Below are 60948 nucleotides of genomic sequence, written 5' to 3' on the forward strand. Positions count from 1 at the left end.
TGACCCTAGCCCCTCCTCCTTCCTTTTTTTCTGCAAATGGCCACTTGTGTAACATAGGTGTTGCACATTTAAGTGCTGAGTATGAAAGGACGAGGGCACATTTTTTTATTTATATATATATAAAAATAAATAAAAGTATTGCAACAAGGCCTAGAACACAACTATGCTTACCTTCCCCTCATAGCCAACAGCAAATGAGGTGCATTATGGTCCAGTGAACCTCAGTTAGTGTGTTCAAGGCTGAAAGGCTTTGAAAAGACCTCCCATCAGCCCACATTTTGGTAGATAACTTTTCAATTGGAAGGCATTCAACACCACTAGTCTCTCTTACCAGCACCAACCATTCAAATTTGGTTGACGCTGGTTCCATCAGCTCATATCAGCACACTTAGAGTGGGCAGCTTATAAAATTCAGTCTAAGGGCTCACCAAATAATTCTCAAAAGGACAAAACTCCAGTGTGACAAATACTGACAGGCACGTATTGCGCTTGATTACACCTGTATAACAATAACAAAGAAAAACAGCAATTAGCGTTTAACACCACATCCACGCAATGGCAACACTTTCGTAATGATATTCTTAAATAATGAATCTCATCCTCTAGATGTATATATTTTCCACAAAAGACTACACTTTTTTAAAAGCCACAGCATGACATTTGAGTTTTACATTACCTTCACATTACCAAGTCATCTTACCCAAGTAAAGTGCATGTGAACACTTTGATTGGGTTACTGACAGTCAGATTATCTGCAGTTATCAGCTTAACAGCTTGTAAAACCCACTAAAGGCCTAAAATCAGGTCGTTTTGGCAGCTTAGTTTCTATATAGGGACTGTTTAAAGTTAGTATAGAATGGCACGTTTTGAAAGCGTGTTTACATAGTGCAAGATTTTATTAAAAACGTTTTCCTGCTCTTTGAGAAAGCTGGATCTAAAAAGAAATTAAGTTTTGAAACGTGTAATCAAACTAGCACTGAATTACAGAAGGCAAAAACCCCCACCAACTTCATTCATATGAGCTTTATTGTAGGAAATGTAATTATGTAATCTTTCGTTGAACCTCCAGACCATTGCAACTCCAAGGGTGTGGAGCAGATGAGGAATCCCTCTTGCTTTTGATGGATCACTGGTAGGCCTCCACACCAAAGACTCTGAACAACCTCTAGCGGCTTGGGAGGTTACCCATCCTTGAAAGCAAACGTGCAAGTTAGAGCTCCAAGATCACAGGACATTAAAGTTATTCCTGCAAAATTTAAATGAAATAAAACAGAACAAACCTTGCTAAATCCATCAGCTGTGCGCCACTGCTTAATCCTTGATGGTAAGCGGCCCAAGCACAACAGACTGAGCTACAGCTGGAGGTTATTAAGGTGTTAGTGTCCAGTGGTTTCACAGAATGGACAGCACAGTTACACTTAAATACCAACCTCTTCTGGTTCTCCTTCTATTCCTTGCTCGGCAAACTGTATCACAGCAAGCACAGATGGCACTCTCCGAAGGATTGTCAAGGAGCTCCCATCTACAGAGAGGTAATCAGATCTGTTGCAATCCATTGCCATTTTAAGTTGACAGTTTGATAAATAAGTAGCCTCAAGCCATTTTGTAAACAAATAACTTGCCTTTCGTTCTGTTTATCATACTGACAAGCTTTTCTGCCACTGTCCATGTCTTTGGGGTCCCAAGCCACAAGTTTACAGTGAATGTAGACCTAGGAGACAGACTTTAGCTTCAGTTTTTTAGCTGATAACCAATAAATATTGATATCAATATTTGATACTAATTACTTTAATGTTGGAGTATCAAAAATTCATCATTCAATACCAAAATTCAGTACACAAGAAAGTCAGTCTTATCAGCTTCAGTTGAAATGTGAATAACCAGAACACTCAAGTTTTCCCTACTTACCACAAATGTAGTCAATCAGCAAAGAAGTTCAGCTACAAGGCTAACATTGTTAACACTAAATGTCAAGTCAACCAAATATTTCCTGTAAATACATCAACAAAATCCAGCTCTTCATCAAGGCCATACAGACTTGTCCACATGATTTAGGACACAATGACTTGTTAACTATTAAGATAAAACCACGTTCAGTGAAACTGTAGCTGAACACTTGAAACAGACCACTTCAGACAAGGTCTTTCCATCAAATTAATTTAAATTAAAATAAGTTTTGGGGATGTACTTACAGAAAATAGTGAGACATTTGACTGCCTCACAGCTTCAACGCTGAACTAAAGAAGCAACATTTGCAGACCAAACACCTCAGCTGAATGACTTATTCTAGGTTAACTGGAAAGGTGACTCAACCCATTCCTTTAGCACAAGCGCTCCTTGATTCATCTGGAATCTGTTAGTACATTCACGCAGTTCCTAAAATTCAATTACTGGTTTAAGTAACCTCACCCAGTATTGTTTTTACTTATTTATTAATTTCCTTCTTTTCATAAATAGGTGACATAAGAACATTGTCAGAAGCCATACAGCCCACAGAATACAATGCAAGGTTTGCCCACCTGCCAGGATCCTCAATAATATAGAAATAAACAAGAATTAAACTGATTATTTTGGTTGATATTAATGACCTTGAAGCACCCCTCTATGTTAATTCCCAAGGTTGAGTAGTGGTATACATTAACCATTTCTTGACAGTTTTAAAATAAGGTGAGGTTTTGTTTCTGAAGTGTATGAAATGGAATGTTTTCCCCAACTGTTGAGTTGTTTGAGTGATTGTCTTCATGCTGGCTGCTAGAAGCACCTGCAGCAAATATCCATCCTCTCCAACCAGACCATCTGGTATGTTCCCCTAGTGTAACATCTTATCCAAGTGTTAAATATTGTTAGTGAAATCCAACCCAGTAATTTTCAATGTTGATAATGCCCCAAAAGATGCAAGTCTGCCCCACATCAGTGGAACCACAGTATCTCCAAGGCTGTGGTATAACAAGCGGCATCAATTTAACTATTGGTGTAATAAAACTAATTAGGTTTTTCAAGCAAAATTCACTCCACATTCTTGTGGTTGTAGTTTGTGTTGTCCAAACACTCACTCCCTCCCTCCCAGCCCAGCCCCCCACCCCCCAATAACCAGTTTTCAAATGCATACTTACCTCCTCACTAAAAGAAAACTTGAAAGCTCGAAGATAGAGTCTGATTTCAGACGGACTTCGTCTGGGTAAGAATCTTGAATTAGCCTTCTTGCTGTCCACCAGACATCTAAGAACAAGACATTGCATCAGTCTTGATGAACGCTTCGAATAAGTGGTTCAAGCAGCCACGACAAGCACATACCCCTTGTTCGCAATTATAGAGTAAACATCACTGTCTTGTGATAGATCTGGTGAAGCAGAAGCTACACATTCTTCCAGCAGCAGAACCAGCGGCTGATGAGCCTGCTGTTCAACGACAGCTGCAATCGGTATCAGAGAGCCCAAGAAGAAAGTCGTTGATGTGGCCACATCACTGAAGTCATCTGCAATGCGATTGAAAATTATACCATCACATATACAGTTAAACATAGAAGGTGAAATACTGAATCTAAATACTAAATCTGAACACTCAAAGAATTGCACAAAACAATTCGCACTTCTGGAAAAATGGGCGAGTATTGTACTGTGCCTCACCCAACACATCAATACTGGACCTAAAATCAATAATGAACTTGAAAGGGTACCATTCTCAAGAGGACATTCCAGGCAAAGTAAGGCACATTATCACTATCTGCCTGTTGGCATCCTCCAGTGGTGCTGCAGTTGTCTCCATAGTGAGATTTAACAGATTAGACTGGGAAAGCCCACTTTTGATGATGCATCTTGAAGTAATGTTCTTAATTATTGCATCAAAGAATGGGTTACTCAAATGACAAGAAATTACTTGTCAGTTGGGTAGGACAAGCTAAAAGCTAAATTCAGCAAGGTCCCAGACAGCACAAAGGCCGCTGTTGGCCCACCAAAGCTGGCAGCCCACTGGCTTTTTTTGCTCCGTGTTTTCCAGGCAGCCCATTGATGGTCAAGCAGAGTATTAGACAAAGTTCCACTTTTAATTGCTCATTTTTTTTGTCAAAATGTACATATTTTTATTTTTGTTCTTTGAAAATTAAGTTTAGTAAATAAACAGCGATATCAAAGCTAGTTATACAGCTGTAACCAATGCAGCAGCGTCAGCAACATCTGACAAAGTTTTATATTAGGCCTAGTCATTCATTTCTCAGTAGTCTGACTTGTTTTAGCTTATTTTCCAAAATAAAAGATTGTGCATTTAAAACCCATTTGGGGAGTTCAAAAACTAGATCTTGTAAGCAGGCCAGTTATATGGGTGGTCCAAGGGTGGACCAGCAGTAGCAAAGTCAGAGGGTGCCAGTCTTATCAAGCCAGTGAACGGACATCTGTTGTGGCTGACTACAGTTACCGTACCTCACTTTGGCTTCTTTTCTGACTGAAGGAGTAAGAAAACTTGCCCATTTCATCCAGTTTGTGCTAAATAGAGAAAGAATCTGTTTTCTTTACAATTTTGTTACAATAATGCTGGCTTGGTTGTGTTTATAGGCCTATAGCTGAGAGGCTAGGCTAGCAGTTAAGACCTCACAGGGCATGTTTTCAAGTTATGTTTGCTAGATACTGTAGTTAGAACACTGATGAAAGTAAAACCACAAAATTGTGAATAATGCTGAGCTACAGAATATTACAAACTCTAGGCAAAAATTCCCCTTTCAACTTCAAGCTGCAGTGCTACCGTTCATAAAACTCATATGGAAGACCAGGTCTCCCCGTCCATTAGCATGGAAGGTCACTGGATCATACATAGGTGGATTCCACTCTGCAGGCCTGAAACAGAAAAGGCCACACAACTGTTATTCATTGGCCTACAAACCAAAATCAGTCAAAGGGGAATTCCACCATTTTAAATTTGTTTGTCCTTGAGATGTAAACGGTCATTCAGAGCAGTTTGGTGTGAAGTTCATTGTAGAGAATCTCAGAGTGAGAATCAGGGGTCACGATGTCAACAGAAATACAGCTTTTATTTACTATCCAAAACACCCAGTGAACCTGTGTGTGTTCCTGGAGTTTTTATATGGAATGCTGATGGTAGAATAACCATAAACCAAAAATTAGTTTTCTTTGGCAACTATTTTGCCTTACAACACCCTGCATGTATCCCTCCACCATGATCAGATAAATACATTAAGCCAAAACTATCATAAAACAAGGCCAGACTTCATTAACCATTCCAGGGTTAATGCCTCTGAAAGCTCCCTCACAAAAAGTTTAATAACTTCTTGCGAGGGAGCCTTCGGTGGCATTAAAATCCGAAGATGTCTGGTTCCCATCACCACCACTGAACAACTTCACCTCAACCATTTCATGATGATTTTTTAAAAAAAAAATGGGTGGAGTTGTCCTTTAGGCATTGACTATCATATGTACTGAAGCAGATTTAACTGAATTCAAATGCTCAGTATACCATACAGTACCTTTCATAAGCACAGACAATAGGGCAGGAGAAGTCTGAAGGGCTTTGGGAGGAAGCTTCTGATGACAGTTCATTTTCAAACACAACCTCATTCTCGGTCACCTTCAACACAGAACAAGCTTAAGTCTCAACACAGCCAGTAATACGTCAGTGTCTCTGTGAGGGGTTCAGCCATCACAAGTGTGCATTGCTATGAATCCCACCAGTCTCCTGAAACTGCAGTCATCAAACCTCGCATGAAACACAGCCTCTGCACCCCCGGGCCTAAGAGACACACTGGACGGAGGACAGTCACCCAGGCGGAGAAGCCAGGGGTCAGTCAGGGATTGCGGTTCACTCCACCGTACCGACACAGAGCTTTTGCCACAATCCACAGAGACCTCTGGAGAAAGAGACCCACATTCAGTATAAATACATGATTAGAGACAAAACCATAAGACAAAGTACCACCACAGTTACCTCCTCGCACCCAAAACAAAGCAAACGAACTGAACACCATCAAACTTCCCAGACATAAAGCCATCCTTGCGGTGTGCAGAGCTGAACTCTGAGTGGGAATTTAAGCTCTCTTTAAAGCCTCAGCTTGCTAAACGACTGACAGCTGGAAGAGACCTAATTGATGTAATAAGGCAAAATCAGTCAGATCGCCCCCTGCTGTTTGTGGGTTAACATGACCTCAAGGTGATGAACGCAGGAGAATTACAACTCTGCAATGTTTTCCGGTTTCTCAAACGCTAGAGGGCGCTCCCGAGTCCAAAATGAATGCGTTGATATGGAGCATTTGAGCAAAATCATAGTTTATAAATGCTTAAACATTTTTAATGTAAAAGAATACAATCATTACCTGTAAACTGAAAAACGTAACACATTTTAACACTGCAGTTATATTTTAAAGAGCTTTTAAACTCGAGTTATAAGAGTTTAAAACGGCGCCTCATGTATGTCCATGACGTCAGTGAGCGAGAACAGCCAATGAGCTGCTCCGCTCGCCAATCAATCATCACGCTCCAGCAGTAAAGCCCGCCTCCTGCTGGCCAAAACCCGTTTGCTGTAGAAAAAGGGAAACATACAGGTAAAATTTCTTTGTTTTTTTTTAGTGAAATACATCCGTCTGCTTTCTAAAATTAAAGAAACGTTCTGGGCGAGTGATTAGGGACTATTTTAACTGTTCGTTTTTAGCCGTTGAGCGCCATTCACTCCCCTTCATTGAGGACTCACTCGCGGGCGCCCTCTACTGTTCAGCAGTCTTGTTTTTGGTATAAGGGGGGGAATAGGAGGTGGCCGAGCTCCTCTTAAACCGGCTCTGATTGGGCGTTCGTAGTGAAGCCGGTTTATGAGGAGCCTGGCCTCTTCCTGGCTCCCCCGCTGTCTCATAACCGCCAGAGGGCGCCCGCGAGCGAGTCCTCAATGAATGGGGGCGAATGCAGCTAAACGGCTAAAAACAAAAAGTTTAAATAGTTTCGAATCTCTCGCCCGGAACTTTCCTTTGATTATGAAAAGTAGAAGGATGTATTTCACTAAAAAGCAAGGAAAACTTACCTGTATGTTTTCTTTTTTTCTAGAACAAACGAGTTTTAGGCAGCGGGACGCTAGCATTACTGCTACTGAGTGCTGATTGGTTGGCGAGCGGAGCAGCTCATTGGCTGTTCACACTCACTGACGTCCATGAACGCGGTTTTAAACTCCTTTAACTCGAGTTTGAAAGCTCTTAAAAATATAACAGTGGCGTTAAAATGTTTTATGCGGTTCTGTATGGAGGACCAGATTTTCCAAAATTAAAAATAAAGAAAATTAAAAATAAACGACTTAGTAAATTAATATATGAAGTAGAATTGCAAAGAATAATGATGATAAATCTAAAAATAAATATACATAATTATTATTGTTTTACAGTATATTAATAAATAAAATCTCATATAAATTATTGTCTGCATTTATTTATGTCTATTTAGTAATTTCCCCTTCTCACTAATTTTTGTATTTATTGTTTGTTATTTATGTTTCTTTATTAATATTTTTTCTGTTTTTCTATTAATTTATTTCCATTGCTGTTAATTTATCTATTTATTTATTTATTTCTCTATTTATTTATTTCTGTATTTCCTTGCCCTCATGCCAATAAAGGGGCAGTCAGTCAATGATGTCGCAGCCTCTTAATATTCCTATTGGTTGATCGATATCAGACTCTATAGATCGGTTGTGCGCGTCTTGCTCTCTCAGCGGTTCCTAAAGACAAGACAGTACAGTAGTGGCTGCTTACAGACAGCAGACAGTCAGAGATCTGAGAGTCTCGGCTGATCTGGCTGAAAATGCAGGTCCGGATTATTGACTCTTCCGTTGGAGGCTGTGGGGACAGTTTGGTCCATTTAGCTGATCTGCTGATACAGAGGTCGACCAGTAGTGTTCAGAACTGTGGAGGAGGTGGTTCATCGTCTTTTCCTGCAAAATTCAGATCAAACGCAGACATTTGGACGCCCGTCTCACACACTGCCTGTGGAAGACATCGAGAGTTATTCATCGGCAGGTTTGTCTGTTCGTGGCATTGCAGCTCTTTATGGAGTGAAAGAACAGTTTAATCAGCTCTTCTCCTTCTGGTCTTGATTGCTGAGCCTGAACGTGAAAAACACGCCCCCTCATTATCCTATGAACGAAGAAATACAGAAATAAATAAATGAATTAATGAAAAAAGAAATAAATTAATACATGAATCAATGAATCAAGCGAACAACTGTTAAAAATATAGATAAGGAAAAAATATATAAAATGGCATAAATAAAACAAAACAAATAATACAGAAATAAATAAATACATTGAGAAATATATAACTGCAGAAAAAGGAAATGTGTGTAATTACAATCACAATAAGCAATATATACTTTTAGGTTTTTTTTACTTATTAATTAATTTATTGAGCCATTTTTTTTATTTAATTTTTTTTTTTCAATTTGGCAAATCTGGTCCTCCATAGTTCTGTGTTCAGGATATAAATGCATTCCTTTACATTAAAAATGTTTAAGCATTTATGAACTATGATTTTGCTCAAATGCTCCATCTTAACCCATTGATTTCGGACTCACTCGGGAGCGCCCTCTAGTGTTTGAGAAACCTGGAAGACAGTAAAGAGTAATGATTACAGAGAACTTGTAGAAAGGAGAATTAGCACTTTGTAATGTCTTACTTTGTACAATTGTGCGCTTTGGGGAGGAACCTTATCTGTTCCAGCATGACTGAGCCCCAGTGCATAAAGCAAGGTCCATAAAGGCCTGGCTGGGTGAGTTTGGTGTGGAAGAACCTGACTGGCCCTCACAGAGCCCTGACCTCAACCCCATCAAACACCTTTGGGATGAACCAGAACAGAGATTGTGAGCTAGGCCCTCTCGTCCAACATCAATGTCTACCCTCACAAATGCTCTTCTGGATGAATGGACAAAAATTCCCACAGGCACTCTCCAAAATCTTCTAGAAAGCTTCCCAGAAGAGTGGAAACAGAAAATGGTGGAATGGTTAATATGTATTTTTTTGTAGGAAGGGGCTCAACTCTACAGGGTATGAGCTGCAGATCAGACAAAATCAAGCAACGTAGATAGGAAAGGAGGTTTAATTCGGACAGTCATTCTGAGAGATATAGCAGACTGGTAAAATCTTGTTGCTTATCCTAGCATTTACAAAAAGACGATAGCAAGCCACTGCTAGCCTGCTAACAGCCCACTGGCTTGTTCCACAGCGGCCCACTGGTGGTTGAGTAGAGTATTGGACCTCTGTGGCACCTTTCATCACTCATTTTCCACTCACAGTCCAATTTACTTTCCCTTCATTTCTTTAATCATTTGTGAATTTTCAGTAAATAATTTTAACAGCAATATCATAGTCAGTTATACAATTGAGTAAGCTGTTACCAACCTAGCACAGTGACAGCAACATTTTCAAGTCGTATCAGGCCTAGTCATAAAATTCTCTCGTTTATTTTTGAAAATAAAAGGCTATGCACATTTAAAATCTGTCAAAGCTAGTTGGACCTTGTATGAAAGACCGTAATCTGGGTGGTCCTTATGAGCCACTTCGATACAAGCTTGCTATCAGGGTAGCAGGAGTGTTTCCATCCTGACAAAAAAAACTTCCTAAAAATCTCCAGTGAATTTATAGCTGATAGCTTCATTAGACTTGGACTTAGACAGACTTTGTCATTCAAATTTACACCATACAGTGCGCATTAGAACAAAATTACGTTGCATAGGCTCAGAGTAGATCAGGGAGAATTATAAGTAATACAACATAGTGCAAAGTGCAATGTAGTGCAGAGTGTGGTTCATATGTAAACATATTCATGTCAACAGAAATACATTTTAAATATGTATATACACAAGAGGGTGTATTGCACTGTAGCTCCCAGGTATGGAGTAATCAAAAAAAGAATTGAAGCAGCATTTATTTAGAGTTCAGCAGTCTTATTGCATATGCATGCATTTTTACTAGGACAATGTAGGAGTTTGCTGATAGTTGCTGGCTAACTCTTTTGGTGCAATAGCAAGAAGTCCCTTTCATTTATAATGAGAAAAAAAAATTCTGTACTAAAAGAACCAATTCCAGTAGCTCCAGTTTCACATCAGACTTACAGTACACAAACGCTCCTGCTGCTTTATTTCCTTCATATGGCTGGACTAACGGAAGATATTTCACATATCACACCAAGGAAGGGGGTGTGCATTTATTTTAAAGCAAAATGCACATGAATTACCACCACAGTCTATACAGACTGCAAATACTGGAGAAGAAAAAAAATAAAATAAAATAAAACACGCTACTACCTGCAAAGGGAAACCCAGTGCTATGTTAAAACATTTGTGTTCATGCTCCACTTTAGTCTTCAGTCCCTTATGCAGCATATGGGAATACGGAAGTCATCATGATTAATTTAGGGTTATTTAATGTTTTTTCACAAAGCTTAAAGCCCACATTCTCCTTTTAAGGGCAAGAGTAAAGTGATCTTGAGTTCTGATTGGCTTAATACATTCTCAGCACGTAACAGCATCAGAAACTGTCTAGGAAAGTAAACATTCACAGCACATACAAAAGATTCTTACAAGTCAAAGACCTTCGTTTTTTGTTACTAGTTTATTTTTTTTTGGAACAAAAGGCCAGGAGGTGTTGTAGACAAGCTCATTTTAAAAGGCATAATCCTCTTTACGCTACCACCCCATACATGGTGGAGAAAAAGTGGTCAATCATACATGCAGAACTCAGGTATGACGTCTTCAAGAAGCTACAGCAGCGTTAAGTGTGGATACAGCGAATCGTTTATTCTTTACTGTAAAAAAACAAAAACAAAAGGATATTAAGCAAGTCAAAGCAGGCTTGAATAATAATGTTAAATTTAACCAACCTTCTAGCTGTTATGACCATCTTGAATTGGATTGCCATGTCTTGACGGGCTTGCCGTTATAGTCAGTGGTCCTAATACAACGCTTTGAGCTAGGCCTCGGAATTCTGCAGCCAGGAAACATCCAGTCACAAGAAACTCACAGTAGCACTCAAAACAATGTCAAACCGTATACTTCACCTGACTGTAAACCCCGCTTCACCCGCTGCGAGCAGCTGTAATCACAGCAGCGGCACAGGTCACTCATTGAAGGGTCATCTAAAAGTTCCCATCTGTCAGTGGAAAAGGCAGATAATTGAGCAGAAATTGATCAGTAAAAAATGTGCTGGTTGAAATGTAGAAATTAATATTTACCCTCCAAGGTCTTTATTGTAATTGCAAGCCTTCTTTTCTTCATTTGGATACTCAGGGTCCCATACTACTAAACTGCAGTGGAGGTACACCTGGTAGTAAAGCAGAAGAACCAGTAAGAAGACGTAAGAACTTAACCCTCGTAAAGGGATCTTTAGTAAAGCCAACTTTTCCATTTAGAAGCACGAGTTCAAAATAGGACCTTTTCATGCTAAAATGGTTCTTTGCATGGTAAAATTGTTCAGATTGATGGGAATGTGAACTATTTTGAAAATGGTTCTATATAGCACCAAAAAGTGTTTTGTTGCAAGCTTGACATTGTAAGAATAGAAGAAGCCTTTTTGGTGCTATATAGAACCATTTTCAGACAGGTTCTACGTAGAAACATACAACACAATCCATTAATCTGAAGAACCATTTCACAATGCAAAGAGCCATTTAAGCAAAAGTCAGATTTTGATCTTGTGGTTCATTGAGAACTTTGATAATATGGGCCAAAATATGAGTTTTTATATAACACTGAAAAGAATTACATGAACTGATGAAACCTGATCTTAGATCTTGTGTTTAGTTAGGAAAAAAAAAAAAAAATTATATATAAGATAACCATCTTAGTGTGTACTACTTAAAGATGACCCGCTTCCACTTCCACAGGAGACTTGAGGCTAATGAATTCAGACCGAATGTAAGTTGTTAAATAAAATGCAAACAAAACAGATTAAATTAGCACCATCAACTTTAACACAGTCAATGAAAACCTGACTTGGCTAGTCAGTTGTGTTACAGCACTGCAAACTCATTACTCCAATGTCGTTCTCCCAGAGCTTACAACAGCGTCAGGTCCAATGTGGCTTTTAATAAGCCATTCTTTAAAGAAAAGCCTTCAGTCTGATGGACAGAGCGAAGGGCTACATGCAGTAAACTTGACGTGAATATTTTAAAAATTGTGGGGTCAAAAAAAAAAAATTGTTTATTATTGCCCAAACAAATAAATTCAAAAAATAAAATAACATCGCTTTTTTCTTGGTGAAGACATTAAATAGTAAACCCCAAATTCAACTTGACGTTTCTAGAAAAAGGTTTATGTTTGTGGAAGGTGGAACGGGAAAATTCAAAGATGACGCTGGCGACTGAGGATTGGCCTTGAGCCTCGTAAAAAAGCCAAACATTGAGACATTTTACAAGAAACTCTTCTACTTTTGGAAAAGTTTCCTGCCAGAGATGCGAGAAATGCAGCTATAGCTGAGATAAAGCTTAAAGCAGAGCACAGTTCGTCTGTTTATTTATTTTTTAGCCTATACTAAGACACAAGCACATACTAAAATGGCCAAGAAGGTAAAACATTACTTAAATAATAGGACATAAAATGACGTGGCCTCCTAGGTGGATTGATTTTTGTTGAAAGGACAAAATGGTGGATCTTGCCGACCCCTGACCTAGGAGAATACTGGGTTCCCCCCAAAAGATGTTTAATTTTCCCCTTATGTATTAATTTTGTCCCATTTGTATTCCCAAACTTGGTAAAAGGCCTTGAACTATGGAAACAAGCACTGGCCACAAGGAACCACTTACTTCCTGTTCCAGTGCGAAACTGAAGGCTTGTAACTGAAGCACAACTGAAGAGGAATGATATCTTGGCAAGAACCTGGAGTACCCAGTCTTACTGTCCACAAGACATCTATGAAGAAAACAGGCTATCAGGGTTAGTAATCACCATGAAGGGAGTTGTGCCTCCTACCTCATTAAAACATACCCTTCGTTAGTGATGATTGGATACATCAGCGACTCTGGTCCCAGTGTTTGGGTTGTAGAGGCCACACACTCTTCCAGATAGAGCATTAGGGGCTGATGGGCCTGCTGCTCCACTGCAGCCCAAATGTGAATAAAGGAACCCACAGGAAAGGAATCGGAGAGGGCCGGGCCACTTAGGTCATCTGTTTGGAATCATTTGAGGCACAGTGATCAATTCTGCCACCACCACATTTGTATGGAAGTTGTGCTATAATTCCTGTGCATAATTTCATGTCTGTAGGACATCTTTGATGCATTTATCAATATATAATACATGGTTCTACCACTTTAAAATAGAGAAATGATCCATCATAATCAGGATATAAATAAATATATACTGTGAAATGCTGGGCTTGCAAGTACACTCAAATGGTTCATTTGAATACTCGGCTAAATGGTTCTTAAATTGTTGAAAATGGTTCCATATAGCAATAATAGGGTTTCACTAGAACCTTTTTTTGATGCTATGTATGATGCTTTGGCATTAGCTAGGTCTACATTTTCTAAGAAACACACTATAACTTTCTTTAAGCAACACCATAGAAAAAAACAACCTACAGATATTTGATAGTGACTTGAGTGCAAGAACCTTTATATAATGCACCAATCTAAGGGTTGTTCCTAGAACCTTTGCATTATGTGGAGGGTCTTTAAAAGGATGCTTCACATTCACACCTCATTTGCAAAAAATGGTACTCCAAAGAACCATCCTGTAACAGGTTCTTTAGGCATCACAAACATTGATTTTTATAAAAAGGACACTCAAAGAACCATTTGAGTGTGAAACCCTTAAGTTTAAGGGTCTTCTATTCTAACACTGTACATGGTTCTTTAAAAGAACCTTTTAAAAAGGTTCCGTTTTGCACCAGAAAATGTGTGTGTTACAAGAAAAAGAACCTGTTAACTATATGGGTCATTCTACAGAAACGTCCACTTTTTTCTATCCCAAGGAGTCACTGGTGTTACTGATTGTCATTGGCGTTACACATAAAGGCAACATCAGTGACATTTTTAATGAAAAATGCATTTTACAAAATGGCTGCTACAGAGCATCAAACCACATGTCAATCACAGAATATCCACTAAAATATGTATTTTAATCCATTTGTATTCTATTTGTTTACAATTACCTAAGAATAAAGTAGATAAAGTCGGTCACACCAGTGACGTCAACTAAAAGCTTCATATGAAATCATGAGCTAAATGAGAAAATTTCTGATAACTGAAAAGACACAGTGGACTCACCATGTGCTTTTCCTCATAGATCCTCAGAAAATAGGTAAAAAGTAAAAAAAGTCAAGTGATGTCATCAGTTTGATTTTTATTTCAAAATAAGAGATTGTTTCAGTATCACCAGTGACACGATTTCTGGGGACCACAACTTTCATTACATATTTTATAAATTGTTTGTGTCATTTAAAATCATTTATTTTATAGTCATGCATGGATTATTGCAGTTAAAATAGAAGAAAAATCTATTTTTACCTCAAAATATGGCCTTACCCTTCACACATGACTGAGGACAAGCACTTCTGTGGTGCTTGGAACTCTATATAATTGATTTAAAAACCACTATTGCTAAAATCATGGCTCACAATGATGTAATTGTTAAATTAAGTTTGTTTTATTTTAAATCATAAATAAATTTTAACCCAAACATATTTTATGAAATATATGAAACGTAACATATGTAAATGCTAGGGACACAAAAATGGACGTATCCATAGAATGACAGACACATTAAGTGTGGGGTTCTGTGTAGGATTACTGGCCTAATATGTTAAAAAGGACAGTGTTACCCATAACATTTACACACATTTAAAGGACCAAAAAGGAATGTCCTCTATTAGATTTGCCTTTAAGATATGAAAATGAGCATAAATAATTAAATATTTGTTGAATACATTAAGTCATCAAATATATATCCTATGGACATGAAATTGGAGCAACCCATGAGACTCTTACCATTCAGAAGACCTATGTGGAAGATCAAGCTTCCTTGACCTCGCAAACCATGGAAGCCTGGCCTCAAAAAGGGATGGATCCATTCAGGCCTAAAGATGCGTCTTAGATCAGTGACAGGATTAAAACTCAAATACTTCAGTGAGTCAATAGCAACGGTACCTTTCCGAAGCGCACACAACAGGATACGTGAACGCAGCAGGGTTTGGCTTAGGCTTTGGCCTGAAGGCCAACTCGTTTTCATAGATCAGCTTCTTTTGGGTTCTCTGACAAGAGACAAAAGTACTTATTAGGATCACAACACATTATTCTTTACACAGTGTGAGGTCTGATGTACCTTTTGTAGGAAATGACATTCAGACAGGCGGTATTGGTAAATTGCTTCCCCCCCATCAGCTGTCCGTATGAACTTGGAAGGAAAACAGCTGCCCAGGAGAAGCCTGAAGGGCTTTTCAGCCAGGTCTTTGTTGACCTTCCATGTAACCATGACTGAGTTGTTTGTACATTTTATATAAATGTCTGGATATTAAAGAAAAAAGGAAAATAAGTAAACATCAGATTTTATCAATATCAAAGTAAAAGACCATGCATGCCTTAAAGCTCTTACTACCTTCATAGCACAACACTGACACTGCAGTTACACAAAGAAGAAAACACTGCCTTAAGAAAAGCATGTTTGATGAGCTGGAACAGAGTAAGCAGCTGCTGATGCACTGGCCTGGCCTGGCCTCGCCTCACCGAGGGCAGCTGATATAATTTCACTCCGGTCCAACCAATCAGCCTTAAAACAACGAGCACCTGGCAGGGGCAGAACGTCAAGGACTTTGGGTTGAACTGTTTGGATCCTAGTGGCGCCATCAGTTGCAGCCTTTTGGAGTTTGAAACTCCAAACCTTTCAAACCATCTAGGCAGCTCTTTTATACAGAAATGGGAGGTAATATTTGAAAAACTGGGTTAAACCTGTTAACAGCAAGCTCAACAACTAAAGTGCTCCATGTCAGTCGATGAAAAAAGCAATGCTTATGGTAGTACACTGAAAACTTCCGTGATAGGGGGTGCATATGGGCCTTAAAAATCCTTAAAAATAATAATTCTTATTTCTTTTTAACATTTTTCAACATTGAATTTAATAAAACATGCAATTAGCCATTCAAAAATGTGGTAACCCATCTAAAATGGCTTGTTTGTTGACACTGGTTTAAATGGGAATTCCACATTTTTCAATATGCATGCACAAATCAGTTAGCGAGATGTCCTGTGGGCAGCGTCCTGTGACCACTGATGAAGGACTAGAGGATGACCAACATAAACTGTGCAGCAACAGACGAGCTACTGTCTCTGACTTTACATCCACAAGGTGGACCGACAAGGTAGGAGTGTCTAATAGAGTGGACAGTGAGTGGACACAGTGTTTAAAAACTCCAGCAGCACTGCTGTGTCTGATCCACTCACACCACCACCACATCAGTGTCACTGCAGTGCTGAGAATGAACCACCAGCCAAATAGTACCTGCTCTGTGGGGGTCCATGGTGGTCCTGACCACTGAAAAACGGGGTAACAAAGTATGCAGAGGAACAGATGGACTACAGTCTGTAATTGTAGAACTACAAAGTGCTCCTATATGGTAAGTGGAGCTGATAAAATGGGCAGAGTGTAGAAATGAGGAGGTGGTTTTGTTGTTACGGCTGATCTATGGTTGTAACCCACTGCGCCGCTTGTCTCCATTTGGGGGCGGTACACCGCTGCTCTGGTCGTTTTCCTACAGACGAAGGAGATCACCTTCACGTCGTGGCTGTATTTGTTATTTTGCGACAAACGCGGCTCTGATAACTTTATTCATTTTATCCGAGTCTAGTTTGAGCGGTGGACCAACACACTCGTCTCCAACTACTGAGTAGCAGCGCTTTACGGGTCTGTTCTGAAGTAGAGCCTCCAAAATGCTGATTAAGGTTAAGGTAAGACTCGCTCTCCTCTACAGGCTAACGGCTGCTAACGCCGCTCTCCGGCTGATAAAGCAAGACTTTATCGCTTTTGGTTCGTCATTTAAATACATAACGTTGTCCTGGGTGAGTATTAGACATTACTGACCCGGTCGCTTCACACAAAGCTGTCGTTGTAGCTGTATTTGGCTTTCTAATTGAATTTCACGGTCCACCTTAAGTGGCGCCGCAGTTATACTGTGGCTCTGTACAGCTGCTACAATGCCAGAATGGCACTGCTGCGCCATTTAAGGTGGAACGGAAAATCGTTAAGACAGTTTTAGCCTCGTCTATTACATTTTTTTTTTGTAAACTAATGAAGGGATATTGCTAAGATAAGTATAACCGCTTCCTGTCTGGCTTCTAGTCTCATGAAATTCATCCTCTTTTTTATTAAATAAAAATAGCTAGTTTATGGTTATTGAAATGCACATAAATATGTCTAAGAAGAACAAAGAAAAAGATTGCAAGGGCTTCAAATAATTCTCAAGCAAGTAAAAACTGTCCGACTCTAGTGAGTGCTTTTACATTCAGCATTCCCACTGAAAGGGGAATTCCACCCATTTTTCACAACGCCGTAATTCAGTGGTTGAGATGTACACGGTCGTTCAGAGTGGTCTGATGTGAAAATGGTTCATTGCAGAGAAACTTGCTCAGTGTCCTTTACAGTGGTGGTGATAGGAACCAGGGGTCGCCATGTCTACAACACAACTAAACCCACCAGTGGACCTACACGTGTCCTCTGAGTGTTTGTGTTATTGTGTTATTTTATAATGGTAAAATAGAGCTAAATCTGAAAAAACTAAGTTTTCTTTTAGGGACTGTTTTGCCTTACAGTGCCCTGCATGTATCCCTCCGCCATGAATAGATTAAAATAAATTGATAAAAATACATTTACACAAAACTTCTATCACATCGGGCCCAGTACTCATAACCATTTCATCTAATTATTTTATGTGGGACTTTTGGTTCCTGTCACCAACACTGTGAACAATTCTGATTCTGTTTCTGTAGAATGAAGCATTTCACACAAGACCACTCTGAATTGCTTTGCTGATATGTCATCTGTTTAATTATGCTCAAATTTTGGTGGAGTCCCCCTTTAACAACAACTATCTTTACATTGAGGATGATAGGAACCAGGGGTCAAGATGTCAACAACGTATGTAATGTTGATGATAAGATAGGGGTAAATCTGAAACATTAAGTTTTCTTTGTGGTGGATTTTGCCAGTCTGTATGTAGCTCTCCGCCATGATATCCAAGCTATTTTCAGGCCAAAAAACCTCCTCAAACTATCGTAAAACAGCATCTCAGGCATCAGACAGCTTCATAACTATTTCTTGTACATATCTGTGAAGTAGCTTTTAGAGGCAATAAACTCTTTCATTTAATTATGCAGGAATTTGGCAAAATTGGTGGAATTTCCTTTTTAAAAATATCCTTTTGTAGCCAGAGATATCAGCCCTGTCTTAGATCATAGGCTGAATCTCAAGTGGCTCCCTTCTCCTTCTGTAGAGCACTGTGTGAGCAATGAAATTCTGTCTAGTGAATGAGTGGGTACTGATGTGGTGGTGGTGGTAGTGTGTTAGTATGTGTTGCGCTGGTACGAGTGGATCAGACACAGCAGTGCTGCTGGAGTTTTTAAACAGTGTCCACTCACTGTCCACTCTATTAGACACTCCTACCTTGTTAGTCGACCTTGTGGATGTAAAGTCAGAGACGATAGCTCATCTGCTGGATATTTTTGGTGGACTATTCTCAGTCCAGCAGTGACATTGAGGTGTTTAAAAACTGTCTGATCCACTCAGACCAGCGCAACACACTGTAACACACCATCACCATGTCAACGTCATTGCAGTGCTGAGAATGATCCATCACCCAAATACTGCTCTGTGGGGGTCCTGATCATTGAAGAACAGGGTGAAACGGGGCTAATAAAGTATGCAGAGAAACAGATGGACTACAGTCTGTAACTGTAGAACTACAAAGTGCACCTATATAGTAAGTGGAGCTGATAAAATAGACAAATAGTGGGGATACAAAGGGGTAATTAATGAAGTGGCCAGTCGGTGGATGTGCACTCTCCAGGACAAATTCCTTGCATGTGTAACATACTCGCCGAAATAAAGTGATTCTGATTTTTGATATCAACTAGATTTAAGACTAAAAAAATCTAAAGCTGCCGTTAACTGCCTTCATTAAACAAGTTACCTGCGGTTCCATTCGTCAGGTTTTGTTAAGTTCAAACCTAGAACTGAAGCTCTGTCTCTGCTGAACGTACTTCTTGAGACAGACCCCACATTCTGAAGATCTTACCACTTAGGTGTTTTCTTTCTTCCAGACGCTCACAGGCAAAGAAATAGAGATCGACATCGAGCCCACGGATAAGGTATGGATGCTAACAGCAACATCTGCCATGTCTGCTTTCTCCAAATGTGACTCATTGAATTGCAGCTTTAATTTTTTATTTATTTTTTTTTAATCCAGGTAGAGAGGATCAAGGAAAGGGTTGAAGAGAAGGAGGGAATCCCGCCACAGCAACAAAGGCTGATCTACAGTGGAAAACAGATGTAATCTTAACATTATACTCAATATTATGTACTTAACTTGTCCGTGAACTGTTGAACCACAGCCCTGTTCGCCTGTCTCGTTTACTTTGAACGTTCTGTCTTTTAGGAACGATGAGAAAACGGCATCAGACTACAAGATCCAAGGAGGATCTGTACTACATCTAGTCCTCGCGCTCAGGGGAGGCGGGATAATCTACTGACCCCTTAGTTTCTCGGAGCTCGCGGAACGGCTGTTCAGCTTGTGCTCCTCACAGAACTGATTATGGCTACGTATGATGAGAGCATGCGATTTCGTACATCCAGAACAAGTCTAGATATTCTTTTTATTTAGAAGTCTGAACAGCAAGTGGAACTTCACTTTGAGCCACATTAATGTACTGATGCCACCATTTCAGCAAATCATCAGAGCTTCTTTAACCGTCAGCCTCTGCAAAGGAGAGAAACAAAACAGTGTTGAAAGGCAAGGCCTGTTCACTTTAGTCCATTATGTTCGAGTGCTTTATTTTTGAGTATGTTGCAAACATTTTGTTATTTTTCTAACGAATAAAAGGATTTAGCTTTGTGGCTCATTCTCAACTGACGTTGACTGTAAGGTTATGTGTCCTAATCTTTGATTTGTGAGAATTTCAGATTAAGAAAAAATAAAAGCCATCCTGCTTTTGTTTGAAATACACTTTTATTTTAAAAATAAGATGAGGCAATAAAACCAACTCAATCCACACAAAATGAGTGATGATTCAATAGAACAGTAGAAGTTCACAGTCACAAACAAACTCAAAATGGGATCTGCTTCAGCTCTGGGTGTCGCAGAATGGGTCGGAATGGGACGGGTGCAGAGGAAGGCATGTCGAAAGAGAATTCCACTGATTGTTCAGAAATTCTGCATCATTCAATGGTCAAGGGTCATTCAGAGTGGTTTGATGTGGAATGATGGACTTTAGAGAAACGTACTCTGATTTCTTTCTTTACAGTGGTGATGTTTACAACAGAGTCAGTAAATCAACATGTGCGTTATTGTATATGTAATGTTAAACCAGTGCTAAATCCAAATAAGATGTACTTGGTGGCTATTTTGCCTCATAACAGCCTGCATGTACCTCTTCAGCATAACTGAATTGTTAAGAATGGAGTTATGAAATAAGTTTGGGGGAAGGATCACATCCAAAACCCCTCCTTCTCTACATTCTATGCCCTATAAATTCACCCCTCTCCCTTCAGTTTCCCGTGACTAGCCCATCTCCTCCCACTCCTCCATTACTGCTCTTGCTGAGGGACTGGCAGTCTGGCGTTCAGGATCTCAGCAAGCTGCTCCAGAACCCCTGCCCAAGCTTCTCAGACCTCCTCCTCAGCTCAGTTTAGGGTGTGGTCCAAACTCACAAAATACATTTCAGGCCAGAATCTTTTCTAAAAATGGGAGTAAAACAATATTTTGGGTATCAACCAGCACATTCATAACCACTTTGTGTAATAACGTTCTGTGAGGAAGCTTTTGGATGCATTAAATTCTTTGGTCTGGTTCCACCACACAGTGGACAAGCAGCAAGTTTCTCTAGAACAAAGCATTTCATATCAAACTACTCTACATGACTTTGTTTACATCTCAATTAAATGATGCAGAAGTTTTGGAAAATCAGTGGAATCCCCTTTAACAGGGTAAGGCAGTCAGAAAGGATTGAGGTTGTAGTCCTTTCAGCATTACTGTAACAGCATGTAGCCCTGCTCGCTGTCTGGTCAGTGTAGGATGGCTTGATGCAATGAGTGACCAGTCTCACCCATACTCCTCCTAGGCAGTTAATAAATACCTGAACATGTACAAGATTGATCGATAGTGTGTTGGTGCTGTCTGAAGTGTAACATGCATGAAATAGCAGCAGTTTTTCTAATGATGGAGCACATTAGTGCCTGGCTTCAGAGAAATAACAGTAAAGCGCAGGATGGAATCCACATATGCATGATTCCCTGCACACAGTGGAGAAAAAACTGGCCACAATTATGTTTCTGGCAGCCAAAATGTTCACACAGTATCTATATGGTTTATACTATATAGTATAATATTTACTTTCTCAAAATGCTGACTTATTATATCAAAAGAATGACTTTCTATCTCGTAATAATGAATTATTATCCTAAAGTAATATTTACTTTCTAAAAATTTAGTAGCTCATTATTTCCTCATAGCTTCTAAAAATCCAGAGAAAAGAAGCCATTATTTCATTATTACTGCATCAATATTTCAAAAAAGTAAGTAATAATTTTGAGATATTACATCAGTATTTTGAGACCCATCCGTGCAGTGAAACGCCACATACACACTTGTGCACGTACATACACACTTGTGCACGTACACACACTAGGGGGCAGTGAGCACACTTGCCTGGAGTGGTGGGCATCCCCATCCACGCCACCCGAGGAGCAGTTGGGGGTTAGGTGCCTTGCTCAAGGGCACTTCAGTCACACATACTGTCGGTTCAGGGGATCGAAGCCATGACTTTCCAGTCACAAGGCTGGTTCCCTAACCTCCAGCCAATAGCCAGAGACAATAAGTCATTATTTTAGAACATTAAGTCAATATCTTGAGAAAATAAGTCACTATTTCATCATATTACGTCAATTTGTATCAAAATTAAGTCAACATTTCAAGACATTAAGTCAATATCCTGAGAAAATAATTATTTCAACATATTAAGCCATTATTTTGAGAAAAGGGATTATTTAAAGATATTAAATATTTTGAGAAAATGTCATTATTTTCAGGTATGTCTATTTTGACAAAATAAGTCATGATTTTAGGACATTAAGTTGATATCTTGAGAAAATAAGTCACTATTTCAACATATTACATCAATTTGTTTCACAATTAAGTCATTATTTTCAGATATTAAGTCAATATTTTGAGAAAACAAGTCAGTATTTTGAGATACCGAGTCAACATTTCAAGACATTAAGTCAGTATCCAGAAACAATCATTATTTCAACATATTAAGCAAATATGTTGAGATAATAAGTCATTATTTTCAGTTATTATGTCTATTTTGAGAAGACAGGTCAGTATTTTGAGAAAGTAAGTATTCATTATTCCGAGGCATTGAAAACAAAAGTCATTATCTCAACATATTAAGTCAATATTTTTAGAAAATAAGTCACTAATTTGTGATACTGAGTCAAATCTTTTTTGAGAAAGAAATGCGATATTTCAAGATTTTCGATAAATATTTTGACAAAGTCATTATTTCCAGATATTTACTCAACATTTTGAGAAAATAAGTCATTTTTTCTAAACACTAAATGAATATTTTGATAAACTGCTGTCAGAACTGTAGCCAGTTTCTTTCTCCTGTACCTGGCGGAAATGGGCTTCCATAGCACTGCTTGTAAAAGTGGTCCTCACTTCTCAGAGGTATTCATTACTCCTTTTAAAGTAATATAAAAACATAATATAAAACCGCAGGACATCAAATTATTGAGGAATAATTCTCAATAAGTTAAGAACTGTGACTCCCTTCACAAAGTACTGTATCAGTGCCTTAACATGCAGCAGCTCTCAGTTCCAGGCCGGACTTGGAAAGGAGTCGATCTGTACCGTGTCCTGGAAGAGCGTGCCCTGACTGGAGTAGGACAGCCGAACCCGCATCTTTAGGCTTGCCTACAGAGAAAGATATGTATACAGTTAAGCAGGCTGTTGAGCAGCGCTTTGTGTAGAAAACCCACAGAAATGATGGCAGACTGAGTAACGGCTGACCTTGTTGGGGTTGTTGAGTAAGACGGTCTGGGTAACGGTACCGCGGCCTTGTGCTGGAATCACATCACCGCTTGGAGCCTTCATCTGAAGCTGAATGCTCTACAGAAGAAAGCAGTGAAGAGATATGTCATTATCCTGATAACCCCCTGGTTGAAGTTTCACAAGCAGGGGTTCAAATAGAGCTCCGCTCCAGTCCTGAAATGTAATCAAAAGTAAGTAATTTCTAATGCAATCTGCACGAAAATAACTATTATTAACTATTATTGTGTTTACATGCACTTAATAATCCGATAACTGCAGAAAATCAGATTTTGTCAGTAATCCGATCAACACGTTTCTATGCACTTGAGTAATCAGATAATAGGAAAACTCCAGGTCTACATGAATCAGGCAGTAATCGGATTTCTGCTTTGCAACCAGCCAATAAACTCACAGAAGAAGACGTGATGTAAACGTAACGTAAAATTCAAACTTCAAGCCGCGTTTTTTTGAACATTGCGCCAGTTTATTTAAAAATATGAACATACATCATCTAGAAGATGAGGAATATTTAAATCCCTAATTTCGTCAAGCATGTTTTTGGTTTCAGAGTCACTCCAAAAGTGTTTTGCTGCTTCTCGCGGCAGCGCTGCTTGCTTATTTCCGGTGCCGGCGTCTGTTTTCACACATGCGCAGACTGAGAAATCCGAAAGAAATCCGAGTAAGAGTTTACATGCGCTGAGAAATCTGATTACTGAGCTAAAATCCAGCTCTCTAGCAGATTTCTTAATTGGATTTCTAGACCTTACTCCGTTCTAAGAAATCAGAGTGTGCTGTTTACATGACCATTTGACTAATCAGATAACTGCAGAAATCCGATTAAGATCGGATTATTGAGTGCATGTAAACGCACTCATTGCACTCTCAGCCTTAAGCCAGGTTATTGCTTTTGTTTTTTTTTCCTGCTGTAATGTTGCATCTGCATTCTAGCGCGTAGGTAGCTAGCCTAGTTTGCCCGGATAGAATTGCCACTACTGAGGCAGCTGAAATACAGTCATAAAGTTTGAATACCCCCAATTTCTATTCTTTCTGCTGAGTTTAACATAACATGGGCATAGAATCATAAGGTTCTATCTGATCTATTAAAATGTTTTTAATCAATGGAATTTTCCTTTAATACAATGTCTAAGGTATTGATAAAAATCTTCTCACTTTAGGTACTGCTGCTTGTAGAGTGAAGCTGATGATGTCACTCTGAGTGGAGTTGGAGGCGGTGAAGGTGACCGTGACGCCCGTTTCTGTCTGTTTGTCGCACTGAAGTTTCAGACTCAATCCTCCCTTCTCATATACGGTCACACTGGGAGCTAAAAACACACAGGTATAAACATATATCAACAAAAACACACTGTTACACTATTAAAATCCACCCTTAAAAATGTCTATTCTGCAAGATGGTATTGGGTTTTGCTGAGATTAGTTTCTACCTCATTATTTTTTATAATTTTTAATATTTTAAATATGACAATTTATTTTCATCATATTATTTTATTTTTTTGAATTACATTTTTATCTGATTAGCGATTATGTCATTGAATGTCCTCTTCTAAATCGAAATAAAATTCTATTATATTATTTTAAGCAAATCTCCATGTTACATTCATTTGAAATCTATCAGCACAAAACAAAGCCTTTTAAATGTCTCAGAGAGACCAAAGGAGTCTCATTTCTCATGCAAACAAGAAACCCATTTTTTTTTTTATTTGACGAGGTATCATCGCTGTCAAATCAAAAACAGAGAAGCACCCCCAAATCATGATGCTCCCACCATCGTACTTCACTGTGGGTCCTGATCATACGCACAACCCTTCTTTCTCCAAACATAACGACCAAAGCAGCTCTGAATTGTCTAAGTGCCTGTGTGCAAATTTTAGATGCACATCTTTTTTAGCTAGTTTTTGTTCCCTGGTTAATTGTTGTTCCTGTTATTTTAGCTCATCCTGCAACCCTTTTTGAGAGGCTGCTGGCTTCCCTCTTGCCTTCCTTATCATTAGTTGGAGAGTGTTGAGAAAACTTGCATGGCACATCTGTCCAGGGATGTTTAGCTGTGGTTCTGTGAACTTTACACTTGCATATAATTAAACCAACTGCACTGACAGGTATGTTCTAGGTCTTTGCTATGGCTCTGGAGCTCTTTCTATTCCAGTGTTGTTTAATAATTTTGTCCCTGAGAACTTTAGGACACTCCTTAATCTTCACCATGAGTACTACTTGTTGCATAAATTCTTCCCAACCAATGGCAACATCTTTTATGGTGACACCTGATGCAATCTGCATGAGAATTTTTTTGCAGCATAATATATAATATATGATATATATACCCATTTATTTGTATGTAACCTTTATATATATACCAACTGGCCACTTCATTAAGTACCTCCTTGTTTCTACGCTCATTGTCCATTTTATCAGCTCCACTCACCATATAGGTGCACTTTGTAGTTCTACAGTTACAGACTGTAGTCCATCTGTTTCTCTGCATACTTTGTTAGCCCCCTTTTACCATTTGTGTGTTCATTTGAAGTGTGTATATTTAATGGAACTGTACTACCTGACAAAAACAAAAGTTCTGAATACTTGTTTCCACTGTATGTTTCTATTACTTGTTAGCTACATTGGCCTCAAAGCTCCAGTGAAAAGTTTAAGTAAAAAAGCATATTTCCGATACCAGGTGAGGGCTCCAGTCCTCCCAGCAGATCCAGCAAGTTTTCTTGTACACTTGAACTGGTCGAGTTGGGTGTGGTTTTGACTTGATTCTGGTTGGCCTGGGGAGACGTCTTAGTTTCACCCAGCAAGTCCAAAAGATCACACACCTAAAAACAAGAGGGGTGAAAATCCAGTTGAACATGGTAGCCCACCAACAGTAGCAGCATATGAGTCTGTCTATTTTGATCACCTGGCTTGCAGGCTCTTGGATCAGTACTCCTTGGATCGGTTTAGACTGGTTCAAATCTTTAGTGATCTCTCCACTCGGATCTCCGTTAGTGTGACCAGGCGAATTCTTATCCATTATGGGCATCCTCTCCAACACGGCTGCCCTGTCCAGATGATTTAGTTACTGATTCACATGCAGTTACATCACTGAATACGAGCATTCAACTATTAAAATCTTACAGACACACCTAGAAGCCTCCATAAGTATTGATACTGACAGACCTAAAGTGATAGTTTGGCCATTTTCCCTTTAAACATGGTTGATCAACCAAGATATGTTTGTTGTCCAAAGTTTGTTTCCTTAACTTTGCACTGTAGCTACAAGACTAATCTAACAAGTAATGAAAGATTATAGTTACCCATTACCCATAGCTGCCAGAGCAACAGGGGCGTATAGGTATTTAAAATACCTTTTTTTCAAACTACTGGGGCGACGCCCCACCACTTTTTGATTGACTTCAGGCTGTTTTTTTTTAAATAACTGTCTTAGATCTCCCTAGCTGCATGCCCTCTGCCCTTCTGCATGACCACTGCCGTCTCGCGGAGCCAGATGTGATTGAAAATGAGAAATTTTGAGCTAAATGTGGGTGGGAACGTAGACTTATTAGGATGGGAGCAAATTGAGCAGGAAATTTTTTAAACCAATCCAAAGTTTTGTGCAAGTGGAGCTCAAAGTAGGGGGTGATGGTGCGCTCGTCAACACTGACCGATAAATAACAATAACAACAATAACAAATCTGTTGTGAGCCAGTAGATGTAATGTAAGTTAGCATGGCTGAAAAGAATTACCAAAACTCCAGTTAAACATGTTATGCGGAGAACAAATAAACATTACCTCTTGCAAGAGAAAAAACGTTGTTAGCTTGGATGGCCATTTGCTAGCTAGCTTGTTTGGCTTGCGCTGTCACTGTATTTCATGGCGTTAACAGAACATGGACTACAGAAATTTGGGGGTGGGTGACTCTTGTTAGCAGTGGATTTTGGCGTAGTTCAGCACCAGAAGTTTAACAGGTTGCCCCGAGCTGTGTATTCCATTGTGAGACAACTGCCAAGTAGGCAAGAAGCCAGATACTCAAATTCAGTGGTGAAATCAATTTTAGCTTGGATATTTCCCAAAAAGCAAAACCTGCATGTTTTCATGTTTAGTGAGAGGACTGCTAGAAGCTAGAATTTGAGGTTCTTTCCGAGATGTGAGTTAGCAAAGTTAGCCAGCTGGACGGAGGCCAATAGCCCTCATTCACCAATATCTTCCCAAGTTTATTCCTAAATTTGTTCTTGAGAAAGGTCCTAAAATAAAGTCTATGTCAGATTAATGACGTGTTCTTAAACCGCAGAACTGTTCACACCTTTGTGCTCTTGAGTGTGTGCAGGTTCTGTTCTTACTTAAGAACAAATCCCAAATAAGAAAACATTGGTGAATGTCATAATCTTCATAAAAACTGCGTAAATGGGCTTTAAGAAGAAATTTCTTCTTAAGAACCAACTTTGAATCGGTTGACACCGACACTGACCACAAAAACATTATTATATAATAGCTACGACAGCTACTATATAATAACATGCTTACAATATTTCAGCTACGATAGTTCAAGGTGGGGAACTGAGGGCTGGAGTTCAGCACAGGTGATTTCCAAACCAACAACACCTGGCAATTAGCTAATGGGTTCAATCAGGTGTGCCTAAGCAGGTAAATCACCAAACTGTGCAGGAATCCAGCCCTCCAGGACTGGAGTTCCCCACCTCTGATATATGTAATGCTAAAACTGCACTAATCGTACAGTAAACGTAAAATACTAGTTACCACGCAGATCACCACAAAATGAGACTGTGTGTATGCATGTTTGTACATTAGAACAGACAAAATATGGGCACATCTTGAAGAGACCACCCTTGAACAACAGAGTGTAATTCAAACGCTGTACTTTGCACATTGCTAATTGGTGGCTAATAACTCTTGAGCATCCTCAAAGCTCTAGTACAAAACTAAATAAGCAAATTCTGGGGACTAAACATGTCTCTGACTACATTTTAAGGGGAAACTACATTTTTGGCCAACCTTTGTGAAATATGATGCAATTATAAACAAACTCTAGTACTGATAGTATGATGAGACATGATGAGGTACCTCATGTGGTCATATTTCTTGAAGAGAGCGTTGTACTCTACTGCCCTTTGTTGGAGTTCCACATCAATGCAGCTGCCGTAGATGCTGACTACACTCCTGATTCGACTTTTTGAGAAAGGGAGAGGGACACAAGCGTTAATCAGGTTTGTACTTTACTGCCCCTTCACCACCCTCAGATGTTGCTTTGGTGATGATGCGTAACTTGTTTATAGTGTTCTATCATATTGTAAACTGAGCTCTTACTCAATATTGTTTGTGATGCGGGTACTCAGCTTCATAATAGCAGTCAGAGCGAACCCTCTGGATGTAGGGGACGACATGTGGGACTGCAAGACTGTTTCCAAAACATCTAGGACATCATCTTCTGTTACCTAGTGACAAAATGAAAACACAAAATAGGCCAGATGTGTTAAAGACCTGTAAAACAACACAATGAGCCAGATTAATAAAACTGTGATAACAGTGCTATGCCACACAAACCGTGGGTCACGGCAAATACGAGCTACTCATAAAGTACTGTGGTGATGATTGGCACACCAGTGTCTTTTTAACGCTACAGTATTGTCATCTGTGTCCGAGGCAAGAGCCAATCAAATTCCACATGCATATGAGGTTATACATGGTAAAGTCCAATGCTAAAGAAATGAAAACAAAGAAACAAAGAAAATTTCATTTCTCAGAAACAAAGCTACACATTTTAAAAGAAATGCTGCAAATAACAGTAATTTGTTTGGTAAAGATGCTTTAACTCATTGATGAGAATTCAAGCCTTTTTCCAATTCATTATAATTGCAGTAACAATTTATACTGACATAAGGTATAAGGTAGTATTTTTTCCGACACAATCAAATTAAATTGACATGCTTAAATTCTAATCACTGTGGCAGTCCAAGCCATTTTATCTTTTATTCCCCGTTTTCCTTGATGTTGAAATCAAATTTCAACATTTTTTTTAACAATAAGATTAAGAGCTAAAATTCTTTGCAGTAAAATCAATTTAAACATGATCTCAGCACATCTGGATAAATCTTTAAGATAAACCTTTCTTTTATACCCAGGAGGAGGATGTGTGAAACATCAAATTTGATGCAGAAAGCAGGGACTGTTTTAAGTACAATGCCAGTACTGTGAGAGATTTGTGTTTATATATTATCTTTGCTTTGTGTACGTTTGCAGGTAAAAAAAAAAGCAACACAAATCTGAAAAGACTTGCTGTGTGTAGCCTCTCAAATTGGCTACCAGGAGAATTAGGGGCAAATGTTGTGATAAATGAGTAAGTGATTAGTTTATCAATAATCCACATCAAATTTGGGGCTCCCAAGTGGTGCAACCACCAGAGTTAGTCCTCTCATCTGGAGATATCACAGTCATCCATGGCTGGGAATTCAAGACAACATAATTGGCCTCTCTCTCTCTCTCGAGGGGTAAGATGGCCCTCCGTCGCCCCATCACTCAGCATGATGCGAGCCAACACAGACATCTGTTAGCTGATGTAACAGAATTAGCACACAGCATTCTCCTCCAAACGTGCTGAGCTGTCCAATGACGTTGTGTTACCAGCCGTTTAAACAATACAGTAGTTTACTCCATGTAACCCAGAGCACATGCTAGCCGTCACTCTCCCAGCTGGATAGCAGCATGTGATGGGGGGAGACCTAGCTAGCAGGTTGGAACTGACCAACTACATTGGGGAAACATTATACTTGGTATTTTCTCTACCTGCATGGGCTCAATCTCATCACAGTCTCCTTTCAGCAGTAGGTCACCGTACTCCCCTATACACCAACAGGCTACCTGAACCAGAGATTGCTGCAGGAACACAAACACAGAATATCACACACTCATAAACACCTCTAGTACTGTGCAGAAGTCAGAGACCACTCTTTATTTATTTAATTTCCAGTCAGAACAGCCAAATTATTCATTTTTCAGTGTCAGAAAAAGAAAACGGGCCACACACATTTAACAGAAACTACACAGAAGCCTAAAAAACTAAACATAGTATATTTTATTAATATTTAGTTCATTATTCTTGATTTGTAAATTATTATTTTTGATTTGTAAATTTTCTTCTTTCTTTTTTTGCCCATTTCCTTTCCTCAGTAAGGAATAAAACACAAAACATAACTTTTGCACAGGCCACATTTTATGTTTTATTCATTTTTCCCAATATATTCAACTGCAAATTTATGCAAACGAACAGTATCTATGCATCAAAATGTGCAGAAGTGTGGTATCTGGACTTGTTTTCACTTGTTTTCACAAAAAAAATACTTTGACCTAAACTTTTGCATACGACTGTACTAATTTTATCTGGTACACCTACCACATACTGTAGGGGCACTTTGTAAGTATGCAGTTCCCAAAGCCTTGAAGCCCGTCTTTCGCTGGATCCTCTACATGGCCACTAGAACCACACAGACACACATTCCCTTCTTACCTGTGAGATGTCGGAGATCAGCGCTCTGTAGAGTTTATGAACTGTGTAGCAGTGCAGTTCAGATGCCACACTGATGAGCTGAATCAGGTTCGGCACGGTCTCATCTCTCACATCGCCCCCTGCCTGAGGAAGAAGGTATGACAATAGCAGTTTAACCAGTCAGTCGTATGTTTCGTTACCAGTTTTAACATGCCCTCGTCCACTTGGCTTCGCTAGATCCCCTCAGAGAAATCCCCAGCGCCATCTCAAAGACCCCCTTGTACTAAAAAAACGTGTTTTAAATCCCTAACCCTTTGTGGGTGGCTTTATTATGACTATATAGACTGATCTTTTTTTTATCAAATATGTTACTATAGTGCAGAGTTCACATTTTCCATTAAAAATTGCTTTTTCTTTGTGCATCCGGAAAATTCGATTCGTAGGGCCCTGGTAGCAGCTTAGTTCTGTATGTCATCAGTTTCCTCTGCTAGCTTGCTAGTTAGCATGCTAAAGGCTACATGAGCCTGACAACAACAAAATAAAGACACACTACGCCAAAGTTTACAGCCACACTTTTGCTCTCTTATGCTGCGAGTGGCCATTTGCGTAACCTAGGTGTGACGCAGTTCCAGGTTGGGTAGTAACGGAATACGTGTACAGCGTTATGTAAACCGGATATAAAAAGGTAATTATATTCTGTTACAATTACAAGAAAGAAGAGTCCCAATTTATTTGAATAGTCCACTATAGCCCCCTATAGATTATCTACAGAGAGTCAAATTGTTAATAAACTATCTGTTGAAACTCTTGATTCTGAACAGTGGTGGGGTTAGGATTAGGATTTGGACCAGGGTGAGGGTTGGGTTTAGGTTTTGGGTGGAGGTTAAGGTTTGGGTTAGGATTAGAGCCAGGTTTAGAGTTTAAAAAAAAAATTTTGGTCAATTTAGTAGATATTTAGTCGAATGTAACTCGAAAGTAAATTAAGTATTTACAAAGCATCTAAAGTGGACTATCCAGATAAAGTTTTACCCCCCAAAAAAAAAGGAATATTTCTAGCAGGATCTATAGAAATTGCGAAAGAAAGTGCTTTACTTTCATAGACAGGATTAAGATCTGCAGAGTTTTGATATTTGAATCAGGCATTTACCCTGGTTTTCCAGATTCTACAGCAGCAAGCGGATCTGGAGCCGATCAGTGAGCCAACATTATGACCACCTCCCTGGCACCAAGACAAAGCAGATCCTAGCAGATCTTAGCAGATCATTTATCTTGGTAGCAAGAGATAGAGACTGTGATGGTACGGATAGGTCTTCTTCTTCTAGGGCAGCGCAACACCTTGAACTCTTCATCACCTTCCTCAAACCATTCCCAAACAACATGTGCAGCGTGGCAGGGCCTATTATCCTGCTGAAAGAGGCCACTGCCTTTGGGAAATACCACTGCCATGAAGGGCTGTACTTGGTCCACGGTCCAATGATGCATAGGTAGGTGGCCCATGCCAAACTGACGTCCATGTCTGTGACATGGATGCTCATGTCCAGGGTTTTCCAGCAGAACATTGCCCAGAGCATCATATTCCTGCCATGTGATGTTAAAGAAAACAGGACTCACTGGACCAGGTGACTTTCTTACCAGGCAGTTTTGACAGGATGGCAAAGTTTACATATGTTCTTGCAATGTTAATGAGAACCGGTGGGGGTGGGGGGGTTGATGGAAGGAAAAGAGATTGGAGAGTTGTTCCAACGATAGCGAAACATTAATGGTAGATACTCACAATGCTAATGTGGGACCCGGGGGATGGAGTTGGGGGCTTAAAGGCACAAACAGCCGCCCCATAGTGAGGTGGAAGGAAATGACGTGGCAAAAATTTTTGGGGTGGCCAGTCAGACTTTAGGGAAGGCACTGGTCACCCCAGCCACCCTTTTAAAACTGCACACACCCCAAGGTTCAGTTCTGGCAAGCCTATTGTAGGTGCTTTTGAAAGTGGACAGGGGTTAGCATGGGCACTCTGACTGGACTGTGTGGTATGCAGCCCCAAACACAGCAGGATACGATGCACTGTATGTTGCGACATATTCCACTTGTAACCATCATTGAAAAATTTCACTTAATCTGTGAGTGGCCATTATGTTTTAGCTCATCATTGTAAGCTCTCTGGTCTCGTCTGTTGCTGTGTAAAATTTTACAGTATAAATCAAACTTGCTAATGTGCTGAAGTGAGCTGGCATTAACCTCAACTACAAGTGACATATGAGTTTTTCGAATGACGCTTGAAAAATGTTAGTGTGAACTACAACAAGTATCTCCTATTTCATTTTCGTGTGAAATTAGTTCCTTTCGAACTCAGAGTACGCGCTGATTTCTGTGGACTACCAAACTGCTGAGAGCTGAGGGGCCGTGTACAATGATGGTCAGTCAGAGTTTTTTTAGAATGACCACTATTTATAACTATTGTTGGTGAGGAGTCTCAAAAGAAGAGTCTACCAGACTGACCTTTTGATTTGACAAACAATTAAGTCACCTATAATATTTATCATTTGATTGTCTTTTGTCTTTAAGACTTTAAAACGACTGAAAGTAACAAAAAGAAGTTCAGATTACATCAATTTAATACTGTAATCATTTGGATTATGTTAAAATAATATTTGCTTCCACAGTAAATCAGTAATCTGTACCAGAATACATTTTTAAAGTAACCCCCTCGAGCCTGCACACACGAGTCGAAGTGGACGAGGGCATGTAAAACTGAAACGGGACCCAGTGTCTGAGTATAAAGTATGCATGTGTCTGCTCGTGGAGCTGTACTGTGAGGGTATTTACCGTGATGAGGACATGCAGGATGGTGTCAATGTGCCAGCGCTGAGAGGGAGCATACCTGACAGAGACACAGAGAAAGGAGGTCTGCCTCTGATGGGCTCAGGCCACCATGCTGAACACATGCATTCACTAAGCACCTTAAAGGGGAATTTCAAACTTTCTGCATAATTATATTATACATTAACTAATTCATTCAGTGTATTCTGTGTGAAATGCTGCATTCTAGAGAAACTTACTGAGTCAGAATTATTCCCAGCATGATTAGTAAGAATAAGATGTTAGGGCTGTACAATATTGAGACAAAACACAATGTTCGATAACGACGATATGAACAGAGATTATTATTAACTTGTGTACCTCTGACAGGATGTGACGCAAGTACAGACTTTTTTAGATGTGTAAACAGAAATCTTACAGTATAGAATTACAAATTCATTAATGTGCAAAATCAGAAATTAAATACTAACAGCTCCTTACATCAGAACTGCAAGCACATTTTTTGGTGCACTGAGAGGCAGAGAGACAGTCAGCATTACCTCCACAGCTTATTCTATGAAGACTACAAAAACAAGTACTCATATTTATTAGGCACACAAGAACGAATACATGCGTTTGTTTATTTATCTATTTTTGCTTAATTATCAAATACGTTTGTTGTTACAGTAGAAATTGCTGCCTTGTATACTTAAAACAAGACTGAGTGTGAGATCAATCCTAATATTTGATGTGTTTTTACAGGCTCACAAGCAGGACAGCAGGGTTGCAGTACAGAGAAGCACTCATTAGGTTTCTAAAAGTTTGTGCTGGTGATGTAAAGACGTCTCTATGGTGCTGCGTGTATGAAGTAAATTAATCTGTCTGGTCATCGCCGCTTTTATGATGTGTTCAACGCGGAAACTCATATCGTGATAACGATAAAAATACGATTTCTGGTACAGCCCTACCAGATGTCCAAAACGTTTAATGGCTCTAAAAACTAAATTACAGAGTTTTTTTTTTTACACAAAATAGTTACAATACATTGCCTGATGCCTGAGGCCTTGTCCACACTTATCCAGATTTTTTAAGAACGTAGTTTTTTTTTCCCTTTTCATGACTCAAAACGACTCAAAAATACTTGCATGACAACGGCAGCCCAGTAGGGGGCAATAAAACCCATTACAGATTTATATCATACACCTCTAGTGGCCAGTTGCATCAGCTGTGCATAAGTTCAAACACAGGCTAGTTGTAAAGTAAGTATTTACTAGTTCAGGTTTATGCATTACTAAAACAGAACAGGCTGCACCACACACTAGTTTTAAGGCAGTTTTGGGGAAACCATCAGAAACCACATAGAAAGCACAAAAAAAAGACCAAAAACATGACTTTTTTGGTTAACTAAGCTAAAAACTCGAAAAGGCTATACGCTGCGATTTACTTACAGCTCTAATCACCTCCCTGGATTTAACTCCAAGCATGAAGTTAAACACATACAACTTCAGCTCTTCTTCTATGCTGGATATTTTTCCATGGGAAAAGTCCAAACAGGCTGCCATCATGTTTCCATGGCAGCAGGTTTACTGACTGATTCTGAACATGTTATCGTCATGTTAAAGCGATGCACGCATGGTGCAAGTATGGATTTGTGGTGCAAATAAAAGTAAAAGGATAGTTTGAAACTAAGGACGTAGTAAAGAGTTTACACCCAACTTTAAGTACAAACTTATGCAAAAGTGGTGTAGCCCAGTCCAGAAGAATACTGTGAGCACACTGCACAAAATATAGAGCGTGCCTAATTTTCTAATCACGTGACAGCGCTGTGTTTTAAACAGAGTGGTCAATATATAAGTACAAATACAGACACTGACCTGCAGGCCATCAGAAGTCTGTAATTTAATAATTTACACAGATTCAAAACCCGCTTGAAGTTTCGCCAAAGAAAAAAAAAATGAAATCTTTAAAAAGCCAAAGAAAAACATGGGTAGTTTATGTTGCTCTGGCTATGCCAACATCTCTGAAACAAACATAGTCAGAGAACCTGAGATTCTAGCTTTTCATCCCATTTGAATTATGGAGTTAGAACTGATTTTGAATCTGGCTTTGATTAATGATCATCAAGTCATATATATTTAGAATCATTGAGGTTTTGTTAGTATTTGCAGTTGGGGTGACACCACATTTACAAGAATGCGTGTAGCAAAATTCATATTTTGGTCATTTAATGACTTCATTCAGAGGAATCAGTGGAATGTTTTTATTAAAACCCATTTAAAGGTACATGTAGGGTGTTGTAAGGCTAAATAGCCCCCAAGATAAATGTGGGTTTTCAGCTTTAACACTATTTTAATATCATCAACATTACATGTAAAAATTCAGACGAAACATGTAGGTTCACTGGTGGCTTCAGATAGTAAATAAAATGGCTGCATTTGCACTGTAGACTTTGCAACCCCTGGTTCCTATCAGCACCACTGTAAAGAAATCTGAGTCTGTAAGTTTTTGTATAAGGAACCATTTCACATCATACCACTCAAGAGCTGAATTACTCAGAAAATGTTTGTAATCAGTGCAGTTCCCCTTTAAGCTGGATACAGGCAAGTTTAGATGTGTGAAGCATACAGTGGAAAGTAAGTATGGACAAACTGAACAAGCTCATCAAAATCTGAAGGTGCACTAAAGAATACCTTTCAGCAGCATTGAAGATGCCAGACGTTGTGTGGGATCTAAGCTCTGGGGGACAGCTAGAGAGGAATCGAAGGAGCTCCTTCATCATAGAGCGGATATTTGCAGCGGAGACTAAAGCCAACGACAGCTCTAGTGCACGACTAGAGGAGAAAACAAGGACAAAAGTTAAACTTTTGAAATGCTTTAAAAAGAATTCAAACAACCTTAAAGCCAAAAATGACATTTTCATTTCATTAATTTACCAGTTATACCCAAATATAGTTGATTAGCCAAGACATTTAGTGAACTAAACACCTTTGCTTCTTTAGTTTGCACTGGAGCTATGAGGCTAATGTAGCTAACAAGTAACAGAAGCCACCGAATAGCATTGTGTAAACTGCATGTCTAAATTACCACACACTCGGCTCAAGCTGTGTTAAGTTGTTAAGAAATCTCAAACACATTTGCTTATGTGCTTACTGACATTGTATAACATGCTACTATCTATAAACAATACACAAAAGTACAGACAAAATTTCATTTTGGAATTCCAATGTCGTACAGAAAAATTTCAAGACGTACTGTCCACTCCCCAACCCATACAGGTCATACGTATGAAAACTAAGCTAAAAAGCAACCTGTTTTGAATTCAAACCCCAACAAATTTGCATATATATATATATATATATATATATATACACACACACACACACACACACTTATTTTACATGTTTTGTTGAGCGAAAATAAGTTAACACATCCTCTACAAGGAACACACTTGAATATGGCATTTGTCTACAAATTTTAGTGTTTATTTTCTTTTTATTTTTCCCAATATTTTACACTCAGTATGTAAATAGTTGGACATCCCATTCCAAAACCATGGGCATTCATGTGGAGTTCATTTGTGCTTTACACCACTCCAGCCAACGACTGGCATTGCGCATGGTGATCTTAGGCTTGTTGCTGTCATGGAAACTCATTTCATGAAGCTCCAGATGCACAGCTCCTGCGCTGATGTTGCTTCAAGAAGCAGTTTGGAACTTTATAGTGAGTGATGCAACAGAGGACAGGCACTTCAGCTTTAGCTACACTCGGCAGCCCCACTCTGTGAGTTTGTGTGGTCTATCACTTCGTGGTTGAGCTGTTGTTGCTTCTAGACGCTTCAATTTTACAGTAATAGTGCTTAGTGTTAACTTGGCCAGCTCTAGCAGGGCAGAAATTTTACAAACTGACTTGTGGCAAAGGTGGTATGCTATGAAAGTGCCACCTTTAAAAAGTCACTGAGCTCTTCAGTATCACCCATTCTGCTGCCAGTAACTGTCTATGGAGACTGCATGGCTGTATGCTTGATTTTATACACCTGTTAGCAATGGGTGTGGCTGAAATACCTGAACTCAATAATTAAGAGGGGTATCCATATACCTTTGGCCATATACTGTATTTTAAATTCAAATAAACAGCAAGTGTGCAATAAAATGTGCAGAAACATATAATTATTTTTACTTAAAGCTAAAAGATTGGATTCATTCTGTTTGTACCGTTTTACTGAGGCATCCTGGTCCTTCAAGCAGTCCACAATGGTGCCCCTGTGCCGCTGCACTGCAGTGTGATCTGTCTGAACGATCTTCTGGAGTGATGTCATTGATATATACCTGAGACACACATGAGGAGAGACTCATCAAGCAAGTCATTGTTTAGGAGTTCAGGAGCTAATCAGAAGGCCTTATACAATAAATAAAGCCACAAGAGGCAATCTGTGGGGTCCAAGCACCGATCAGCTCAATGTGGTCTAACACGTCAGACTGGGGCCTTTACACAGACAGAGGATAAATGTTAAGGAGTCAGACTTGACAAAAGTGCTTCATGTGTTATGATTACTGATCAATCTTAGAACAGACCGACCTTTTGACACTGGTATACTAAGCGGCAGACTTTGAACAAATATGTCAAAATGCCAGACAAGCATTGTGATTTCTGACATAACTTGTAACTGCAAAGTTGTTCAGCTAGAAAAACTGAATGACATTAGACCTGTTATTTGGGAAGAAGAAAACGATATGAATTGGATTTTTAATTATGAATTATTTAATTAGTTTAATACGTCTCACTATGTGACCCCTGAAGGCCTGATTGATTGATTCCACTGTCAGTTCCTAATCACATTTTGATTACTTCTGGAAGTGGCGGCTGCTCTACCCCAGGGCTCTTTACTGAAAAAGTCATTGTAAAACTGCAATGTACAAGGTTGTTAATGTGTGTTATGAATATGGAATGGCTTTTACAAACTTCAAATGTCAGTTTCTAATCTAGAACAGCCAAAAAAGTTCATGTGCACCAGTGTTAGCTACAAACTACATACTACAAGAAATTCCATAGGGCATTATCACAAAGGTGGTTTCTTGTTTTTTGATCAAATTGTCAGGCCTTTACACACCAAGCGTGATTTATTAGTGTGATTTATTCAGATGACAATAAATAAATTCAAGCATGCGTATAATGGATGATCTCTTGCACACTAAATGCAAATTTTTGGACCCGACACTATTTTATTTGCCCTCAAGAGACAGACTTGAGAAAATGTATTTCAAAAGTTGTTCACTGCAGGTGAAATCATCTTAAATCTTGTGTATAAACCCAACATTTCTCATTTTGAGATTATTGTAAGAATGTTATGAGATTATTTAACTTATTTCTAGATATCAACTTCTTTCTTAAATTATCTGCCAATAGAATGACAATTTCTCTAGATAATGTTACTTAAAACAAATAAAAAATGTCTAAAAATAAGTTGAACAATCTTATAATATTCGTTCAACAATCTCAAAATGAAAAATATTAGATACCGATGAGTTTTGCATAAACGTTTACAGACAGAATTCAGAAACTGCCCATTGCCTTCTATTATAAATATGTTTAGAATAAACTCATTTTCTTTTCTTTTTTAAGCACAGGGAGGTGCATCCATAGTAACTAACCATAGAATACAGATGTGGCAGATGGAGATTAAGTTGGAGTATTCCTTTAAAGCATGAGCGACAAGGTCAACAGTCATCCTGAAATGGCATCTGAAAGGCATCAGCTGCTGAAAGCAGATAGGCCTGCTAAGCCTGATTGCTCCTGCACAACGCCTCTGGCTGACCCATATGGACAGATAAAAATCAGACGGTAATCAGATCCCTTGGTGCTGACGAACAGAGGCTGAGGCTCGAGCTTGACATGCTAACAGAAACAGCAAGTCCAGCCTGTTTGTACCCACAAGGAAGCCTTTAGATCTGTACTGGTTCAGACCTGCTGTGGCCTAGGATAAAACCTTTGAATAAGATGAACTGAATGAACTGATACAAAGAGACAGTCAGACAGACAGACTACAGCGCTATGTGGAGCACTCTACCGAATTTATTTCGAACTGCGGCCCCACAGTAAAAAAAATATTTAAAAAACAGACCTCAGATATTTACAAGGAATATGTTATGATCAATTTAACCCAAGGCATTAATTGAAATAGTAATAGTAATAGTAATTTTTTATAAATATATTAAAAATGATCATTTGTAGGGGACTTTCTACTGGGAGGTGGCTGTCCCAAACCCTCATCTCCAAATTTAAAAACGTGAAATTAATATTTACATATTTTTGTATTTTCTTACATTTTTTAAAGATTTTTTTTTAAATCCCTTTTCAAATTTTAAATAAAAAACTTCTAAATAAAAAACTTCACGTCCCATGTTTTCACGTCACTACTGAAACACAGAGTTTTAGTCCGTAGGTGGAGCCTTATTTAGCCACACCCCCTGCATTTTAGAGCAGGAAGTGAGACTGCATTCCTGTCCCTCATGGCCACATTGTGAGCAGTTAGATCCCATTGTTTTGAAGTAAATGTGTCCTAAAGTCAAATAGTGTGTAACATTAAAAACTGTCACTATCGAAACACACATTTTCTGCAAAAAAGTACATTTTTTTGTTTTAATAAAAATATGATGATTTTATGTGTGTACAACTGTTCAAAGCCATGTGTGTAGTCATGTACTGTATAGTGTTTTTGAGTTATGTTCAAATTTACCTAAAATTGTCACTACTGCAAAATTACCAAATGTTTCAGTAGTGACTGATTCGGTAGTGACAACTGTAACTAATTTCTCCAATGCCTCTGATTGTTTTGGTAGCAATAAAATGGAATGGTCAATCATTTGTTTTAATAAAATGAACACAATTAAGGCATAAGATCATTTAAAGCAAAATAAGTACGTCAGATGGAAGTCCAGAATGTGTTTTTAACTTTGACTTGGAACCAATTTGGTGGAATGTATAGGTGTAAAAATGCATTGATCTAAACATGGCGCTTCAACTGAATCAATTTTAGAACATCTGAATAGAGAACATTTACTAATAATGATATTCAACAAAGTAAAACAAAGTATATACTCATTTTGTTTTCTCAAGTTGTTTTCAAATGTAAAAATCTAATTAAATGTTTGGTGTATTGTTAGTATTGTTTTAATTTGTTTTATTATATTCAATTATCTGGTAAATAGCTAATCCAGTGATATTTATATATTTTTTTCTAAATAATTCTTAATCACATCAAAATAATCAAATTGGATTATTAAACAATATATATTATTTTGCAGTGAACAGCTTTTGCAAGATACTCTTTCCTGTTTGTGTAACAGTTATAGTTCTGAATTCGTGTTATACAGTCACATAATTGAAATGTTTACTTAAATACAACACAAAAAATATGTTTATTTATTTACTTATTTTAAGTGAATCAATTAAGAATCATCTTCTTATGACCTGTAATCAAACTGAAAAACTCACCGGATATTCCTATCATTATTTAGAAGAAACCTCCCCAAAATATTCACAGCAAGAACCTGTCAGGAAACACAAGCACACAGAGTTACTGTGATCTATTTGTAAAATTTCTCACATTTGCACCTGTACATCTTCTGGCAACGTCCTGAAACTGGGTTATGTACATAAGCCAGCATCAAAACAAGCCTGGAAAGTTCATTCTTACAGAGGTAAAACTCCTGGAAATGTTCTGGTTTGTTAGGTCACAAATACGCCTTTGTAAGTCCAGTACTGCACTTAATAGCATCCACTACTGTTCAAAAGTTTGGAATCACTTGCCAACTTATTTTATACAGTAAGAGTTTCTATAATGTGGCCTTAAATATTACAAACAATTTGCAAAAATGTACAGTCTGATTGGGTTTTTTGTACTATAGATCTACTGTTAAGGGTTTTAAAACAAATCAATGGGTAATTAAAGTTGTGTAACCACTAACTGTGAAATATAGTAAATTAGACTTATGATTTTGGGACATGATTTACATGTGATATTTATTCAAGGATAATTGTTCACCTGCTACAGAATCATATTAATCAGTAATTAGCCAGCGGCGATAATTAACCATGATTATTTCATTCGTAATATGGTATATGCACTATTAATGTCTCATATCTAATTTGTGTTTTTACATAATTTTGGATCTCTTTCATGTCTGACAGCACATTTTAGAGCCATCTTAGTTTGCTAGACATCTGTTTGGAAAGATCTCGATCATCCAGTTTCCCTTTTTGTAGATCTGAATTTCAAACATCTGCTGTCAATTTCCTTTTGACTTTTCATCTCATTTGTCAGAAAGATTTTGCTAAAATTATTAGACATATATGGATGTTATAACGTTAGTGGTAGGAAGCATCTTATTACAGCAGTATAACCTGTCAATAATCATTAACGAGAGAATGGACTTCTCGACTTGTCAGATGAAAAGGACAAAAAACTAAAAGCTAAAGTAACTAAAACTAAAAAAAAATGTCTCTGGTATACATTTTGTGCTGAATAAAGAATAAATCTGTTGTTTATAGTTTGATTTGATGACTGAGGTAAGAAATACACAAATGTTAGCTTGGTTATATTTGTAGCTTCTAGATCAGTGGCTAGGCTAGCAGTCAGGACTGTTTAACTCCACAGGGATTCCCAATAGCTGTGTAAAGTATTTGCGTAATGCATTCTCGATAGATTTCTCAGTAATTTTAGAAGCTCCGTTCATCATTCTGGACAATATTTCTGTTCACAATTTTATTTACAGAATCCCAGTGTCCTACTAATTATTATATAAAGCCTGTGAAGTTGAACAAGATTAGCATATTAGGATAATTTTATACATTCATTTGCAACCAAATTAGTTTTAAATTATTGAAAACACTGAATCGAAACTTAAACAGGAGTATAGTTATCTACAAAACATTTGGTCAATGAATAACATCTTCATCAAAGCAATAATCTTTATGATCTGAGGACCTGCTATTGTTTAAAACAGGGCATCTTCCGCCACGTTAAAACATCACATCCTCTATTTGCAGTATTTTTCTGATATGTGTGAACACGCTGGACGCAGCAATTGTCCAGCAATACACTGCACTGAGTTTTCCATCTGAAAGGGGTTCATATATAAGTGTGAGAGAATTATTATTATTGCGTACCCTGAGTCCACTCTCTGATTTGATGTCCATGATAGTGAGCACTGTCTCGTACAGCACAGCACTGCCTGCAGTCTTACTGCTGTCCGTGTTGGTGGCCACCTGTGCAACAAGAACGAACAGTAATCCTAAATGTTAAATACTAATCCAGATTCCACTGCTGTGCTTCACTGTCCTGACACAACCTGGTATCTCTGAAGTGGTGGCTTTATAGAAAGAGGAGAAAACAAAAGAGCAGCTGCTGTACAGAAAAATAAAAAACTGGAGAAAATATTTGTGGGCATTTGCAGTGGACAGTGAGAAAGAGAGGATGTAATTGGGCCTGTGCTCGGTGACTGTTAACCTAGTTATTGTGGCAACAGCCACCAGTGATGGTAGAAACTCATGTGCTGCTGCAGATATGATGCCTTTAACAAACGCTATGTTACTGCTACGTGTCATGCCTAAGAACACCCTTCCCCATAATAAAATCGCAGACACACAGGCTCTTAAGTGGCTTATTGCTTCCATAAAACAGTAGCCAACATAAACTACACTAAAATACCCCCTTTTTAGAAAATGATTCCAGAAAATAATACAGTTATTACGAATAATAATCAACATAAACAAGTATTCCGCCAAGAAATTTAGTTCCGTTAGCGTATTGTGTCAAGCAACCATGGACCGCTGAATGAGGAGAACGTTTGGTCGCACATCGCTGTATACTGCAGGCTTTTCATGAACTTTTTACATTTTTGTCATATAAAAATGAACATATGATAACGCAGCACTGTTCAATGCAAAAACTTCTGCTTTATAAGTACTTTTTGGTCACTAAATTACCGAGTCTTATTTAGCACCAATCAAACAGCGCCCCTCTTCTCACAATAGGGCTGAATCTTTAATTAACCCCTGCTCCCTACACAGTGCACCAGTTAAGTAGGAATTTAAATACTGGATCCTGAACCCCAACAGTGAATCATATAGCTAGGAAATAGTAATTTGGGATTCAGACACATCCACACTCAATAAGTGATGCACTATTTGGCTGTAGAGTTTCTAAACTTTCACAGCTAGCACACTATTTAGGGAGTACAGAGCCATTTGGGATTTAGCCTGGGTTTGACGCCACTTCTGACATAAAATATGAACATTTGAAGCGTGAAATCCATTCAAGTGACATTATTTAGACTTTTATACTGCCGTTTTACAGTTAATCATACTGTAAGTACTTTAATTCAAGCCTGTGATATTAATAATGGAGTTGTTTAGGCTGTTAGCTACCTGACCAGCCTAGTTCTAGTTAAGAATATAGGGTTCCAGTCGCTCAGTTTAAACAAAAAACGACTTCTTACTTCATCAGTACACTCGGTGGTCCATGGGAGCAGCAGGAGAGTCAAAGATTATTTCATTAACAGCAGGTTTTTTCGTGCTGTGGTGCCGTAATACATCATAGGTCATAGGCGGTCTGCGTATCTCGTAAATTTAACAAAGGCTTCGAATAGCTCAGCCAATCAGATTTTAAGACTGGATTGTGAGTAAATATGACAGTATACTACAACTACAGCACCGTTATTACATTTTTTCATTCGACAAATAATAACCTTAAACTTACACGTCGTCACCATGTTTGCTCTGCGTCCACTTCAGCGGACATTTGAAGTGTGTCAAAATTATAAGAAAGTGTTGCAATGATTTACGGTTGGCCCATATCCACTTGTTTTATACTTTTAAACTGTCTTTAGATTTTACCCCAGTATATGGTATAACTGAGTTGGATAAAGCATGAAAGCATCGTAAGTGTCGTTAAAGCGTCTATGTTGCTTTTTGCCGTCTTTGTGACGCGACTGTGAAGTCATTTCCAGGCCATCGTTTAATAAATTTGATCAAACCATCTATCTAACAATCGCTAAATGTTAAACAGTGCAGCTCACTAGAAGAGAGAAGCCAATTAGCATTAGCTTAACTAGAACGTTAACAGCTCTGCTTACCAGAGCGCATGTTTGATGCTGGGTCACTAAAGCACCATAAGTTAAGATGATAATGATTCAAATCTGAGGGAGTGACGTTGAGCAACAAGCGCTGAAGGGACTGAAATGCAAAATGAAACCTGTTCCGTGGTAACATTAACATTAGCTTAGCGATCAGGCTACAGACCTGTACTGTGGTGCCACACACAACAGTGCAGATTTGATTCTCCTGCTGAAACAAGTGTAGATCATCAAAATGAATATCTGAGAAAGCAAAAGTCAAGTTACTTGTGTTGGTGTGACAGAAACCTGAAAGTGGACCTGTTCTGTGGTGTTTGGGATGGAAGTGAACAATAGCTAAGCTAGCTGACCAAATGTGCCACACAGCACAGGCTTGGTTCCAGCTAACTGATGCTAATATGACAACGCTTTAGAGGACGTGAGAGCAAAAAGTCAAGTGACTGCGGAAATCGAGTGAAAGCTGAAATCGAACGCATTCTTAGTCGCAGCTGAACCACAATTGGCTGCTTTTGAGGCTTCTCTGTGTTTTTTTCCTGGTTCTGATTTTTCTATCTCAGCACCACCGATGAGCTCCCAAACCAACCTTATTATTAATATTATTATTACTATGATAGTTACTATTGCTATGTTTGTAAACGCTTTGTGGAAATACAAAACAAGACCCCCATCAAACAGATTAACCCTCTACTGTGGTTATTTTCCACATTACCACCACAGCATGGCAGCATATTCAAGACTTTTTTTCAAATAAAACTAAAATGCTTAATAAATTGTGTATTTACAATTCCGTTTCCCATGTAAGTGTGCATTATTTAAGACAATGCAACATGTGTATTTGAATTTGCCTTTCTGTGTATAATGGCCGGAAAAATTTAACATGAAAAAGCAAAAAGCTTTTGACATTTCATTTTCATTGTCTTAATGCTGTGACTCTGACATATTAAAAACAGAAAAACAATCACCTATTTACACATGCATTTCCTCAACATTGTGCTCCAGCTCTGCCAAAATTAGAATGGATTTTCAACCCTGTTTGCTATTGCATTTTCACTGTCAATCAGGTACTCCTGTCAATCAAACGCTGGGGGGTGGGATGTCGGGAGGGACATTTCAGTGAGGAAGTGATGAAGCAGTCTGAAGTTTGGTGGTACTGGATCATTAGCAACTGCTGCTAGTGACATTTTAACACTTGCCAGCCAGGCCGAGGATAATTCTGTCCAAAATGATTTTCTGTTGTTTTGTTTGGAGTGATTCTTGACTGACTAATAGAGCTTGTGGCTGCACAAGAATCAATATTAGTGACATTGTGACCAACTTCGAGCACAGCGTTTGACTGACAGGAGTGCCTGGTTGACAGGATTCAAAATACATTTTTACAGTTTGGCAGACCTGAAGCGTGACGATGAGGAAATGCAATTGCAAATGGGCGATTGTTATTCAGTTTTTAATGTCAGTCAATGTAAGACAATGAAAATAATATTAGAAATGCAAATGTAAACACACAATGTCTTAAATGATGCACACTTACATGGGAAATGCACAATTTAATAAGCATTTTCATATTTGCATATGAATTTGAAAAAATTCTGGAACGTGCTGCCAGAACGCACAGGCCTAGATGTGATAAAGGAAATGAGTGCAGGTGAGTGTGACTGTGTGCAGTGGTAGCATACTTGTGCAAGAAGGTCATTCATAGCATCACTTGCTTCATCGTTATTGCGGCCAAGAATCCTCAACAACCTGAGAACACGAACCTAAGAGAGAAGAAGATACACATAAAAATGAGAAGGCAGAATAACATCGTCTCACATGGTAGAAGAGCATTAAGCTGCAGTCACATGAGTAAAATCTGCCTGGCGGAAAAGCCAGTTCACTTGAATGGGAAAGGATGCAAGAACGTGAGAAATAATATGATGCAAAATAACTGATCAACGGTTAAACATGTCCCAGACTGACCTGCAGGAAAGGGTCACTGATGCCAGCTACGTTGTGTTCTGGAGAATAACCTGACGTGACCAATCCTTTCATTATCTGGACCAGCTCTGGAACAGCCTGAGAGGGAGGAATAAAATAAGCAGCAGACCAAAAAAAAAGTGAACATCCATCATTTTTTAAAATAATCTAGGTAGCTGTGTAAACATTATTATTGTAATAATAATGTTCATGTATCTGAAAAAAAACTATGTATAAACCCAAGTTCAAAGATTCAGGTTTATATAGGTGTCCAAGTAGAATGACTAGTTTCTAGATGCTTTTTTTAGCAGTGCTAAATTTCAAAATACATCATATATATATATATATATATATATATAATTAATAATTAACACATACATAATTGTTGGTCTCAAAAAATTCTGTACATTGCACCTTAGCGAACCCTAAATGTGGTTAAAACTGGCTTGCACTGTATTGACCAAAATTATTAGATCATATGAATATGCTTAATCATCAAAACAACCCGCAGAAACACTTCTGTGATTGTTGAGGGCTCATTTGCATATTGCAGCCTTCTGCAGTATAAGCATCAGTAACAATGGCCAAGCAATTTATTGTGCAGCTTGACTCTATGGCATGTCTTTGTTTTGCTTTTATATTACCTTACGGAACTCATCAAGGTTGTCAGGGTTACGTTCACACAGCTCTGTGATTAAAACCACAGCGCCGTGCAAAACTCCTGCAGAAAGAGAACAACACTTACACCGCTGAAATACAGCCCTGCCATTCTGAAATAGCAAGGGCAGGAAAATGAGTCGCTATCTTAGCTCTCAGTGGCATAAAACGTCTAGAGGGCATGTGAGAAATGTTAGCCTTCGGATGTTAAGAAACAACAGCAGTTAAAGAGATGATTTGTTTAGAAAAATGCAGAAAAACTACAGAAAAACAATGATTTGAAGGAATACGCTAGCATTTCTCAACCTAATCTTAGTCTGCCACATCAGTCAACTACCATGGACATTAGTTAGAAAAGAAGAGAAAACACATTAACTTAAACTCTCATAATACAAGCTAACAGGTAGATATCTCAAAGGCTTAAGGCTGCCTTTGTGCAGAAAGCTCCAGGCGCAGAAGACTTCAGCCTACATCATGCAAGCTTTTCCTGTGCTGACCAAACAGATCAGAACGAATGTAAGTCTTCAGTGACAGCTGTAATGGAAGAGGGATAAGTGGTTGCAGTAACCTAAACTGTATTATCTCCCAGATTGAATTCATAACATTAACAAAAAGCTTTTTCTCTACTTAATATCAGGCTCTGACCACCCTTTATTTAATATCCAGTCAGAACAGCAATTAGGCTACTATTAGGTTGTTTTTAAGGGGTAGAATTGATCATGAGTATTTGAGTACTCATTAGGAAACATCAGTAGTGTTAGGAAAACATAAATTTAACAGAAAAGTACACAAAAGCTCCAAAAACTGAATATAATATTATGTTTTTTAGTATTTAGCCTGTCTGCATTTTGCCTTTATTACAGCTTCCATTCTTTTCAGCAGACTCACTTTCCGTTTTTCAAAGAAACCTGCAGGGATATTTTTTTCACACCTCCAAAGTTCAGTCTTAGAAGTTAGTTGCATTTTTTACAAAATGGACAAATCTGGACAAATCTGATTTGCAAACTATCTTCTTTTTTGTTTATTTCCTGTCCTGCGATGGACTGGTGACCTGTCCAGGGTGTATCATGCCTTCGGCCCAGTGACTGCTGGTACAGGCTCCAGCGCCCCCTGGGACCCAGAAGGATAAGTGGTTTAGAAAACGTGTGTGTGTGTGAATATTTCCTTTTCTCAGTAATGACTTTGTAACTTTGGGCTTGCTGAGGCAGATGAGGACATTGGGTACGGGCGCGAGCGTCCTTTGTTATAGTTCTTATTCTGAACATCCAGAAAACAGGCAGGAAAATAAATGGTGTTCACTGAACACAAAACATGATAATACAGGGAATTAAACTGACCAAGAAGACTTGCGAACATTAACTAAAGATAAATACAAAAAAACACTTAATCAATTAATTTGTGGAATTCAGCAGCTTCACACTGACTTCTGTTATGTTTTATTTATTTATTTTTTTTAAGTAACCCATCTCGAAACTCAAAATTAGTGACCATACAATACAGACACAGATGTGACACATTAAGATTAGGTCGAAAAACAACGCAGTATTCCTTTAAACATGGAACACGTGTGAACAAAGAGTCTGAGAGTCTACAGAGAGAAGTAAAAACTGACCGTGGTTCTTGTCGGACAGCAGGGAGTGCGCTGAGGGAGTGAACAGCTCTCCTAGCTCAGGAATTTTCCTCACAATATGGACTGCACACAAGGCTGCCTAGAAAATCAAAATCATTCTTGTCATTAAAATGATTTTTCTTACAATCATCATTATCAACATCATCACTACAATGTGTTGGCCAAGCAAACAAAATGAGCAATGATTAATGTTGTTGCATTGACACAGTATTGACACACAGTTTGGACTGACCCCTGGGGTTCACTGACTAGTTGACTGACACATCCACTAGTCGGCGCTGTGGGTCAGTGGCTGATTAACCACGAATTTCCTGAATTTTCTGAAATTTAACCATTTCAGTGATTCGCAGCCGAAGCTGGTTTTTGGTTTCCAGTTAGAGCGTTTACATTCTGAACGAGTGAAGTAGTGGACGTTTGATCCAGAACCAAAACAAAAGCTAGGACTAGAAAGGTTTCAGAGCCTGGCAATTCAGTTGGGTTTCCAGTTCCTGACCAGGATGATCTCAGCATAGCTTCTGAAACCATACAAGACAAAGGCTTCTTAGAGCTGTTTGGTCAGTGGTGAAAGCTGGTTGACAGAACAGCCTTGAAACGTAGGTTTTTCACTCTATATAACCTACTAGATACAGACCTTTTTGCATTACTGTGGTGGCTGTGTTTGGACACTGCCCCATCCTTCGACACTTACAGAATGAAAAAACTGTGGCCTGAGATTACCTATACTGATATAGTGAACTATTGTGTCTTTCCTGAATGTATAGATGGTGAAGAGCTACAGAACTACACAAGCACAGAGGCATGCAGCTCCCTGCATAGCAGCAAAATAGGAAAGGTTTTGTCTGTAAGCTGAGGTAGAGCCAATTCAGAGCCTCAGCCAAGTGTTGGGGAAGTCCTGAAGCCGTGCAGCAGCTGTCTTATGGAAGACAGCTCAGCTATATCCAATTCGCTATGTCCTATTTTTTATGAGCAAACAAATATCCTCTTCAGAGGATGTTTAAGTTTAAAGCCACACCGGTTTCCTTCCCTTCTTCTTTGGCACGGAACGAAACACAGAGGGCGCAGGGCACAAACAGCGTTTATGAAACTGCTAATGTTTAAAGCATGTACTTTCCATGAACAATTAATTTTTTTTAGCTGTTGTGACACAGACAACAGCACACGTCGAGTAAGAGGTCATCATTTTATAATAATCTTAAGACACCATTTCAACATTTTTTGCAGTGTAGCACTACTGGAATTCCAGCATGACTGAAAACAGAAAACCTGCAAACAGTAATAGTGAGGCATCACAGCAGCCCCCATCAAATTTTCAGGGAAATCATGGATAGTAATAAACACGATGGAGGGAGATCCTGTAGTTAGCATGCAGGAAGTTCCACAAACCAGCTTTTTGCTAAACACAAAGCCACACTTCAATGGCGATTCAACCAATTCCACTGATAACTGTGCTTTGAAAGACTGCACTGAAAAGAAATCACCTCAAACTGAACTAACTAATAAAATACTTTTCATTATGTCCAGAACAAAGTTGTTTTTTTATTCCTTTTACCCCAAATGTGGTCATCAGCCAAGTAACGTTTGGTGTCTCAGGTTTGCTTCTTTAGATTTGCACTGAAGCTACAAGGCTAATGTGGCTAATAGGCAATGTTAGCTTCCAGGAACCAGTTAGTACAGTGGTGTGTTGCTGCCAAGTAGGATAGAAAATAGACCCTTCAGATGTGTCATAGTTATGAAAAAGCATCTCGTAACTGTGAGAAAATTTTGGAAAATTGATATTTATGATCACACCTCACACATAGGTGTGAGTGTGTGTGTGTGATTGTGTATGTCTGTCTGTCTGCCCTGCGATGGACTGGCGACCTGTCCAGAGTGTGTCCTGCCTTCCGCCCAGTGACAGCTGGGATAGGCTCCAGCACCCCACCGCGACCCAGAAGGATAAGCGATTTAGATGATGTATGTATGTATGTATGTATGTATGATATTTATGATACAATTACTTGTTATTGTAAGAAAGTATGTCATAAAAACAACATACATCATAATTATAAGAAAGAACATCTCGTAATTAAAATGTCTCCTTATTTTGAGATGTTAAATATCTCATTTTTGTGAGCTAAGTTTATGCCACCATACCTGTTAGCTAGCAAATAAGCTAGATGCTGTTTTTTATTTGAAACAATGGTTGATTTAATTAATCAAATTATACTTTTGGCTTGCCTTAAGTCACAGTGAAATCTTGTGTCACGAAGCAGCACAGATTGTATTGTCATTAGTCTCTGAGCACTGAGTCAGATTCTCAAATCTCAGTGTTTGTAAGTGTGTGTAAAATTCAATTCGACCTCTGAGACATTGAGTTACTCCAAACTGAGCGTTTTGAATGACACAGCAAGCGTCATGGTTATAAACTACAACATCTTAAATGTCTACAAGCTGGGTTTGTTGTCACGCAAGACACAGTCAGGCTTTGAGCTGAGATGCAGGCTTTACAGGAATTTCGGTCCTAAGCTCACAAGGCACATGGACCCGTATGATAAAACTGAAATCCTAGTTGTGTAAGCATGGAGCCAAATAATCATTCTTGAAAAGCCATAGATTAATGTAGATACCATAGGGTTTCAGTTTTTGCCATCGCATTCAGGATGGTCAGCAGGAATAACACAATGCCTAAAAGCCTATCTTTGCACTTCACGCACATGTTGCTGTCGCAGTGCTGTATCACACATACGTGGCTGGTGTGAAAGGCTACACTGATTAATACAGGAGCCTATTGTGCGCAATAGCCTATGACTGCCTCTTCTGGTGTAAAATGGGCTTAAAATTTCATTCAAGCCAAAAACTAACATGATTCTAGCCCATTTGGTAGGCTACAGGTTTTATGGCATGAACTTATTTCAAAATATTATATATATTTTTTTTTCATAATTATGTCCTTTCTCATTATTATGACATAGTACGTTGTATTTGCGACATACTTTCTAGTAATAACGAGAGAATTTTCTCGTAATTATGAGATGTTCTCTCTCAAAATTATGGTCATTTTTACAACATTCTTTCTCATAATAAAATCATATTTATGAGATGCTTTTTCATAAAATTACGTAACATCTCATAATAACGACATGCTGAAGGATCTATGAAGGATTTGTAAGGAGCCTTACAAGCCCTGCATGTACCTCCCACCATGAATGGATTTTAATAAATACGTTTTAGGCCAAAAGCAGTGAATCATAAAACAATGTCTCAGGCATCAGGCATCATATTTGTAACAAGTCCATGTAACAACTTTGTGTGAGAGAGCTTTTAGAGGCATTAAACTCTTCAGACGTCTGGTTCCTATGACCACCACTGTGAACATTTATGACTTGGCAAGTTTTTCTAGAACACATCAAACCACTCTGAATCACTTTCTTTACATATTAACCATTTAATTAGGAGGAATTTTTTTAAAAAAATCGGAATTTCCCTATAAGATGAACACAAAACATCTTGGCTGACTGACTACACTTGAAGCTGCTTGACCAGAGGACAAACCTTCTTCTTGATGTAGGAATTGGAGGCCTTGAGGAGGCGCTCGATCTCAGGTGCCAGGTCTCGACACATCTCTGCAGAGCCCATGCAGGCCAGGGTGCACAGGGCCAGGGACTGGACGTACTGACTGCTATGAGAGAGGTCACTGCAAAGAGCACACAGAAACATATTCACTTCACATACTCAGTACAGTAAAAATTGTAAGCAGAGGCAGTGAGGTACATATGATGCTGTAAGGGTGGGCAATATAGCAAAAATATAACATCACTATACCTGAAGTCCAATCAGGAAACCCTCATGCCCTTCTAGGCCTTCAGAGAAGCCTAATGATTTTTGAGAACGAATGCATGTCTAACTTTTTGTTCATTTTTATTAAATAGTATCGTGCTTGTATTTAAACTCTATGAGTATTACATTACTACTTTTGTTTCATTGTGAAGTTTTTTAAGGAAACAAAAGAAATTCTTGAAATGCTGAGCAGAAAATTAGCCTATCTCTGTGGTATCAAGACAGATATAGCTAAGCAAGCTCTCCTATTGGTTAGGACTTCAGGAGCTGAAGAGAAGGCCAAACACGTTAGATTGACTTTAGCATAATTACCAAGTAGCAGAGGAATCAACCAATCATGCTGGGTTGGACCAATTTTAAGGCCAGGGTGCACAACTCCAGTCCTGGAGGGTCTGTGTCCAGCTGGGTTGGACCAATTTTAAGGCCAGGGTGCACAACTCCAGTCCTGGAGGGTCTGTGTCCAGCACAGTTTGGTGCCCTACCTGCTCAAACACATCCAATTACACTCATGTATTAATTGCCAGGTTTTGTGGGTGTGTTTGAGTAGGAAACCTCCAAGCTGTGCTGGACACTGGACCTACAGGACCGAAGTTGTGCATTCCTGATCTAGTCCGTCTGGAAGTTCCAGATACATCACTGACTGTGAATACGAGTGGCAGCTTAATCAATGAGCTGTTAGAAATGGAAAACAGCAGTGGCAGCTCTGTACCAGCCTCTCTGTTGAAAATGTCACTCTGCTATAAAATTGCTACAAAGTAAACTACATGCTAACAGAAGCTTTAAATGTCTGCCTTTTTAAAAATTTCTGTCCTTCCTTAAATGTTGCAGCAGTTACACTCTGGAGCCAAAAATCTTGCCGTTCCACCTTAAATGGTGAAGTCTGCTGACTGAAACAGTGTGTGCTATGCTTGCCGGTTGCGAGTAAACGTGGGTGGTGCTCTCCAGTAAAGCTAACCTTTTCAGTAGCAACGGGAACCGTCAGACACGCCTACTTCTCTCCTCACTTTGAACAGTGAAAATCAACATCTACGCCATGCATCCCATTGAAAATTATGTGTATGAAAGCGCAGTGGTGAATTTTCCATGTTCAGTGTGAAAGCAGCTTAAATGCACCAAAATGTAACTGCTGTACCATTTAAGGCAGAATGGAAAATTTCAAATAAATAGCTAAATATTAAAATAATATACTATATATTATTCTAATAAAGCATGTAAAGGGACACTATCAAATCTTAGCATAATCACTGAAGTGGGCTTTTCCCTTTTCTCTTAGTTTTGACTGAATTTTGACATTTACAGTCCTAATTGAAGGCCTAGCTCTCACAGTCACGGTTCACTACTGATACATACAACTCAGTAATCAAATACTCTTGATAAAAACTTGAATGTCTTCAGGGTGAATACTGAGAAACTTCTGCCCAATTGCTGTTAAAATCTGCAATTCTGTTATGAGAATATGCAAAGAAGACCACAAGCATAACTACTGTTTACCTATATAAAATATGCATGTTCTACTTTATCCCATGTAAGGCTGTTCCCTGCTCTCTCTTACCAGGGTCTTTACAGGATCTCTGTAATTGATCAACTCTGTTCTTCAGTGTTCTACAAGTACTGATGATGCCCATAATATACTCAAAAACCACATACCGTGATGTAATTTACCACAATAACGATGAGCTTATGACCATATTGCCCACCCCAAACATGCTGGTCAGAGGAGAATAGAGAAAGAGGAAGTTACTTCTTGATGGAGTTGGTGATAAGCAAGCTGGCATCCTGCTTCTCGTCCAGAAGCATCATGGCCCCGAGGTAGCCGATGCGTTTCTCACTGTATCTGGGACTAGCAATCATACGGACGCACTCCATCTGAGGAGAAACATCAGAATTGACACACGTAATTGACAACATGATTTTACCTGGACAAATAACATGTTAACACATCCTATACTGAGAACACAATTCTGTACATTTTATGCAGCTATTAATTTACGGAACTTAACACATTGGGGAGTGGGGTAATTTTACCACAGCACGACTGAAATACAAATTTAGAAGTGTACGAAAAACACCGATTCATAACTTCTGTTATGAGATATACCGCCAAAAACTACAAAGAGCCACACACTGAATCTCAAAAGCAGAACAGATCGTAAAATTTGATAAGTGTCTTCAGGATTACAGGAACTTAAAAAAGGAAACGTAACGTAATTAAAAGAATAGAGAAAAATATCTACAAATGATCTCAACAGGTTAACAGGTTGTCCAGACAAACGCACGTAGTTAAGCCTTTGCGTGAGGTTAGGACAAAAGCTTAAGGACAAACAGCAGGCTAAAACTCTAAAAGGAGAGAAAGAAAGATAGAGAGAGAGAAAGCGAGAGAGTGGTGGGGCGAGAGCAAGGGGGAGAGAGAATATATTTCTTACATTGCGGAATAATAGTTATTTGACTTTTGTGTTTCTGTGAGGCTTACCGTTATAATCCATGAGAAGCATGCTATGACATGAGATAAGGACTTGTTTATGTCCATCTCCAGTCTATCCTACCACAGATGGCCGTGACCTGTGGTTCAGGAGCTGGAACTGGGTATTTCCATCATCGTATAACTGGGTGAAAGGTGACCATTCAGGAACCTTTAAGGTCTCGGGCCTGACCGAGAGCGACTCTTGCTGACATCATTAAAATGTGCATGAGGGACAGTATCTTTGCTGAATCTCTCCAAAGACACTGTGTTCTATTTTGTTTCTGAACCAGTCAAAGTTTGCATTATAGTAGTTTTGATTTGTACTGATGAACCAGCAATTGCATATGTAGATTGTCTAGTTTACATATAATTTGCATAAAGGTATGACTGCTTTGACCAAGTCTGCGTTAAGTGGGGAAGACACCTGCAGGCCCTTTCTTTCCCACCACACTCTCTCCCTCTCCCCTCTACTCTTAAGCGTTTTAGCCAGCTGATTGTCTTTAAGCCTTTGCCTTAGTTAAGCCTTTGCGTGCAAGATTATGTGTGTTTGTGTGAACCTGTTAACCTGCTGACACTATTTTTCTCTATTTTTTTTCCATTCTTTAGTTTAAGTTTACTTTTTCATGATCCTGTAATCCTGAAACATTTTTATTATTAAATACTTTTCATTTATTTGACCTGAGATTTAGTGTGTGGTCTTCTCGTCTTGGTTTTGGAGGTGCATCACATCACAGAAAGTATGAATGGGTGCTTCACACTGTAAACGATATGTGGTAATTTGTGTCCCCGATCACCTCTGAACGTGGTTTGGGTGATCGAATCACAATGTGTCTCCAAGACGCATTGTACTCTGTACACACCTGTACTTAGCACCATCTACGGATGTTAACACCAGAACACATGTGAATGCCAAATGTGAACGGGGCCTTAATGACGTCAGTAAAAGTCGCTGTCAGTCAGGCCCAAGGCCTTAAAGGGCATTTCCATTAGAACTGAACAATTTGGGAAAATATCTAATTGCGATTTTTCTGCTCGATATTTCGACCGCAATCGCAACTGTGATTATTTTCTGTAAATTGAAGTCCAGGCCTTTTATTTTGGCCAAGAATACCAGAACATCCACTTTTTCTGGCTTAAGACTTGAACATTGAACATGCCAGACTGTCAGTTAGTTGTGGTTATGATGTCACAGCATATGGCTATTTGGTCTAACTCATCTATAGGCAGTATACAAGCTCTGAAGTTGTTAATAAAAAATGGCTATAATTAACATTGCAGCTCTTGCGATTTGAAAACTGCACTCTTTTAAATGCAACTACGATATAAAAATGATTAATCTATCAACTCTACCTGCCACCCAGTATTACATTGATGGAAAAACCCAGTTTTGACTCCTGTACCATAGGCAGGTGCCATGTCTGGCAGGATAGATGGGAGATGGGCATAAACAAGTCCTTATCTCACATCACCCCATCCATCTCAAGGAACACAACCCAAAAATCCTCAAAGAGACATAAAAGCCAAATAATTATTATTCCTAGATGTAAGAAATAAACTCTTATGGAAAAAATATTCTATATTTAAAAGATTTAAACTTGATTATGGGAGATAATCTACATCCCTTCAGGGGAAAATAACCTATAAAAAGTGGACTGTACAAATGTTATGTCACGATGCATATTTCCCCCAATATCTCAGCACTCAACAAAAAGAATTTGTGCATTAAAATGATCAGAAAATTGTCATATTCGAGTGTGTTCTCTGTAGAGGATGTGTTAACTTATTTTTTTACTTACAGAATCCACACCGTGGGTGTTTTTGTACAAACCCATACAGTAAAGTTAAGGGGAGCCCTACAGCATTTACTGGTTGTGTTCAAACCAATTATTGTGGTTTAGAGAAATGTTTGATAATAGACACTTATAAGAATCACTTAAAACTGGAACTTTGGTGAAATGGTCATTTAGTGATGAAACAAACACAGCAGCTACACAAACAGTATAATGACAGTATCTGGTGAGCCATATGACTGTGAAGACTAAAACATCATCAATATCCACATAACAGCATTTGCAGTTTCGGAGAAATGCTTATAAACGTCGTTACTCTGTCTTTTACTGTCACTTAGTCAACTGGAACATTTCCACAGTGTCAAATGTACCTGAAATGGGGTCAACATGGCAGGTTATGCTGCACAACCTGTAATGCACAGCACCTCCAATTCACTGTTGATCTGTGCTCTGCCACTTTCCCTCCCTACACAATGACACATAAAACAGAGCAAACGCAGAGGACACATGTGACCATATTACCTGCCCGAAGTGTGCAGGGTAGCCCAGCATGTGCACATACAAGAGCTTGGCGAGGTTGTGAGAGCGCCCTCCGCTGTCAGCTTGACGAAACTGCGCCCGAATGGCAGCACATTCTCTCTGAATGACCCCCCTCTCCTCTCCCTGAGTCCGAGCACTGCGGATCACCCGGATCATCTCCTGTAGGCATACTGATGGAGCCATGTCTGAAAGGGGGGCGAACAGAGAGGAGGAGAGGAATGAGACAGCAATTGAGACAGATGGTGGGAGACAGAGAAAAAGAGACAGAGAGGAGAAAGTGAAGAGAGAGAGAGAGAAAGAGCAATAGAGATAAAGAGAAAAATGAGAGAATGATTGAGACAGAGACAGAAGGAGGTAGGGAGAGAGAAACAGAGAGGTGGAGAGAGCAAAAAGTGAGAGAGGGGAGAGTGAAGAGAGAGAGACAGAGAGAGAGAAGGGAGAGAAAAAAGAGGAGGAGAAAAAGAGTGAGAGCATGAAGAGACAGAGAGAAAGGGAAACAGAGAAAGTGAGAGAATTGAGAGAGTGAGACAGATGGTGAAAGAGAAAGCAAAAGTAAAAACGAGTTAATGGGAGAGAGAAAGAAGGGAGATAGAGATAAAAAAGAAGAGAGAGATAGAGAAGGGAGGGATATACAGAGGAAAGAGGGAAGGTAGAGAGAAGGAGATAAAGAAGGAGAAGAGAGATAGACAAAAAGAGAAGAGAGAGGAGAGAAGCAAGAGAGATGAGGGAGAGAGAGGAGGGAGAGGGAGAGAGAGGGGGGGAGCGAGAGAGACACAGAGAGAGACAGAGAGAGAGAGGGGGGGGAGAGAGAGAGAGACACACAGAGAGAGACAGAGAGAGAGAGAGAGGGGAGAGAGAGAGAGAGAGAGAGAGCGAGAGAGCGAGAGAGAGAGAATTACTCAGCACAGTTTGTTAAAGGGCTTCACAGAGATGCTAATTTATTCAGTGGCAGTTCAAATGTGATGCTGTACTCTCTGCTCATGAAAAGAGGAAGTGACATTCAGACAAACATAAATCACTACGAATAAAAAGTAAGAATATGTGCCGACATTCAGCAGCTATACTGAATTATTATTACTGATATTCAATATTTAATTCATTTTGTCTGAAGAAAATGCATGTCTTACATGTACACGTATAAGTGTTTTCCCCTTAAAGGGCAATTTCACAGATTTTCTACATAACAATCATTAAGATGTAAACAAAGTCAGAGTGGTTTGGTGTGAAAAGCTCTATTCTAGAGAAACTTACTGAGTCAGAATTGTTCACAGTGGCGGTGATAGGAACCAGACGTCCACATATTACATGAAATAGTAATACGCTGCCTGAGGCATTGAGTGCGTTTACATGCACTCAATAATCCAATCATAATCGGATTATTAGAATGGCCATGTAAACAGCATACTCTGGTTTCTTAGATCAGAGTAAGGTCTAGAAATCCGGATTTTTAGCTCAGTAATCAGATTTCTCAGTGCATGTGAACTCTTCTGATTTCTTTCGGATTTCTCAGTCTGCGCATGCGTGAAAGACAGACAGCAGTACCGGGAAAAAAAGCATGAGATGGCGGCAAAACACTTTTTCGAGCGATGCTGAAACCAACAATCCTTGACGAAATGAAGGATTTAAACATTCTTCATCTTCTAGATGATGTATGTTCATATTTTCAGGTAAAATGACGAGATGCTTTACAATTTCTGACATGAAATGTATCTTTTAAAAGACGCTCATGGTGGAGGGATACATGCAGGGCGTTCTAAGGCAAACCAGCCCCCCAAAGAACACATTTAGAACTATTTTACCATCATCAACATTACATATAAACACTCAGAAGACGTGTGCAGGTTCACTGGTGGTTCTGGATAGCAAATAAACTGGCTACATTTGTGTTGTAGACATACGACCACCTGGTTCTCATCACCACCACTGTATAGAAATGTGTTGCCAAGTTTCTCTACAAGTGAACCATTTCACATCAAACCACCCTGAATGACTGTTTACATCTCAATCACTGAATTATGCAGAAATTTCGAAAAATGGGTGGAATTCTCCTTTAATACCCTGATAGTATGGTAACCCGTGATACAGGGTGGGTAATTATCGCGATATTTAATGTCTGCTTGTGAGACGATCAGAAGAGCCCTTTTCCCTCAGCTGCACTAACAGCACCGGCACTTCCGCAGCGCAGGTATACATGACTGTACACCTGTCCGCGCGGCAACGAGCCATATTGTACCACACGGGGGGCTTTCTGTGTCCACTCTCCTCCTAAAACAACCCTTTCACACCCTTATTCCAACCGAAACTGCCTTTAATCCCTGAAAATGTTAGTATACCTTAAATCCTTCACCTACGAGCCAGCTAGCCCTCATACACGAGCTGTAGAACAGCCTCACTAGCTAAATACGAAAGCTGAGGCGAATATCTTACATATTCGAGCGCTATATATCTAGTAATATTCATTATTCCTGTCCTGTATGGCCATCTTAATACAAACGAAGGCTTATGAAGCTTAAGTTAGCTTCTTATTCGAATTTCACGTTCCACCTTAAATGGTGCAGCAGTTACGTTCTGGCGCCGGAGGGGCCAGAACGTAACTGCTGCACCATTTAAGGTGGAACGTGAAATTCGAGTAGGAAGCCAGTTTCACTCGCCGGTTTTACCCGCCCTTACCTCTCGAATCCAACTCGCAGATATCCAGCAATGTCCGGCGACAACAACCTGCCAAATGTCATTGATGTTACCAGCAGCAGTTTAATCAAAGCTGTCCGGCAGAAGGTGCTAACTTGCTAGCAGCTGGAACCGAATCTCCCTCAGCAGCCATATAAACAGACCCAACAGCGGCGCTACTTCCGTCATCCGGGAGTCACTTCAACGTCAGGGAATATTAGCTGGGGGTTCTCCTGGAAGACTACAGCATATTCCGCCTATTTATGCGCGAAATTCAGCCTGTTTGTTCAACTTTTCCTGCACAATTGGATGGTTAAGATGTACAAGTCATTCCGAGTGAACGCTCAGTTGAAAGAACGTTGCAGAGTCAGAACTGTTCACAGTGGCGGTGATGGGAACCAGACGTCCGAACTGCTTAAAGAGGAACTCTACCGATTTTTCAAACTTTCTGAATAATTCCGTCTTCGAGATGTAAACAGAGTCAGTCAGAGTCGTTTGATGTGAAGTGGTTTATTGTTGAAATATTTTCAGACTGAGAATTCTTTACAGTGGTGGTGATAGGAACCAGGGGTCCCCATGTCTACAACACAGTATATAGACATTTTACTTACAACCAAAAATCAGCAATGGACCCTCATGTGTTCTACATTTTTACATACAGTCTTGCTAGTGACATCCCATATAAATAAAAATAATGCGTGGCCATGCCATAATAATGCGAGGATCTTGTTCCCACGAAGTAAGCTGTGGG

At 39.1% G+C, this 60948-nt stretch overlaps 4 protein-coding genes across 4 annotated transcripts; 1 reads left to right on the forward strand and 3 right to left on the reverse strand.

The window, feature by feature from the left end:
* Nucleotides 1–1062: 1062 nt before the first annotated feature.
* Nucleotides 1063–6006, reverse strand: LOC118825858 (zona pellucida sperm-binding protein 3-like). Its single transcript, XM_036596708.1, has 10 exons — nt 5932–6006; nt 5676–5854; nt 5474–5574; nt 4735–4826; nt 3295–3475; nt 3114–3219; nt 1623–1711; nt 1431–1522; nt 1281–1358; nt 1063–1190 (listed from the first exon to the last, which is right to left on the reverse strand). The coding sequence occupies exons 1-9, from the start codon at nt 5993–5995 to the stop codon at nt 1312–1314; spliced, it is 951 nt and encodes a 316-aa protein (XP_036452601.1). The 5' UTR covers nt 5996–6006; the 3' UTR covers nt 1063–1190; nt 1281–1311.
* A 4849-nt stretch (nt 6007–10855) lies between these two features.
* On the reverse strand, nt 10856–15655 carry zp3f.2 (zona pellucida glycoprotein 3f, tandem duplicate 2). The gene is made up of 9 exons (XM_036595990.1): nt 15564–15655; nt 15291–15472; nt 15116–15219; nt 14957–15045; nt 12954–13134; nt 12773–12878; nt 11204–11292; nt 11030–11121; nt 10856–10956 (listed from the first exon to the last, which is right to left on the reverse strand). The coding sequence occupies exons 1-9, from the start codon at nt 15625–15627 to the stop codon at nt 10856–10858; spliced, it is 1008 nt and encodes a 335-aa protein (XP_036451883.1). The 5' UTR covers nt 15628–15655.
* A 1034-nt stretch (nt 15656–16689) lies between these two features.
* On the forward strand, nt 16690–20166 carry nedd8l (NEDD8 ubiquitin like modifier, like). Its single transcript, XM_036596495.1, has 4 exons — nt 16690–16909; nt 19277–19324; nt 19423–19505; nt 19612–20166. The coding sequence occupies exons 1-4, from the start codon at nt 16892–16894 to the stop codon at nt 19703–19705; spliced, it is 243 nt and encodes an 80-aa protein (XP_036452388.1). The 5' UTR covers nt 16690–16891; the 3' UTR covers nt 19706–20166.
* Nucleotides 20167–22677: 2511 nt separating this feature from the next.
* On the reverse strand, nt 22678–60375 carry ap1g2 (adaptor related protein complex 1 subunit gamma 2). Its single transcript, XM_036596494.1, has 22 exons — nt 60201–60375; nt 57513–57715; nt 54481–54605; nt 52455–52596; nt 48906–49002; nt 47281–47357; nt 46640–46735; nt 46357–46437; nt 42717–42815; nt 41043–41098; nt 37763–37876; nt 36242–36382; nt 33579–33633; nt 30780–30902; nt 30059–30148; nt 28583–28710; nt 28340–28444; nt 26177–26318; nt 25949–26093; nt 24436–24587; nt 23245–23343; nt 22678–23148 (listed from the first exon to the last, which is right to left on the reverse strand). The coding sequence occupies exons 2-22, from the start codon at nt 57711–57713 to the stop codon at nt 23047–23049; spliced, it is 2370 nt and encodes a 789-aa protein (XP_036452387.1). The 5' UTR covers nt 57714–57715; nt 60201–60375; the 3' UTR covers nt 22678–23046.
* Nucleotides 60376–60948: the final 573 nt, after the last annotated feature.

This window comes from Colossoma macropomum, unplaced genomic scaffold (genome assembly GCF_904425465.1).
Source record: "Colossoma macropomum unplaced genomic scaffold, Colossoma_macropomum, whole genome shotgun sequence".
Lineage (NCBI taxonomy): Eukaryota > Metazoa > Chordata > Actinopteri > Characiformes > Serrasalmidae > Colossoma > Colossoma macropomum.

Excerpts from the sequence above, each read along its gene's own strand:
- zp3f.2 (XM_036595990.1), bottom strand. The coding sequence starts at position 15,627 with ATGCTTTTCTTAAGGCAGTGTTTTCTTCTTTGTGTAACTGCAGTGTCA. Across the intron at positions 15,220-15,290 it reads AATGTCATTTCCTACAAAAG|AGAACCCAAAAGAAGCTGAT; the intron begins GTACATCAGACC and ends GTCTCTTGTCAG. Across the intron at positions 11,293-12,772 it reads GTTTCGCACTGGAACAGGAA|GTGTACCTCCACTGCAGTTT; the intron begins GTAAGTGGTTCC and ends CTTTACTACCAG.
- nedd8l (XM_036596495.1), top strand. Across the intron at positions 19,325-19,422 it reads ACATCGAGCCCACGGATAAG|GTAGAGAGGATCAAGGAAAG; the intron begins GTATGGATGCTA and ends TTTTTAATCCAG. Across the intron at positions 19,506-19,611 it reads ATCTACAGTGGAAAACAGAT|GAACGATGAGAAAACGGCAT; the intron begins GTAATCTTAACA and ends TCTGTCTTTTAG.
- ap1g2 (XM_036596494.1), bottom strand. The coding sequence starts at position 57,713 with ATGGCTCCATCAGTATGCCTACAGGAGATGATCCGGGTGATCCGCAGT. Across the intron at positions 49,003-52,454 it reads ATTCCTACATCAAGAAGAAG|GCAGCCTTGTGTGCAGTCCA; the intron begins GTTTGTCCTCTG and ends TTGATTTTCTAG. Across the intron at positions 41,099-42,716 it reads AATCAGAGAGTGGACTCAGG|GTTCTTGCTGTGAATATTTT; the intron begins GTACGCAATAAT and ends GTTTCCTGACAG.
- LOC118825858 (XM_036596708.1), bottom strand. The coding sequence starts at position 5,995 with ATGGCTTTATGTCTGGGAAGTTTGATGGTGTTCAGTTCGTTTGCTTTG. Across the intron at positions 4,827-5,473 it reads ATTGTCTGTGCTTATGAAAG|GCCTGCAGAGTGGAATCCAC; the intron begins GTACTGTATGGT and ends TTTCTGTTTCAG. Across the intron at positions 3,476-4,734 it reads CCATATGAGTTTTATGAACG|ATGACTTCAGTGATGTGGCC; the intron begins GTAGCACTGCAG and ends ATCGCATTGCAG.